This window comes from Capricornis sumatraensis, chromosome X, assembly GCF_032405125.1.
Source record: "Capricornis sumatraensis isolate serow.1 chromosome X, serow.2, whole genome shotgun sequence".
Taxonomy (NCBI): domain Eukaryota; kingdom Metazoa; phylum Chordata; class Mammalia; order Artiodactyla; family Bovidae; genus Capricornis; species Capricornis sumatraensis.
The window spans coordinates 63,041,399-63,111,308 of NC_091092.1; the positions used below are offsets into that span (position 1 = coordinate 63,041,399).

The window sequence follows — 69,910 nt, forward strand, 5'->3', positions numbered from 1 at the left end:
GGCCGGACACAGCTGGTGAGAATTCCAAGGCTAGGCCTGCCCTCCAACCTTCTGTCCACCTGTCTCCAGGACAGAAGTGGTACAGGACCTTCAGCACCCCTGCCCAAAGGTGACTCGCTCGTAATGCCTGTATCTGGGGGAGAGGGGATGTGGATGAAAGAGGGAGAAAACCCCAAGGTGCCACCTGCAGCCTTGAAACTCTAGGGGCAGGAGCTGGGGAGCAAGGGGCCTGCAGGTCAGGCTGGGGCAGAAAGGAAACGCCACTTGAGATACAGTGTTCTCGACCACCACCATCGGTCAGCCCCAAAATCAACTGTTACAGGTCAGAGGTGAGCATGGCAGGCCCAGCTCTCCTTGGCCCAGGACCAGATGGTGCCAAGCTGCTGGGGAGGTCAGCTTTGGAGACCGGTCCCAGGAGCCACATTTTATGGATTTGGTGTAATTAATGCCTCAAAACCTGACCCAGCAAACCAGATGGCACCTCCCTGACAAATGGGCTGGAGAGTGGGCTCATGTGGACAGGGGTCCTCTGAGAGTGCCAGGAGCCTTTTGTCCTTGGAGGAAGAGGGACCCCAATGAACACGCCCCCTCTTCCAACTCCCATCCCTTCCTGGGGGAGGACTCAGAAGTGAAGCCCAGCAGGTGGACAGCAGAGTGGGTTTGGTTGGGGGACTTGCTTTTGCAGCATCAAGAAATGGATACAAAAATGCTAGAAAGGGCAGCTACAACTCCACAAACAGAACAGGGCAAATTCCCTTGCTTCTAACCATTCTGGGAGAGAGAGACACGGTTTCGTTTTTTTCTGAAGCTACTGATTGGAACTGTCAACTAGGGGTCCTGATCACTAAAGGACTGGCAAGGAAGTGCTAGATGGTTTCTAAGATGTTTCACTCCTTCATGGTTACACTGCAGTGAGGAAAGCTGGGGGATAGTAACTGAAATACACGAGACAACACGCACTTGACAGTTCATGGCAGCAGCTCACGTGGGACGTGCTTGTGGGTGTTTCTGGAAGCATAAGACTGCTGTCTCGTTTGCTACTTTGATAAGGTACTTCTCAGTTGGACAGATTTAGATATAAGAGACATCTCTGTAAACACAGAAAAGGATATACCAATATGATGAAGATATGCAGCTAGATAAGGACTTCCTGAACAGAGGGTAAGAGCACGGGGTCTCAAATTGAAACTGACAAATGAACACCCCGCAACAAGCCCAAGCCTCGACGCCCCAACACCACAGCCCTGGTGCTGATGGGGAAAAGCCTGAAGTACCAGCCACCCTTACCAGCCTCCAGCAAGCAAAGGCCGCACGGGGCCCAGCAGAGAAGAACTCCTGCTCAGAGGAGTGGCAGGGGGTATCTGCACTCATTTTGCCTGCTGCCCGGCCCGACTACCCCACCCTAGCTGGGTCCTGCACAGGCCAAGGTCAGGGCTTGGCCACTCCGTGATGCTGGCAGGCCACAGCGGGTCTCTGTGCTGCCCTTGGCTCTGCAATCCCAATCTGGGTCCACTTCTCCTACCCACTGCCGTTGAGTGGGAAGGCTGAGGAGACCTGGGATCCAGGGTCTGACTGAAGGAGGGGACTCCTGGGAGAGCAAGATCCTGCCTCTCCCATGCCCCTCAGAGAGGCTGGGGTACTAGGGCTGGGTGGATTCAGCGGAGTCTGGGGCTTCCTCAGGGCTCAGAAATGGGTGGCAGGGGAGGCTGGGGTGGACGGCGGGAAGGCCAAGGGTGGGGGTAGTTCTGGGGGCCTGAGCTGACCAGTGTCAGCTCAAAGTACGGTTGGGCACTGAGGCTACCTGGAACGGAAGGGAGCAGTGAGGACGAGGGAGGAAGGGGAGAAATAAAAAGGCTGAAATGAAAGGAGACAGAAACCAAAGGAGAGGAGAGAAACCAATCAGGAAGTCCTTATAAATTGCAGCAAACACTTAGAGTTTCGGAGCTTCGTGGGAACCCTATGTGCTGAGCCCACTTGAAAACAAGCGCAGGTATATACAGATCCAGGTAGTTGTCAACACTGTCACGTCTAGTGGCCTGAGGGACAAAGGGTCGCCAAGTCAAGCCCGCTAGCTTGCTCGCAAAGCAGGTTTGTTTTGAAGTGGGAACATGAAGACTCAATAGTGCAAATAGTTCTAAGCTGTCCCTAAAGGAGTTGAGAATTGGAAAAGTTTTGGAAGAACATTTCCCCTGCCTTCCCCCTGGCCCCTGGCCCTGTCTACTAAGGCTCGAACTAGCGGCCACAACTGCTCTGAGCAGCTAGGGATGCCTTCTACCTGGCCTGTGGCACTCCGCCAGCTGTAGCCTGGGCCAGCCTGCTGGGGCCTCGGCACATGGCCTTGGTGGCCTCTGTCTAGCACTACCCGCTGGAGGCCAGCCCTGGGCCAATGTCGCCTCTGGCACAGGCCAGTCGACACCCAGGGGGGCTCAAAGGATGCCTCCCTCCTAGCTGGGCCAGAACCAGGGCCGACAGGTGCTACGTCCCCATCCTGTGAAATGTCCTGGTCGATTTGGGATTGGGGCTGGTGGGGAGCCGTCTGTGTACCCCCATGGGTGGGATCACACGGGCTGGAGCCACTGGCTGTCTCCACCGTCTCGAAAGGATCCAACTGTCTCTTTTGCCCCGGACCTCCTGGTCCCGACGTGGGTGGGCATAAGGCGGGCTGGAGGGTGGGGTGGTGGAGCTCGAGGCTGGGCAGGGTGTGGGGGGAGAGGAGAGCTGAGACTGGGGTAGCGATGGCCCCCAAACCAGGAGTGTCTTCTCAAGTGCTCTCTGTCCCTAGTGACCACGTAGGGGGACTGGGTGGGAGGGAGGTGCAGGCACACCCTAAGAAGCCTGGGCAACAGCTTGTCTGGTCAGTAGTATCTGCAGCAAGCCTTGTTGAAGGAGCCTAGTTTAGAAAAGTGCAAAGCTACTTCTGGCCCTGGTTAGGTCTTCAACCTGACTGTGCTTGTCGATAAGAAAAAAACATCCCCAATGCTCCAACTACTCCCACCCTGAAGCCACGAAACTCTAAGTTTACTGAAAGAAAAAAAAATATTTTTTATTTCAGTTAATCGGGAAGCTTTGTCAGAGCCCTACCCATAAGGAGAAGAGACAACAGCTGCCTTTATTCTTGTTGGTTTGCTTTGCAATCCGCTCTGCATAAAGTCAGCTAACTCTCTCGGTCACGGGCGTCCGGCTGTCCACAGGCTCCTCTCTGTTTGGCCTTGGCATGGAGGATGAGACAATGTCTTTGCGCTCTCCCTCCCCTCGGTGTTTGTACTTTTCTGTGGCCGGGGCCGTGGTGGCGAGCGCGGGCTGAGTCTTAGCAGGCTCCTTGGGGCAGCCATCGCTCTCCAGCGAGCCTGCTCTCGGCATCTTCTCCTCTTTGCAGACGCTGCTGCTCAAGTCCTGGGGCTCAGGGGGGCTGGCAGGGTCCTCGGAGCTCTGGGGCTCGGGCGGGGGTGGGGGTGGGGGCAGGAGCAGAGGCGCGGGGGCCTTTGGGGGCTCCACATGATGGTGGTGGTGGTGGTGCTCCTTTTTGGGTGGTGAGGAGGCGCTGCCGCTGCGCCCCTTGGGGCTGCTCTCCTTGCTTTTCCGCCCTGGGCTCTTGCAGGTCTTCAGTCCCTTCCCGCTCTTCTCGCCAAGCGTGGACACCAGCAGGGGCTTCACCACCTCCTTCACCTCAATGCTCACCGTCTCCCGGGTCTTGCGCTTCTTGATGGGGAGTACGGTCTCCTGCACGGACCTGATAGACGACTCCTTCACGGCTTTCTTTTTGGCCTCGGCGGCAGCTGCAGCAACCACACTGCCTGGCTTTCGGCCTCGTTTCTTGGGAATGGCCTGGGGGTCGGCCTCCGCTTTTCGCTTCCGGCCGGGGCGCTTGATGACCATAACCTGGGCCGAGGTGGTGGCCCCACCCCCTTCTGCCTTGCTGCCCGGCGCAGCTTGGAAAGGCATCTTGACGAGCAGCTTTCCAGGACTTTTCTCCAGAACCCTTTTCACCTGCACACCCTCTGACGCGGCTGCCTTGGGTCTCGTGGTGCCACTCCCTTTAGGGCGTCCCCGACCTCTGCCAGTTCCTGGAGCTTTGGGAGATTTGGGCTTCTTAGGTGGTTTCTGTTCTCGCCGGGAGGGGCTCCCTCTCCCGGTTACCGTGAAGTCAAAATCATTAGGGTCCAGGGAGGTGTCGCCTACCTTTTCGAAGTACGCAATCAACTCCACTTTAGAGCGAAAGGCTTTTCCCTGGGGACTGTGGGAACAAGCGGAGACACACAAAGAAAGGTTAGAAGCTTCCAGAGCAATGCTGGAGGTGGGGCACAGGAGAAGGTGGATGGTGAGCCCTCTGACAGGAGATGTTCTGCAACTGACATGCCCGATGATACAGCTCACCAAGAGGGACATTTAAGAGAAGCTGAGGTGAGCTAAAACTAGGGAGCTATGGTCCCATTTATACAGGAAGCAATCGGGTCGCCTGATGGCCATAGGTGCCCACGTGGCCTGCTGCTACGTGGATGCCCCCGGGAGTTGCACTCCTCAGCCCCCCAAAGGGGTCTGGCCCGGGGACCCTGTCTACCTGCCAGACTGAACTCTCCAGGAATCAGTTTCCTCATTCGCCAGTAGGATGATGCTTTATCTGAGTTACTGGAATTAAATGAGACTGTACGAGTGAATTCCAAAATGGCTAACCTGTCTGGAGTCATTTAAGGGGGACAAGTGAAATGAACGTAGTCACACTCGTCCTCTAAATATCTGGCTAGGAAGTGACTCTGTTTCAACAGGTAACACCCAACCACCAGCCCACAGCTGGACAAAGGCCAGAGAGACAGTGGGAAAGGCACTCCGAGCCCATCTGGGGCTCTCTCTAGGCTGTATCAGACAGCCCCCCTTTCCCAGCACGCCTCACGCAACAGACTGAACCCTATGAATTTGTATTTCTCAGGGCTCATGAAGTATTGGCACAGAAGGACTCTCCCACAAAGAAGAGGTTCCCAGGTTCTGAGGACAGCCCCTCTGCTGGGAAATCATCAGCACAGTATGCATGGCAGAACTCTGTGTCCCCAGTGCTATTCTTCCTCCAGACAAGGCCCTGATGGACATCTCCCTCAGGGCAGTGACCTCCCCAGGTGGTCATTCCAAGCATACCTGATCGTACCCACCAGCAGTGGTCACTACTGAAGACCCGACCGGAAGTGGGTTACGCACACACACTTTCTTGATCCATGAGCCGCAAGGAGCTAACACTCCAAGGGGTCCCCGAAAGTTTCTTAGTGGTGGTCCCTGACTCTCCCCCGACCACCACCACTAGCCTTCCCTGCTCTGGAGAGACAGGAATCACCCTCACTTACTTGATCAAGTACACATCATACTTCCCAGCGGAGCGGCCAGATTTCCTTTGCTTAAGCTTTCGGGTCCAACCTTCGGGCAGAGTGGGGTCATCATACATGGGGCCCCGATCACGAATGATGGAGCGCCGCTGCTTGGGGGACGCAGAAGCTTCTGGCACAGCTGGGGCCGAGCCTGACCCTTCTGAGGTCTCTGCTTTGCCGGCCTCTGCTGGCTCGGCAGAGTGGTGGGCTGCTGGCTGCAGGGGCTCATGCTTGCCCTCTTTGTCTTCTTTCTTATCCTTCTTCACCTTTTTGAACTTCAAAGGTTTGTCCTTCAGGCCCTGGAGATCCTGCTCTTCGGACTTTTCTTCCCTGAGTGTTAAACAAGGATGTCAGTATCACAGGGAACAAACTGGTGTGCAGAAAAAAGTGAGCGCCAGCAGGTCTGGGGTGCCCTGACATGGGCAGGGCCCCAGGAGAGGGGCTGTCCTGCTAGCGTCCCCCAGATTGAAATGCCCTTCCCCTTAACAGATGACTTGAGAGCCTGGGGCTGCTGACAGTGATGGCCCGCAGCACCCTACCGACACTGTGGTCACCCGAGGTCACTAGAGGCCCATCTCTAGCAGGCTTGCCAAGATGGCTTCTCAGTGTTACGAGCTAGGGCCTCTGGGTTGGACGGATGACAAGAGGCTCTCTCACCCGCTGGAGAGGGACCTACTCACCAAAATTGAGGGGGCTCCTCTTCCCCAGGGAGTGTTACTTTAAGTTTTTGTGTTTTTAAGCATAAGTGTTACTTTAAGCTTTTGTGTTTGGGGTTTTCTCAAATGGGTGTTCAATGAAAACCACACAATACACCTTGGTGATGAAGAGCCCAACACTGCCCCTGGGGAGGTGGTGCCGAGTGCAGTGCTGAGGAAAAACCTGCAGATTTGGAGTAAGCCACACCGAGCCCAAATCGTGATTTTTTTTTTTTTTTTTTTGCCATTTCCAAACATGGATCTGCACAAGTGACTTCAACATCCTGTGCCTCAGTCTCCTCCTATCTTGACAATGGGTACCAACACCCTAGAGAGAGAAGAGTCACAAAGGCACTGTCTAAACAGTGGGATGAGGCAACCAGACACTACTGCCCAGGGTTCTCACGTGAGAAGAGGAGCAGTTCCCTGCTGGGGGAGTCTTTCTCACCAGACTCTCCTGACCACGCGGGGCTTTGGCACTGGGACGTGTCTGATTCCAGGGCGGGCGCCTCCCCATTCCTCCATGCTGACAGACCAGTTCCTCCCGTATGCGTGGGTCCCACCCGGTAGGACCCCCTCCTATCTCCTTGGACAATGGTTACTGTGAGGCTCCAGACTCTGGGCTTAGAGTCTGGCCATGCTGCTCTCGTGGTTGGGCCAACAGGGTGAGAGCATCACCTGGGCCAGGAAGGCCTGGAAACCAGAACTGTGGGCTCAGAGCCAGTCACCTGCAAAGCCCTCTCTTAGAAACTCACCCTGGAAAAGAGCCAGACTCATCTGTGTTCCAGATCTCAGCCCCAGAGCCTCCTGGGGCCCGTGAGGCTCACAACAACCCACCCCAAGTGACTTCCCTTGCTGGCCACGCCCTGGAGACCACCACCAAGGCACCAAGGCCTGCCTTGGCCACAAGACTCGAATGACATGGCTCAGTCCCCAAAAGTGAGTTTGCACCAGGAACTCACAGGTCGGGCCCAGGGAGACGGGGCATGGAAAGGGCACATCTCGCCCTCCTACCTATCCTGGCTGTCTCCGGCAGAGCTCAAGGGTAAGCCCAGGCTTAGCTCTGTGTCGGGAACCTAGACAGTCCCAGGCCACAGGAAAACGGGGCCCTGATGGCCAAGTCTGGCTTCTTCAGAGCCCTCATGTGCATCTGTGGATACTGTAACTACAGTGAGCTTCGGCATGAAGCATGTGCCCCAGGAATGCCCCTTAGGTACCAACAAGGGTGTCAATGCCGTCTAGGGCCAGCCCTTCTAGAAATCTACCAAGAACACATACCCACAGAAACACAAAACAACATTCTGCATTTGAGCACAATGCTATTGGTGATAGCATTCTTTTTACTGGCCCAAGACTGCAGCCAAGCCAGACAGCCACCGCCCGAGACCTATTGGGCCAACACTGACGTGCGCACCACGGAGAGCCAGGTAGCCTGAACCCCAGGGTGGGAACCTCAGGGTGGGACCCCCAGGAAGGGGTCCACGGTAGGCCATTCTCCAGGGGAGAAACAGAGACTTTAGGAAGCAGAGGGCAGAAATGCACAGAACTAGTCCAACATGGAGTAGGCGGGACTGAGGTGAGGAATGGCACAGGGCCAGAACTCACCAGGTGTGTGGACCAGAATTTCATTTTCTGAATCATGTAAAAGTTGACATAACCAAAAAGAAAATCAAGACAGAAGGGAAGAGACTAGAACACGCCTAGCCATCCATGGAGGGGAAACAGGCTGGCTCAGGTCCTAGGGCAGCTTGTGCTGGGGAAAGTGAAGGTCCAAAAGCATGAACTGCTTAGATTTCAGAGAAGAAAAGAACCTGCTTGGCGATGTTGGGGGGAAAGGAGGGAAAGACAGAAAGTGAGGGAGGGTCTCAAGGGTCTTATGGGGAAGAAGGTTTTGGGCAGCAGGGAGGCCTCAAGAGGGGGTCATGGAGCTGTGTCGGGTTTGATTCTGGGTGTGACGGGATTCCTTCAGCTGCTGTGTGGAGAGTGGCCTGCAGGAGACCCCAGAGGGCAGCAGGTGGCCTGGGGGACTCTGAGGCCTGCTGGACTCCATGCCACAGCAGCCCTGCAGCAGCATCACCTTGATGATCTGGGGCAGGGGATGGCAATTCCTCATGGGGCGATGCCCAGGGCAGGGCAGACTGCTCCAGGGGCTCTTGAGGCACAGTCCCAGGTGTAGGTAGTGGGGACTCGGGACGTGACCAGGAGGTGGAGCAACACAGCTGGCTGGTGTGGGGAAAAGTGCCACCAACTGAGGATAGGGAAACCTGGGCCAGCAGCAGGGTGGAGCGACAGCCAGCCCTGTGAGGAGGCACTGCAGGAGCAGCTAACACCGCATTATAAGCAGTCTCCACCTCAACACAAAGGAACAACTAAAAAGAAGCTCAAGGAGGGGAGGAGAGAATTCTTTGGCTACCAAGTGGGGAGACCCCTGTGCCCAGACTGCAACTTGGCCTAAATGAATTGCGTGGGCTTTGAGAGATTTTTATTACAATCACATAGACATAACGTAAAACCTGCCCTTTCACCTAAATGATCGATAAATGAGTTTTTAATAGCACCAATGATGGGAATAAGACAGCCTTTAACTATCTATGACGTCCTGGCTCTTTCAAATTGAAATTACTTGAAGCCACTATGAAAATATGGTGATTTTCAATTCTGTGGACTGACGGGCACAGAGGTGGTTTGGTACTTTGATTTTCTGACTGCTACTGAAAACAAATAAAAGCCCACAAAGAAGCCTGGAAGCCATTCTGCTGGGTGTGAAGTGGAGGCAAAAAGGGTGCCAAACAGGTAATCCAAGTGAGTTACCCCTGGCTCAGTTGCCTGCTCGGTGGCAGGGTAACCTGAAGGAGGGAGGCCAGGCAAATACTCGAGGCCCCCCAGCAGAAGGGTTACGGGGTTTGTTAAAACACAGTTTCAAAGAAACCAAACAGCCCTCTCTTCATACCCCCTTTCATCAGACTGTATCTGTGTGTGCATGCGTGTGCACACACACTGCCCCAGAGAGGACCGTGAGAACTGAGTACCTAGTTCTTAAGTTCTTCCATTTGAGACTTGTGGGTATCCACCTGATCAACTCTTCAGTGTTACAGGTCAAAAGAAAAGCAGAGATAAGCAGACAAGGTCACCTGTCTGAGGTCATATCTGAGATGACATGTGCTCATCGACGCCCCTTGCCCGAAGCCAGCCTTAGTTCTGGATGGGGACACCAGGGTAGAACCAGACTCACTCTCTAGGCTTCAAGTGCTCCCCGTTTGGGGGAGCGGATGAGGGGAGGCAGCCAAGGGTGACCCTGTCCTCTGTCCCAGGCACAGAGGAAGGCCAGACACAGCGGGTCTTCAGGGCTGATGATGAGTGCTCCGGGCAGGGCAGACCAGGTGGGCCTGGGTGACCCCAGCAACAGCTCTATCCTGCCACCACTGGGAAGCCCCTCCCTGGAGGAATCAATGAGTCAGGGTAAGCCCCGTGTGTCACCCTGGCTCTCGACTTCTGAGAGGCCTTTCCTGCTCCCCGCAGCGCCCCAGAGAGCACACACGTCCTCTTTCCTGTCATCCCCTCGCTCAGGAACCGTGTGCCAAGGGAAGATGGTACCCTCTGCCCATCAGCTTCAAGGAGGCAGCCAGGACATGCCGACTATGGGTGCCTGGACCCTGGGATTGGCAGGAGAGGGTGCCGGAGTGGCCACTGAGGGCCCAGGAAAGCTGAGAGTGACGCCTACAGCGACGGAGAGTGTGTGGCCACAGAGGACGGTCATGCTGGGGGTGCAGGTCCACGGATCGGCTCCCCGCAGTGAGGCAGAGAGACCTGCAGAGACTCCTCTGGCTGAAACTACCAAAATTGCCGGACTGAACGACTTCCAGAAGATGCTATAGAAGACAGTGCTTACAAAGGTTGACCAATACTCACAAACTGGCCAGAGACTAAGGAATACGCAGGCTAAAGAGGCCGGGAAGGGAGGGAGGGAGTCCTGTTTGGCGAGGACTCCAGCAGGCGCTCCACGGCCGACCAGTAGAAGAGCCAGGGACAGGAAAAAGCGGGGACAGGGATAAGCAGTGATAGCAGCACCTCCTGAGGCCATGAGGAAAGGCCTGGAAATAGAGGGGCATCCCACATAGTGGCAGGCATGGACTCTTCAGAATGGGTTGCAGCTTGCGCAGAAAAAGGGCTGGCGACTGAAGACATGGGCCACTGGACTGGCTTACTGAAGGCAGCCGGGGAGGTGATGCTGAAGTCCTTGAGGGCTCCAACTGCCCCAAATGGATGCTCGGAGCAGAGTCAGCCTTCAGGCCTCAGGAGGGTGATGGCGTGCCTGCTTGGGGCACAGGGGCAGTATGTCTGCAGAGGTAGAGATGACAGCAACATGACTGGAAACTGTGCTGCCTGACACCAAGATTTCAAAGCTGTTTTACCCAAGCTGTCTCACAATTAAAGAGGATGCCTTCACTTCACATGGATATATTAAGAGAAAAGGCTGGAAACCTTGCAGAAGTGCCTTCTTTTAGTGGCTCAAAGCACTGCAACGTTTTCAATAGCATTATGCTCTAGATAGTACAGCTATGAGTGTGAAAGAAAGTGTTGACATGTTTCCCTGTGTTTAAAAAAAAAATCACTGCCAAAGGCAGCTTTGCCCAGGACCCAGCTTTTAATATCAACAGAAAAACTAACCTGTACAATGCAGGGAAGGAAGCACCAATCTGGGGTCATGGCAAAAACCAGTCAGCTGATGTTGATGCCACTTGCAAATGCCAACAGAGTCTTCAGTGAGCCCTGGTGCTTCTTTAACCACAATGGTTACTGGTTTTGTGAGCTCTGATTACCAAATCACACACGTTTCTCATGGTCTACTCTGATCCAGTTTTTCCCATAACAACTTCTGTTTTTCAATGTGTGATTACCAAAACACACGATTTGGGGAGGAAATGACATATCACATTGAAGCAGAAGAGCTACACAAATCTTAAACATCTATAAAGACTGAGAAGGCTCTTGTGTAAATAAAATCATTTGCTAATTATGCTCGTGAAACAAAAAACATTACATCAAATCCTTACTTTGACCTAGCAAAGGAAAAAGAGTTGTAGGAATCTTGACTTCAGTCCAAATCACTGTATCCCAAGGGGTCTGATGGCAAGAACTGACTGTATTTTCCTAATGAAAGGAACCTCCAGTAATCAAGCGGGAGGCAGCCTTGGGATGCCGTAACCAGGCACTCTTTGGATCCAAGGCTCCTGTGAATTCCACGGGTGTGATCGCTGACATTTGGCACTTGCACTGATCAGACCATGGACACTCAGGTGGGATTACTCAACCCCCAAGGATTTCATATTAAAGACAGACCACAAAACCAGGTGAAGGCTGTAGCTGAAAAGGTATTCTTCCCTTGAAGTGGAATCAGGCTCCCCCAGAGTGAGCTCTAGGACACTTCCAGAGCCCCAGCGATATCCTGACGTTTCCTAATTTCAGTCATGCTTGCATCAGGCCCATGTTGGGAGATGCGTGTGTCAGCACCTTTCATTTCCAGTCAGCCACCTCGTGGAGTCCGGTCAGGAGCCCAAGCATCACTACGAAGCCACGAACTGGGAGGATGAGGGGGTGGCTACTTCCCCACGTCAATAGTCTGGGACCCGAGGCGAGAACAGGCCTCCTGCCAGAGGCTGCTTCTGTCCTGAAGAGTCACTCGTTGGGGCTTCCAATTCCTTCTCCCTCCAGTACGAGCTACAGCATCTCAGAATCCAGGAGGTTTCTCTGCACGAATCATCAAGGCAGCAGCACTGTGAGTCTCCAGCTTTGGCCCCTTTAAAGATCTGAGAGCAATCAAACTGGCACTGCAAGATGGTCTCAGAGGTCTCTGCAGAGGAGGAAGAGGGATGGGGTTCTGCTTGAAGGCTTCAACAGTGGAACCTAAAGTTCAGTGGCCCTGTTCTGAACTCAGTGTATTCTTTAATAGCCCAGTTTTTAGAAGATGCAAGAAACTATGCTTTGAAAAGCTGTACAAAACACAGTTCATGCCACCCAAAGATAGAACCCTCCCCAAATGAAGGCAGTCAGTGCCATACGGTAAGTCACCTCGTCACAGCATGAAACCACCACATGTGGGAAAGATAAGCAAGTTTGAAAACACACTGCCACTGTGGAGAATAGTCAGGCAGTTAGTTCCTCAAAAAGGTAAACGTAGAGTTCCCATGTGACCCAGAGATTCCACTCCAAGGTATGGACCCTGGAGAGTTGAGAACAGACACTCAAACAAGAGCCCATGGATGACGATGTTCCTAACAGCACACATCACAGCAGCCAGAAGGTCCCAAGAAGGACTTGGCACTCTGACTGCCAAGAGCCAGAGTTCAATCCCTAGTCAGGAAACAAAGATTCCACAAGCCCCATGGTGGCCAAAAGGAAAAAAAAAAAAAGAAGGAAACTCTGACACCTGGTACAGCATGGATGGATCATGAACTGAAGATGTTAATGCTAAGTGAAGTAAGCCAGACACAAAAGGACAAATATTATGAGATTTCATGTATATGAAATATCCAGAAATAGGAAAATCCAGAGACTGCAAGTAGGATATTCACTGCCAGGGGCCAGAGGTAGTAAGTAATAGAGAATGACTCCTAATGGACACAGGGATTTTTTTTTTGGGAGGGGGGGTGATACAAATATTCTGGAACTAGATAGAAGCAATGGTTGTACATTTGTTACTGTTGTTCAGTCCCTAAGTCGTGCCTGACTCTTTGTGACCCCATGGACTATAGCACACCAGGCTCCTCTGTCCTCCACTATCTCCTGGAGTTTGCTCAAAGTCATGTTCATTGAGTAGGTGATGCTGTCTAACCATCTCATCCTCTGCTACCCCCTTTTCCTTCTGCCTTCAATCTTTCCCATTAGAATGCACATTACAAATGTACTAAATGCCACTGAACCCTTTAAATGGGTGAATGTCATGATATGTGAATTCGACCTTAAATTTTGTGAGAACCCACTAAAATGATAGCCAACTTCCCCAATTACCCTAAATCATTACGGTAGGTTTTCCAATGCTCTGCCAAGTAGCTCTGCTGTCCCATTTAAGAGAAAGAGGTGAGCGTGGGGACCTATGGGGACACATGGTGGACTGGACCACGCTGACCCAAATGAAATCTCCGAAGCCCAGAACATGGTAACCATGACAATCAGAAAGGAATTTAGTCCTAGAAGTTTAATGACTAGGCATGTAGCCAAGTTGAAGGTTGTTGGCTAAATATTCTGAGAGCGTTTGATCAATCTTTTTTTTTAATTGTGGTAAAACCCATGATACAAAATTTACCATTAGCAGCACTTAGTACATTCACAATGCTGTGCAAGCATCACCACTATTTAGTTTCGGAACATTCTGTCACCCCCCCAGAGGAAACCTCACACCCACTAAGCAGGTACTTCCCCAGCGCCCCTTACTCCCAAGCCCCTGGCAAACACTAATCACCTTTATGTCTCTATGGATCTGCTTGGACCTTTCATATAAATGGAATCATACAATATATGGCTTTCTGTGACAGGCTTCTTTCACTCAGCATGTGTTCAAGGTTCTTCCATGTTGTAGCATGTATTAGAACTTCTTCCCTTTTTATACTGAATAACATTCCACTGTATAGACACACCACGCTGTGTTCATCCATTCATCTGTTGATAGACATCTGGGTTGCTTCTACCTTTTAGCTGCTGTGGATATTTGTGTACAAGTTTTTACACAGGTGTATATTTTCGATTCTCTTGGGTCTATACCTAGAGTGGAATTTCTGGGTCACACAGGCATTCCACGTGTAACCTTTTGAGGAAACGTCAGGCTGTCTTCCACATGGCTTCCTTTAGGGGTGATGAAAATGTTCTAGAACTCCATAGGAATAAAGCAGGGTGGCAGAAATGGCTTCTACTCTGGAATGCCCAGCAGGGAGGGGCAAACTTTGAACACAGTTGTCACAACCAAGACACTGGGAGTGGGGAGAAGTGTTTCACGTCACCCCCTCATTCACTCCATAGTGGACGCTCTGGCAACAAGATATGCTTTCTACCTGCATCTGTTTCTTCTCTTTCTTCCAGTACAAACAATCTTATAAAGCAAAGAGTCAACAACGAAATCACAGCGCTTTTGATGAGTGTTGTCAGAGAGGAGATACCAGGAGCCAGGGAAGAGCTCTGGAAGGTGGTGTGACTTGCTTGGGGTGGGAAGGATTGGGTCCCATGTAGGTCATTGAAGGGGGGCTGGATAAATGTGCTAAGAATGAGAGGAAACCCAGAACTCAAGTCTTATGACTGACATTTTTGTCACTTCGTCTCTTCCCAGCCTCCATATCTAGCTACTTCTCTCCCACCATGTTTCTGGGCCCCTGTGCACGTCTGTGCTGCAGACTACTCATGTCAAGCCCTCCCACAAACAGACGGACGCTCATCAGGGGAAAGCTGGCCCCTGGGGCCCCCTCGCCATATATCCAGCTTCAGGTCCCCACGGCCTGTGTGCACAGACACTCTGGTCGCGCCTGCCTCTCTGGTTCCCACCAATAGGCTCCCACAGCTCTTGCCTGCTGCAGTTTTTCTCTTAATACCGTTTGTTTTCCTCTCACTAGTGGAGGTCACCCCACAGCTGCAGGTCTGACAGCCTTGCTTCCTGATGACAACACAGGAGCCGCTGAAGAAAAGGAGCAACAAAAGACAAAAAGAAGGGGTGACATCCAAAGCTGAGGCACCATGAGTGACCTGCTGGAGGGGCAGTCTGGGACAGGACACCCCCACCCCCACTAGCAGAGCCCAAGGAAATCTTCAAGGTCACAACAGGGGGACCTGGAGCCAGGTTGGCTGAAAAGCACGGTCTGCCCGTGGCAGACAGAAAGGCGGAGAAGCCTGCAGGGCAAGGGCACCAGCAGGCTGCGGGGTTTCTGTGGGTCACTGGCAGGGACTGAATCTCGCTCCCTGAAACAACTCTGGGGACCAGAGAAAAAGTGAGAAGACACACATCAGTAAGTCAGCGGTGGCCCTGTGCACAAGCACTAATGGGGTAGAAAATAAAATGGAAGACTGACTTCCAGCCCGCCAGTGGAAAGTCGCCTGGAATCCGCACCTGGGAAGAGCTGAAGACAACAGAGGGTGGCAGGGCTGGGATGTGCTTCCGGGGACCCGCGTCAGCAGCCACACGACACGATCAAGTCACCGCAGATGAGAGCATCTGGTCCAAACGGCAGCTTCCAACCTCCCACGTACCTGCTCTCTCCCGATCCCAAAGAAGATGGGGAAACACACAGACAGCGAGGAGTGGGAAGGGCAGATTTCATTCCGCGAAGGCAAGGGATGTAACATTGCATGCAGCACATGCCACAACCTGGCAGCTGAGGAAAGGGCTCCAGAGAACAAAGCAGCTGCAGGGCTGCTCCACCCCTGGAAGCCATGTCAGGAAGCTCACGAGAGCCCCGAGACCTCTCCACTAAGCTGGAATGGAGGAACTGGGGAGGCATCTCTCACTCTTGAAAACTCCTTTTGTATTGGAATAGAATTGCTTTATAGGGGCGTGCTGGTCTCTGCAGGGTGACAGTTTGAACCAGGCACAAGCACACGTATGTCCCAGGTCTAGAGGCCAGCACTGCAGGAGGTGCCTGTGCTTGGGGCCACCCAGCTCAGGGAACCAGCAGGAGCCTGGGGTGCCCCTTTCCAGGAATGGGACGCATGTCCCTCAAGGGGCTAGAGCGAGCCGTGACATAAAACACTGAACACTGTTCCTAAGCTAGAGACTCCAGATGTGGCCGAAGAGTCCCCCTGCCTGCAGTTCCCCTGGTTGTGCAACTTGGTTCTGACCCCAAGAGCCAAGCTCACGACAGCCTAGAGGGGAAAGCACCGAGACAGGTCAGCGGACCAGGAGGAGACAGCCAAAACTCCCCTCTGCAGCAAAGCCAACAAACAGAACTGGACGGAGCCGTCGAAGCCTGAGCCAAGTTGACAAAAAAACACATGGTACTTCTAGAAACATTTTATGGCCAAAAGCTAAAAAAAAAAAAAAAAGGGAGAAGAGAAACAGGGAGGGAGATATGGCTCAGGAAAGTCAAACTTTCACCAAGGAGCGAATACACAAAAGGAAGAGAAGGAAATTCCTTACAATTTTATAAGAACATGTTCTCAATAAGAGTTCAAAGATGAGAAGATAAAACACAGTAAGATGAAAGGGCAAATTCCCAACCTAGGGAAACAAACTGCAGACCAAGATGGGCCACTAAGGAACTAATAAGTACATTTAAAGACAGCCAGAAACAGAATATGCATAGCTGAAAATCCAATCAGACAAACACTGTATGCAGATGAAAGAGATAAAAGCAAAAGCAATTAGAGTGACACTAACAGCATTGGAAGAGAGACAAAGATAATCCAACATAAGGATAATTCGTGTCCCTGCAGTAGGGAACCCCAAATGGCACATAGATGCCATCAAAGATATATAAGAGAACTAATTTGAGACAAAGGTGAGCTGCATTTGCAGGCTAAAGAACACACCATGCTTCTGAAAAAAAGTGATTAAAAAAAAACACACCTCATCAGTGAGAGGGATGGTGGTCAATGTCCTGAACATAAAGGGTAAAGAATTCTTCAGGTGCCTTAAGGGATCATGTAAAGAGGGGTCCAGGCTTAAGGACTAGGAAGAGCCAAGGCCCCAACTCCAGGAACAATCTGGCAGGTTCCAGGACACGCAAGAATGATGGGCTGGAGGCAAGTGAGCAAGGCGGAGAAAAGGAGCTCAACATGAGGCAGGCCTGGCTACCTCGTTTGTAAGACGTGTTATCAAATGAGAATGCAGGACTTCTTCAAAAAATGGAGACTTTGGAGCTGGTTGCAGTGGAGCATTAAACCAAGCATGGCTCTTCTAAGCCCTGGGTATGATATAGGCTGCATGTCTAGGAACAGATGAGATTTTATTCTGTGAGGGATGAGAAGCCATCAGAGGGTTTTTCTCAGAGGAGCAAACATGATCAGATGAACAGTCTGAAGAGGGTCATCGTTCATGGAAGACAGAGTGTGAGGCAGGATGAGCAGGCAGGGAGACACGAGGTGCTGCAGGTGCACTCACAGTGTGGGGTGCACACAGTGTGCACTCACATGTTTCTTAGGGACTGACACCCATGCACGGAAGGAAGAGCAAGCAGATCGGGGCAGGGGAAGAAGCTGAAGTGCAATGCAGGCTCCAGAGCTTTCTGGAGCCTTGGGCAGTGATGGTAGGGCAGGGGTTTGGTACCCACTCCCTCCTTCACCCACCCACGGCCCTGGGATCAGCCTGACCGGGTGAGGAAGCTCTCACAGCTGAGACCAGGGCCAAGGCCAAGCCCAAAGGGGCCGGCAGCTGGGGGTGGCCTGCAGACTGCACTCCTTCTGCAGATCTGCATGGTCATCCCCTTGACTGCTGTGGGGGTAGTGCAGAGTCTAAGCAGGGGACACTGTGGTTGGCCTAGGTGCCATCAGGGGAGGGCATGTGTGTGCTGGTGGACTGCTGGAGATTCAGGACTCTGACTTCTGTATTTTTTTCCATGTTGAGGCATTTCGCCTTTGAGGGTTCAAGGCTAGAGACAGAGATCTGGTAGTCTTCTCAGCACGGATGTCTGAAGAGGCCAGCAAGCAAGTGAGGGTCCCTTAGATATGAGTATGGACAATTTCCCTCCCATTATCTGGCCCTATGATGAGGAGAGAGAGTCAGCAGAGGAGACAAAGAGGAGCAAGGCAGGAGAAGAAAGACAATCAGGTGGATCTGTCCAGATTATTGGTAGTAAGCAACAGAGACCAACTCTAGCTGATTTATGCAGAACAGGACTGGATTAAACAGCTCCTGGGAGATGGAAGGTGGTAATGTTTGTACAGTATGAATATACCTAATACCATGGAATTGTACACTTAAATGGGGGCTTCCATGGTGGCTCAGATGGTAAAGCATCTGCCTGCGATGCAGGAGACCCGGGTTTGATCCCTGGGTCAGGAAGATCCCCTGGAGAAGGAAATGGTCAGCCACTTCAGTACTCTTGCCTGAAAAGTTCCATGGACAGAGGAGCCTGGTGGGCTATAGACCACGGGGTCGCAAAGAGTTGGGCATGACTGAGCAACTTCTCTTTCTTTCTTTACACTTCAACGGTAATTTTTTTTCAAGTGTATTTTACCCCAGTAACAAAAACTGGGGGGAATGAAAGCCTATTAGGTGGGCCAGAGGGCTGGAGAAACAGGTTTGAATCTAGTTAGCTGGGAACAATATTCCAAATTCTGCTGCCAAGGTGGCTCAGGGCAGCTAGCACTGTGTCTGCCACTGTGGCCAGGGAGCTGGCCCTGATCCCTTGGGGAGGGGGGGTCTGATGAGCCAGCCAGCAACACATGGTCATACCTCTGTGCAGGGCTTAGGGCATTTTTGTCTGCCAAGGGCCACATAGGAAGCATTTTCTGCTTTACAGGAGGCACTCAACTTGCCAGTGAAGTGGGAGAGTAGCCTCAGACAATGCATAAAGGAAGGAGGAGGGCAGGGTTGCAAGAAAATTTTCTTTACAAAAAAAGGCAGTGGGCCAGATTTGACCTTCAGATGTAGTGTACCCAGCGCAGTTCAAGCTGAAAGGGCAACTATGAAAAAGAAGCATAGAGCATTTTCAGTGACTCCAGTCAGAGTCTCTCATCAAGTTCTTAAGATGAGGTGGCTCAGATGTGAAGTAAGAAAACCAAACGAAGCCAGTGACTCTGCACCAGGAGAGGGTGCCGGTGGGACCCCTGAAGAGACGCAGGAAGGGGATTCCAGGAGAGAACAAGCCTGTTGGGAGAAATCTCCACTGGCCCAGGTAGGCAAACATCCACTAGGGGCAGAAGAAAACTGGGAGGTGGGAAAGGGGAATATTCAGTAGACAACTCGTGAAAAGCTTAGGCAAAGAGGGAACAGAGAACTGGGCAGGAGCTAAGGTGGGAGTGCTCGGTGAAGCTGGGAAACTGGAAAACACGTTTGTACAGTGATGGGCAGGATTCATAAAAGGAGGGAAAACTGACAGATTCCAGGAAGTCTTTGTCACCAGGGGAGCTGTGTGCTAGTGCTCCAAGGGTGGGGCAGTCTCCAGGGACAGGACGAAGTACAGGCTGTGACCTTGGTAGTGGGTAGCTGAGGTCACTGGAGGCGAGATGATCAAAAGTTGAGAGCCAAGCACCAGGAGGGCCCTCTGTTACTGTCAGTCAGTCATGTCCAACTCTTTGCGGCCCTGTGGACTATAGCCTGCCAGGCTCCTCTGTCCATGGAATTCTCCAGGCTAGAATACTGGAGTGGGTTGCCATGCCCTCCTCTAGGGGATCTTCCCGACCCAGGGATTGAACCCAGTTCTCCTGCACTGCAGGCAGCTTCTTTCCCGTCTGAGCCATCAGGGAAGCCCACTATGTGCCTGCTTAAGTTACCTGTGGGATGAGATGGTTGGGAACAGCCAGACAAAGCCTGTGAGCCTGGCACCAAGTTCTCAATAGAGGGAGGTGTCTGGCAGGTGAGCAGGCTCGCCATGGGGACTTGAGGAGTTTGAGCATCACAGCCCATGTTCCTCATAGACTGGCTCATAACCATAGGGGACACACTTCTGCTCCTCCTCCTGCCAGGGGTGTGTGGGGTGGGACAGTCAACACTGTCCTCTGGTGGGGAGGGAGCTGCAGGAAGCTGCAGCTCGAGAGGAGAGATCTGACCCCAAGGGGGCAGGCAGAGGAGGAGGGCAGCACGGAAGCTCTTCACGGCTGGGAGGGGCAGGAGTCAGCTGAGGGGCCGTGACACCCATGGAGGACGGCACCCTGCTCTGGGTGGAGCAGAGCATTTTCAGTGACACATTTTCAGTGTGTAAGGCTCACAGAGTGTGTGTGTAAAGTGTGTGTGCGTGTGTAAGGCTCACAGGGTGTGTGTGTAAGCCTCACAGGGTGCCTGTGTGTGTGTGTATAAGGCTCACAGGGGGTGTGTGTGTGTGTTTATAAGGGGTCCCACCGGCACCCTCTCCTGGTGCAGAGTCACTGGCTTCGTTTGGTTTTCTTACTTCACATCTGAGCCACCTCATCTTTGGAATTTGATGACTCTGACTGGAGTCACTGAAAATGCTCCAGCAGTGGAGTGAGGTCTGACACTGGACCCCATGGGGCCGGGAGAGACGTGAGGGAGAGCTGGAAGGCTTGAACCAGGCCGGGGTGGCTGGGAGGCAAGGGCAGAGAGGTGGGAAAGAGAAAGGGTGGAGCAGAGCTGGCGAGGGAGGCCTGTTCCCAGATGGCAGACTGGGGCTGCCTTTCACCACAACAGAGACCAGATGACCCGGGTCTCACCTGTCCCCCTTCCGTTGATCCACCTTCTTTCTGGGGTGGGGGGTGGGAGGGCGGGCAGTGGGCTGAGGAGAAGGGAAGGGAGAAAAAAAGGGCCAGGGCCCTAAGGGCCTTGCGTGGTCAAATCTGCTGAATGCACACACACACACCCTGTGAGCCTTAAACACACACTCCCCCGTGAGCCTTACACACACACACACCCTCCCTGTGAGCCTTATACACACACACACAAGACTCCCTGTGAGCCTTATACACACAGACTCCCTGTGAGCCTTATACACACACACACACACACACACACACACCCCCCGTGAGCCTTATACACACACACACAGACTCCCTGTGAGCCTTATACACACACACACACCCCCTGTGAGCCTTATACACACACACAAGACTCTCTGTGAGCCTTATACACACACACAGACTCCCTGTGAGCCTTATACACACACACACACACCCCCCCTGTGAGCCTTATACACACACAGACTCCCTGTGAGCCTTATACACACACACACACCCACTGTGAGCCTTATACGCACACATACACACCCCCCTGTGAGCCTTATACACACACACACATACCCTGTGAGGCTTACACACACACACACACTCACACACACCCTGTGAGCCTTATACACACACACACACACCCTGTGAGGCTTACACACACACACACACACGTGAGCCTTACACACACACATACACCATCAGCCTTACACACACACACTCTCTGTGAGCCTTACACACACACCCCCTGTGAGCCTTATACACACACAGACTCCCTGTGAGCCTTATACACACACACACATACCCTGTGAGCCTTATATACACACACACCCTGTGAGCCTTACACACACACACACACCCGTGAGCCTTACACACACACACATACACATACCATCAGCCTTACACACACACACATACTGTGAGCCTCACACACACACACGCACCGTTAGCCTTATACACACACACCCCCTGTGAGCCTTACACACACACACACACACACACCCCGTGTCAGCCACTTTTACACACACACACACACCTTGTTAGCCTTTCTCTCTCACACACACACACACACACACACACACACCCTGTAAGCCTTTCTCTTTCACACACACATATACTGTGAGCCTTTCTTTCTCTCTCTCTCTTACACACATATGGTAAAATTTGATGGACCCCCCCCCACCCTGTGAGCCTTTCTCTCTCTCTCTCACACACACACTGTGAGCCTTTCTCTCTCTCTCACACACAAACACACTGTGAGCCTTTCTCTCTCTCACACTCCCCCCCAACCCTGTGAACCTTTCTCTCACACAAGGAAAAACAAGTTCAATTCCGTTCATACTCATCTTCAGTGCTCTCTCTCGTCACCTAAGGGGATGTTAGCTGAAACCCCAAGGGTCACCTGTGGACTGAGCTGCAGGTGACCTGAGGCTCCTAAGATGACTGCCACTGAGGCAGGAACGGACGGAACAGCACTCAGGTGGCGGAGAACTTGCTCAGCCAACTTCAGATATCTGAAAATGCCTCTAGGGTTCGTGGGACCCCCTTCTGGAAGATGAGAGCTTCCTGGAGCTAAGAGACAGGTATGTGCTGATAACACCCAATTCCACTTCAGATCCTTTCCCAGAGATGCGCTCAGACTTGGCTACACTCACAGAGACTATTCTGCTCGAATACACAGCTCCCCACGACCAAGTTAGTGCAGCTGAGAGAAACACACCGCTGAAATGGGTCTTTGGTGGAACAAGAACTCCGGGGCACTTGAGCCTACCCAAGCTGTTTCCGGTTCCAGTGTTTCACGTGCACCTGAAGGCTGAGGTAGACTGACTCTGTACATATGGGAATGCAGAAAAATCTTCTATTGAAATGTCTCAGCTCGAGGGGTAAAACAAAGAGCTATATCCCTTGCTGCTAACTGCCTTCTTCTCAGAGCTCTGATGACCTACGAAGGTCACGCACAGACAAGAGGAACACGTACCACTCCAAGGACACCAGGGGAGGTTGTGCTTGGCGAGCCCGCCCTCAGTGGCTTCACCTGATAGGAGACACACACAGCAACAGACAACTGAATCATCACCTAGGATACTGGCAGAAAAGGCCGCACAGCCCAGGGAAGCAGGAGGGGATGAAGAGACAAGAGCCAAAGGGCACGACCTGGTTGAACCCCTCTTTCTGCCAGCGAAGAGCTGCCAGAAGGAAATTCAAATTTTCACAGGCCATGGAGAAGCTACTAAGATACATGCTGAGCCTGGTACGTTCTCACCTGCAGAGCACAGGTTAAGGACCAGCCCAGCGTGGGCTGCTGCAGATTCCAGGAGTGGATCCTGGTCAGGCAGGCGGACAGTAGCTGGTCTGGAACCACCCCACCCCCCACCCCCAGTTTCTGTGTGTGTGTGTGGGGAGTGAAAGGACTGAGTGCAGATGTGATCCCAGGAGCTGACCAAGGGGGATGAGAAGCTTACAAACAGAAACTACTCTTGTGGAAAGCTTCACACAGAGAAGCAGCAAAGCGTCCAGAGGTAAGGGGCAGGGAGCCAAGAAAGAAGATTCGCTACATTTGTGATGGAATCTAAGTGAGCTTGCAAGGGATGTTCCCTGTTTTTCTTAACAAGAGTGTCTCAGCTCAGGCTGCCATTTGAAATACCATAGACTGAGTGGCTTGAACAACAGAAATTTATTGCTCACAGTTCTGGATGCAGAAGTCCAAGATCGAGGTTCTGGGAGATTCCTTGCTGAGGGCCCTTTTCCTGGCTTGCAGATGGCTGCTTTCTCACTGTGTCCACCTCATGGCAAATGGCAGAGTCTTATAAAGGCACTGATCCCAGTGGGTCCCAGCCTCACAATCTCATCTAATCCTAGTCACCTCCCAAAGGCCCACTCCAAACATCCTCCCATTCAGGGTTAGGGCATCAATATACGAATTTGGGGGGACACATACACTTTAGTTCATAACAATGGAGATGCTTATGTTCTATTGTTAAATGGTAAATGAAAAAGCAGAGTATGGCACTATGTACACTGCATGACAACAATTAAAACTCATTCCAAGAGATGGTGGTACAGTGGTTTAAAAATGGGTAAGATGGTAAATTTTATGTTATGTGTATTTTAAGATGATTTAAAAAACCAACTTAATCCAGCGGAAGGCAAGAAAGGAGGAAAAAAACAGGAAATGTGGGAAAAACAGAATGCACAAAATAAAATGGTATAGACAAATCTAAATGCATTAGTAATTAAACAGATGTTAATGGATGTAACAGAATGAATTTTTAAAATCCAGCTATTTGCCATTTTCATGAGCTACATCTAATCCATAAAGACACAGAAAGGAGGAAAATTTAAAGTGGCTGTGCTGACCAAAAACACAGGTGGCACAGCACCATTACTATCAGATGAAGCAACGGTCATGGCAAAAGCACTACTAATTACCAAGAGGTTCACTTCGTAATACCAAAGAGCTCGATTTACCAGGAAGTCAAAACAGTTTCTAAAACTGAAAATTTGGTCTTAAATAATAAAGGTAAAATAAGCAAACTGGACTGACACACACTCCCCAGTAGTGAATGGAAGCAGAACAACAGTAAGAAGAGAGGACACTTTCATAATGGACGAGATGAAGGAGACGAGCTTCCTCTGGTTTCTGTTCCCCACCAACAGTCCATGCTCATCCGGTCCTGCACTTCTCCACAAGCCATGAGGTGGACACCCCAGAGATCAGAGTCTTGGAGCATAGTGCCATTTAGCTGGAACTGGATTTTTAAAACTAGAACTAGGAAAAAACCCACAAAACCATGTACTTGTAAATTAAAAAAAAAACAAACCACACATTTCTAAATGATTTTTGGGTCAAAGAGAAATCCTAAAAGGAAATTTTTGAAAAAACCCTTCAAGCTGACTTTCAGTGGAGATGCGGTACACTGAAACTGGCTCAATGCAGCTGAAATTGTTTGAGGATCAGTTTTAAATGCTTATGTTCAAAAAGTTGAAAACCAATGAGCCAAGTTTAGACTTAAGAAGTGAGAGAAAGAAAACCAGAGACTGTACTGCAAGAAAGTAGAAGTAATAAAGTTTTACACCACTCAACGGACTGGAAAGCAGATATACAAGTCCAACAGGACAACAAAGCCCATGAGTTCACTTCTTCAAAGACCAGTAAAAACCTCAGAAGGTTACTAAGGAAAAAGAGAAGAAACAAACAACAGTAGAAGGAAAAAGGAGACAAATATGGATGTTGCAGAGGTTGGTGAAACGCTAAGTACAGCTTCTTGCTAGCGAACTTAGGAATGTAGACAAAATGGGCAAAACTACACCTTAGCTATGATGACCCGAGCAGGTGCACGGAAATCAACATAGGTTTAAAAGTACGTGTCTGTGTACAGAACACCTCAAAGGACACAAAGAAGCCCCTGGAGACAGCCATTCCCTGCAGAGGGGCCCAGGCGGTGGCACGGACACTGAGAGACCAAGCACCATCAGAGAACTCCCACTTCCTGAGTTGTGAACCATGTGCATAGGCTGCCTGCTCGAGAGTGCATCCAAATATGTCCAGAGGCAAGGCGTGCACCTGACTGCATGTGCAGGCCAACCCAGGCTGGCAGCAACAGAGCGGGGCCGAGCCTAACATTCGCTGGCACTAGGTCTTTTCTTTCTACCCAGCCTTTGAATCTTTATGAATCTGGTAAGTAAAAATGGCAGTGTGCTTGTTTCCATGCGTGTCTCTGATTATTACCAAGGCAGAACTCTTTTCCTATCTTCATTGGCCACCTGTCTCTCTTCTGTAAAAGTATCCTGTTCATAGTTTTTGCTCATGAGTGGACTGGTACTAAGTTAGCAATAAGAGCCGTCGCACTCAAGTCAAGAATGAGAAGGAAATTGAAGAGTTGGTCCCGGGGCACTCACGATGATCACTGCTCCCACTGCCCAGTGGGAGGCATTAACCCTAGGATGATTCATTGGAGGGTGAGCCGTGGCTTAACTGTTTTCTTCAAAGACTTTCGACTCACCAGGATCCCAAGAAATTGCACTCATCCCTCCGTTCAGAAAACAGCCTCTGGCTGTCAAGTACCACTGTGTTTTGCCAGAGGTCAGGATCTGCCAAGAGCCCTGCTAACAGTGGGCCTCCACAGGGCTTCCAGACCTTTCTTACTCCCTGCCCAGAGGGGCCCGTTCATAGTACAATTCACAGAGCTATTCATAGTACTCCTGGGTTGTTAACCCAGTGCCCAAATGATACGTAGTCCATCAAAAAGCTCAGGCCAGGATACTTTCCCAGTCACTGCTTTACATCCAATATCAGTGAAGGCTCAGCTGTTGTCACAACAGCAGTATTTAAATAAAGGTAATGCTGAGGCTCGAGGAGGAAAATGGGACCTGAAAGCTAGTAGGTGAATGAGCCGGGATCTAAAGTGACATGGCTCCAAAAGCCCCTGTTTATCCAGCCTACTCAAGATAAAACTGTGAAAGCATCAAGGTCCCAGTTGCAAGCAACAGAAACCACCTCTAGCTAGCTCCAGTCTCAAATGAGTTCTGCAGCAGAAGCTGGAAATGCAGAGAAGACTAGAAAACTCAGCCACCCGCAGCAGCTGCCTGACTGAAAACACAGCCCAGGTGTAACTGCGGGGACCACCTGGTCTGGACCTCCATCCTGGGCAGCACCACGACTCCATCATCAGACATCACTCACTGACTTCCTGCTGCACAGGCCGTTACCATGACTTCTTTCGCACTGTCTTTCGAGAGTCCGAATCTCTTCAAAGACAAGAGGCCACGTTGAGGTCCTTGGTGGTCCACGGCGTAGGACTCCAGGCTTTCACTGCTGAATGCCCAGGTTCAATCCCTGGTCAGGGAACTAAGATTCAAAAGTCAGAGTCCTGGAGGGCAGAATGGGTTTGGCCACGGCTGGGTCTCAGGGCCACCCCCGAGCTTCGATAGACCAAGGGAAAGGAATTATCTGTCCCCCGCGACAGGCACTGCCAGCTGGCCCCCAATACCCAGGTCCTCTGTCTGCCCTCCTCACAGGAACCTGTGCTCTGCTGCTGCTGCTGCGACTGCTAGGTCGCTTCAGTCGTGTCCGACTCTGTGCGACCCCATAGATGGCAGCCCATCAGGCTCTGCCGTCCCTGGGATTCTCCAGGCAAGAACACTGGAGTGGGTTGCCATTTCCTTCTCCAATGCAGGAAAGTGAAAAGTGAAAGTGAAGTCGCTCAGTCGTGCCTGACTCTTAGCGACCCCATGGACTGCAGCCCACCAGGCTCCTCAGTCCATGGGATTTTCCAGGCAAGAGTACTGGAGTGGGTTGCCACTGCCTTCTCCGTGTGCTCTGCTTAGGAAAGCTATCTCCCCGCTTCTTGTAGAGCTGGGACGGCGTCCTGGTAGAGAAGAGAACATAGCAGAACATGCTGTCTGTTTGAATCTCCTGCTCTCGCCCAGTGGACTGTAAGCAGAGCATGCCTCCCTGCCAACAGGCTCTGCATGTGCTCACACCCACCTGGCTTCACTGACGGGACTCAGGAGGCAGAGACTTCATTTTTCTTTGTTCGGTTCAGTTCAGTCGCTCAGTCGTGTCAGACTCTTTGCGACCCCATAAATCGTATCACGCCAGGCCTGTCTGTCCATCACCAACTCCCAGAGTTCACTCAAACTCACGTCCATCGAGTCAGTGATGCCATCCAGCTATCTCATCCTCTGTCGTCCCCTTCTCCTCCTGCCCCCAATCCCTCCCAGCATCAGAGTCTTTTCCAGTGAGTCAACTCTTCGCATGAGGTGGCCAAAGTACTGGAGTTTCAGCTTTAGCATCAGTCCTTCCAAAGAAATCCCAGGGCTGATCTCCTTTAGAATGGACTGGTTGGATCTCCTTGCAGTCCAAGGGACTCTCAAGTCTTCTCCAACACCACAGTTCAAAAGCATCAGTTCTTCGGCACTCAGCTTTCTTCACAGTCCAACTCTCACATCCATACATGACCACAGGAAAAACAATAGCCTTGACTAGATGGACCTTTGTTGGCAAAGTAATGTCTCTGCTTTTGAATATGCTATCTAGGTTGGTCGTAACTTTCCTTCCAAGGAGTAAGCGTCTTTTAATTTCATGGATGCAATCACCATCTGCAGTGATTTTGGAGCCCCAACAAATAAAGTCTGACACTGTTTCCAATGTTTCCCCATCTATTTCCCATGAAGTGATGGGACCAGATGCCATGATCTTCGTTTTCTGAATGTTAAGCTTTAAGCCAACTTTTTCACTCTCCTCTTTCACTTTCATCAAGAGGCTTTTTAGTTCCTCTTCACTTTCTGCCATAAGGGTGGTGTCATCTGCATATCTGAGGTTATTGATATTTCTCCTGGCAATCTTGACTCCAGCTTGTGCTTCCTCCAGCCCAGCGTTTCTCATGAGGTACTCTGCATATAAGTTAAATAAGTAAGGTGACAATATACAGCCTTGGCGTACTCCTTTTCCTATCTGGAACCAGTCCATTGTTCCATGTCCAGTTCTAACTGTTGCTTCCTGACCTGCATATAGGTTTCTCAAGAGGCAGGTCAGGTGGTCTGGTATTCCCAACTCTTTCAGAATTTTCCACAGTTTATTGTGATCCACACAGTCAAAGGCTTTGACATAGTCAATAAAGCAGAAACAGATGTTTGTTACTTGGAGGCAAATCACAAGGTTGTGTTGGTTTCCGCCATATGACAACCAGCTGTGATACTACACATCCCACTCTCCTCTTGAGCCTCCTTCCTCTCCACCTGTCCCACCTATCCCTCAAGGTCATCTCAGAGAGTCAGGTGGGGTGCCCTGTGTCATACAGTAACTTCTCACCAGCTATCTATTTTACACATGGTAGTGCATATATGGTGATGCTTTTACCATTCGTTCCACTCTCTCCTTCTTCTACTGTGTTCACAAGTCTGTTCTCTACGTCTGCGTCTCCATTCCTCCCCTGCAGATACTTCATTAGCACCATTTTCCTAGACTCCATATGTATGTGTTAATATACAAACTCTGTCTTTCTCTTTCTGACATACTTCAGGCTCTAGGTTCATCGACTTTATTGGACGGAACTGACGCAAATGCATTATTTTTCATGGCTGAGTAATATTCCACTGTATATATGTACCACAGCCTCTTTATCCACTCATCTGTTGATGGACATCTAGGTTGCTTCCATGTCCTGGCTATTGTAAATAGTGCTGTGACCAACACTGGGGTACATGTGTCTTTTTCAATTATGGTTTTCTTGGGGTATATGCCCAGTGGTTGGATTGCTGGGTCATATGGTAGATTTATTCCTAGTTTTTTTTTTTTAAGGACTCTCCGTACTGTTCTCCATAGTGGCTCTATCGATTTACATCCCCACCAAAAGAGCAAGAGGGTTCCCATTTCTCCACTTCCTCTCCAGCATTTATTGTTCGTACACATTTCTGGATGATGGCCATTCTGACTGGTGTGAGGTGATATCTCATTGTAGTTTCAATCTGCATTTCTCTATTAGTGATGTTGACCATCTTTTCATGTGTTTACTGGCCATCTGTATGTCTTCTTTGGATAAATGTCTGTTTAGGTCTTCTAGCCATTTAAACAAAATTTATTTGTCTGCACTGGGTCTTAGTTGTGGCATATGGGTTCTATTTCGCTGAATTTGCCTACAATGCAGGAGACCTGGGTTCAATTCCTGGGTTGGGAAGAGCCCCTGGAGAAGGAAATGGCAACCCACTCCATAATTCTTGCCTGGAGAATCCCACAGACAGAGCAGTCTGGTGGGTTCTAGTCCATGGGGTCACAAGGAGTCAGACGCAACTAGTGACTAACACTTTCACACTTTTTCCTAACCAGGTATTGAACCCAGAGCCCCTGCATTGGAGCATGGAGTCTTAGCCACTGGGCCACAAGGGTAGTCCTCCTTCTGCCCATATTTTGATTGGCTTGTTTTTCTGATATTGAGCTATATTAACTGATTATATATTTTGGACATTAATCCTTTGTCAGCTGTTTCATTTGCTATTATTTTCTCACATTCTGAGGGTTGTCTTTTTACCCTGCTTACAGTTTTGTTGTGCAAGAGGTTTTGAGTTTAATTAGGTCCCATTTGTTTATTTTTGTTTTTATTTCCATTCTCTAGGAGGTGGGTCAAAGAGGATCTTGCAGTATTTCTGTCAATGAGTGTACTGCCTATGTTTTCCTCTAAGAGCTTTATAGTTTCTGCCCTTACAGTTAAGTTTTTAATCCATCTTGAGTTTATTTTTGTGAAACTTTAAAGCAGAGATATTACTTTGGCAACAAAGGTCCGTTTAGTCAAGGCTATGGTTTTTCCAGTGGTCATGTGTGGATGTGAGAGTTGGACTGTGAAGAAAGCTGAGCACTGAAGAACTGATGCTTTTCAACTGTGGTGTTGGAGAAGACTCTTGAGAGTCCCTTGGACTGCAAGGAGATCCAACCAGTCCATTCTAAAGGAGATCAGTCCTGGGTTTTCACTGGAAGGACTGATGCTAAAGCTGAAACTCCAGTACTTTGGCCACCTCATGCGAAGAGTTGACTCACTGGAAAAGACTCTGATGCTGGGAGGGATTGGGGGCAGGAGGAGAAGGGGACGACAGAGGATGAGATAGCTGGATGGCATCACTGACTCGATGGACGTGAGTTTGAATGAACTCTGGGAGTTGGTGATGGACAGGGAGGCCTGGCGTGATGCAATTCATGGGGTCACAAAGAGTCTGACACAACTGAACCACTGAACTGAACTGAACTGATTAGGAAGTTGGTTCCAGTTTCATTCTTTTACATGTCCAATTTTCCCAGCACCACTTATTGAAGAGGCTGTCTTTTCTCCACTGTATATTCTTACCTCCTTTGTCAAAGATAAGGTGTTCATAGGTGTGTGGGTGTATCTCTGGGCTTTCTATCTTGTTCCACTGGGTCTATATTTCTCTTTTTGTGCCAGTGCCATACTGTCTCCATGACTGCAGCCTTGTAGTATAGTATGAAGTTAGGAAGGTTGATTCCTCCAGCTCCATTCTTTCTCAAGATTGCTTTGGCTATTTGGGGTATTTTGTGTTTCATATGAATTGTGATTTTTCCTTTTATTGTAGCTCTGTGAAAAATACCATTGGTAGTTTGCTGGGATTGCATTAAATTTGTAGACTGCTTTGGGTAGTATAGTCATTTTGATTAGGAAGAGACTTTAAAAGGCCTTTGGGTGTCAATTCACTCCTCCTGGGCTCCTGACATTGGCTTAAGAAGAGACCATCCCTGGCAGTTGCTTCTCCCTCTTGGGCTGTGGAACAACAGGCTTGAGAACAGATCTGAATCCCACCCAAACCCATGAGTGAGAAAGAAACGACTGCTACTGATTCTTCCTCAGGAAAAAAAAGAGGGACACAGAGATGGGAATGGAAACTACTGAATGGGGCTGGAGGGTGTGCCAGCAAGTTCCCTTTCCCTTTCCCCCATGCCTTCCTCCTCATTCCCTGGAAAGCAAGATGCAGTGGCTAGAGCTGCAACTGCCATCTTGTGACCACAGGCAAACTTGAGGGTGGAAGTCACCTGCACAGGGTGATGGCGGAAAAAGACTGAGGGGCCCTGGATCCCAGATACTTATGGAGCCACAACAGTAGCCATGGACAGCCTCCCTCTAGACTTCAGGGTACACAAGAGGACACCACAAGCCTCCAACTCAACCTTTAGGCTTTTTTAAGTAGAAGCTAGGATTCGCCTGCTTCAAACCCAAGATTCAAAGAGTAGGAGATTCTTTTACAACAAAAAAGGTATCGAGTACTTAGAAGTAAACAAACAAACAAAAAGTATTCATGATAAATCATATGTGAAGTTTACTTGCTACACAGCTTTTTCACCAAGTTATCACAATCAATATAACTCAAACTACTGAAAAACGCCAATTAATTCTGAGCTTATTTCTTCCTATTTTTGTAGGCTAAAAAGGCAGCCTTTGAATTGTGTGTAAGTGAATTCAAGAGACAAAAATAAATCCAGATAATTCAGAACGTACCAAGGATAACACATATGCCTTCTATGTGATAAGCTCTCAGAATTATTTATTCAAAGAACTCACTGCAAAAAAAAAAAGAGCTTAAAAATCAAACAATTAATGATACCACATACCACCTCCTACAATACCAGATTCCTTTTCTTTTCTTCATAGTAGTGGGTGTCGTAATCAATCCAAAACAAAAACAAAACAAAAGTTTGAATTGCTGAGACTCAGAAAGATCGATTAACCAGAGCATCCTGCCCTCACAAAGCAGAGCCACCGGGCAGGTAAAGGAACAGCCCAAGCCCGTAGAGTGAGCTGGGACACCAGGTCCAGGGAGCGGGGACACACACACATGTGCCCCAAAGCTGCCCGGTGAGCCAGAAAGCCTGTCCCTTACGGCTCTGAGGAGACCCAGGGAGGGTGCCATTGGTCACTCATGCTGGGCGTTGGACTCTGCAGGGGAAAGCCCCGAGGAGTCACGTGGGCTCCCTGCTCCAGAAGTTCATGACCTGCTGGGAAAAGCAACATGCCAGACACAGTTGTCCCTTCTGGCTACAGGGCCTGCACCAGATGTCTGTAGGGGTCGCTTGGGGCCCAAGTGAGGGGCAAGTCAGGCCCCCAGGCCCAGCAGCTGGGAGGAGCAGGATCTGCCTCTTCAAAGGCCATCCTCCTGAGTACTTTAAGCTGCACATCTGTTGGCAAAACACAAATATTGTTACCCAAATATGAAGCCACAGATGGCAAAGGCACCTGACAGCCTTTAAAATTCCTTTCTCCTGTTTTGCAAAGCTGCCCTGGGAAATCGTGCTGTTAAATTATACACTCGTAAAGGATGTACAGACATACCTCAGGGAAACTTCGAGTTTAGTTCCAAACCACCACAAAAAACCAAGTATTACAATCAAGTGAATCACACAAGTTTTTGTCATTTCCCAGTGCATATAAAAGTTATGTTTACACTAGACTGCAGTCTATCAAACTGTACAAGAGCATTATGTCCAAAAAGTGTGCAGATTTTACTTAAAAACTTTATTACTAAAAAATGTTAATAGTCATCTGAGCCGTGTAATAGTAACATCAAAGATGACTGATCAGAAGTCAGCATAACAGATACAGTAATAATGAAAAAGCCTGAAATGCTGTGAGAATTAACATAATATAACACAGAGACACAAAGTCAGCAAATGCTGCCGGGAAAAGAATGGTTGCGCAAGTTTTCAGTTTGTAAAAAACGCACGAACTGTGAAACACTATTAATAAAGTAAAGCACAATGAAACAAGTCATGCCTTTCTGTTAAAAAAATGGAGGACTTGGGAATTCCCTGGCAATCTGGACTCCACACCTTCACTGCCATAGGCCCGGGTTCACTCCGAGGTCGGTGAACTGAGATCCTGGAAGTCGTGTGCCATGGCCCAAATAACAAACAAACAAAAAAAAAGTGGGGGACTAGTGTGGGTGCCATTTAGATTTTCACCAGTGTATACTGTGTTTTGGGCTAATTGCAAATCCTCCAAAAGTGTCTTAAACTCTAACTCCAAGGACTTCTCTGGTGGGCCAGTGGCTAAGAATCCGCCTTGGAAGGCAGGGGATGATGCAAGTTTGATCCCTGGTCACTGACCTAAGATCCCACAGGCCTTGGGGCAACTAAGCCCACACACTACAAGTACTGAGCTCACACGCCCCAACTAGAAAGTCCATGTGCTGCAGCGAGAGATCCTGGATGCTGCAACTAAGACCCAAGGTAGCCAAATCAGTTTAAAAAAAGAACAACCTCCCCCCCAAAAAACTTCAACTCCACATATCTGCCCTTTGTGTGCACTTTCTGCTCCAGATTGCAGATTTGATTCAACCATAAAGAATATTGGTGCACTTGGACACAGAGAAAGCTACTGAGTCAGCAGCAGAGCAGGTTGTATTCTAGGCTGCCCCTCTGAGTATAAGACAAAATCTGAGGGCAAGGTCCCACTACAGACTTCATCCACCCATCCACCCAGTATGTGTGCTTGATTCCAGGCCTTGGAGATACCCCAGGGGAGAGGCAGGGAGAAACTGACTCAAACAGCATATAGGAGATGGTGAGAAGGGAAGGGTGAGGCAGGAGAAAGTGGCTGGGTGGAAGCAGGCATCCAGCTTCAGGGAGGTTAGCACTGGGAAGGAGCCCACTGAGCCAACCTGAAGGAGGCCGGAAAGGCAGCCGTGGAATTCCTGGGGGAAGAATGTTCCTGACAGAGGGAGGAGCCGGGCTGAGACCCTCAAGCAGGGTGGGACCTGGAGGGACCAGGGGGGCTGCAGTGGATGGGAGGCCGGAGGAGGATGGCAGGAGCAGAGCTGGGGAGCGAGCAGCTCAGGGCTCTAGTGCTGGCTTTCTGAGCTGACCACCAAGAAGACGGAGTTGCTATTTACTAGGAAGTGGAGGCCAGGCAAAGGCCAAGCCTGAGGGACCAGGAGCTCAGGAGCTCAGGCTTGAACAGGTTCAGCTGGAGAAGCCTGCTGGAAGCCGACCAGAGATGGCAAGTCAGTGCTGGATGCGCAAGTCTGGGGTTCAGGGGCCACAGTGAGCCTGGAGATGTGGAGGAGACAGCCAGTGACTCGTAGCGGGGGTGAGGGTGGAGAGACATCTGAGCCCCAGGCCCCCAACAGCACGCAGGGAGACCTGGCGCACACTCAGCCAGGACCTCTCAGGACCCAGGGACACCACATACCATTCCCTGGTAGCTCAGTTGGTCAAGAAACCACCTGCAATGCAGGAGACCCTGGTTCGATTCCAGGGATCGGGAAGATCTGCTAGAGAAGGGATAGGCTACCCACTCCAGTATTCTTGGGCTTCTCTGGTGGCTCAGACGGTAAAGAATCCACCTGCAAATGCAGGAGACCCCAGTTCAATTCCTGGGTTGGGAAGATCCCCTGTAGAAGGGATAGTCTAACTACTCCAGTATTCTTGGGCTTCTCTGGTGGCTCGGACGGTAAAGAATCCGCCTGCAATGTGGGAGGCTTGAGTTCGATCCCTGGTTCAGGAAGATCTGCTGGAGAAGGGAACAGCTACCCCCTCCAGTATTCTGGCCTGGAGAATTCCATGGACTGGATAGTCCACGGGGTCACAGAGAGTCAGACACAACTGAGCGACTTTGGGCTTCCCAGGTGGCGCTAGTGGTAAAGAACACACCTGGCAACGCAGGAGATGTTGGTTGTATCCCTGGGTTGGGAAGATCCCCTGGAGAAGGAAATGGTGACCCATTCCAGTATTCTTGCCTGGAGGATCTCATGGACAGAGAAGCCTGGCGAGTTGGACACGACTGAAGCAACTTAGCACACACATAAAGAATCATTATGATACTCATAACTCTGTTATTCCACAATCATAACTGAAGAAATCTGCTAAAGGAGCAATTCCCCAATTAAATTAGATTTGACTGTATTCTACAAATAAAGAGAAAAAAGCAAACCACAACACTGAAAACAAATAAAGCTAACTACATCAAATCAGTAACATAACCACGCAGAAAAGAATTATTCCAAGTGACTTTCCCCCAACACATTATGAAGAAAAATTTGAAACATACAGAAAAATTGAACAAACTGTACAAAGAACACCCATATATCTATCACCCAAATTCTACCATTGTTGACATGATTCATCCACACATCAATCCATCTTATTTTTGATGCATTTCAAAGTTCATCAGTATGCTTCATCTCCAAACAAGTTAGCATGTATACCATTAACTAGAGATGAAAACTCATTCTTAGGAAAAATTTACATCCAGTGAAATGACAAATTTTAAGTGCACCATCTGATGAGTTGTCAAGTGTATGGACCTGTATAAGCCAAACCCTATCAAGATAAAAGATGTTACCATGGTCACAGAAAGTTTCCCTGGCACCAGTTTCCAGTCAGCCCCACCCCCTATCCTCAGCAACATTTGGTGTTGTCAGTTTTCAGTTTGGGCCCTTCCAGTGGATGTGTAGTGGTATTTTATTGTGGCTTTAATTTGCATTTCTCTGATGACTAATGTTAGTACTTTTTCACATGAAAACTGGTCATCACTCAAACGCCTTCCTTTATGAAGTACTTACTAAAATCTTTTCCTGTTTCAAAAATAGACTGTCTTTTTTATTATTGGATTGCAAGAGTTTTATTCTGGATATAAGTCATTTGTCTGATATACGACTTTCCTATTTACAACTTGTGTCAACTATTTCTCAATCACTTCTGTCTTTTCATTTTCTTAATCTTACCTTTGGAAAAGAAAAAGTTTCAAGTTTTAATGAAGTCCAATGTATCCATTTTCCCCTTTAATAATTACTGCTTTCTGTATGCTAAGAATAAAAGCTTTGTATTTAGATCCATAATTAATCTTGAATTAAATTTCATGTATGGCATGTTCAGCTCAGTTGCTAAGTTGTGTCCAACTCTTGCAACCCCATGGACTGCAGCATGCCAGGCTTCCCTGTCCATCACAAACTCCCGAAGCTTGCTAAAACTCATGACCATTGAGTTGGTGATGCCATCCAACCATCTCATCCTCTGTTGTCCCCTTCTCCTGCCTTCAATCTTTCCCAGCATCAGGGTCTTTTCCAATGACTCAGTTCTTCGCATCAGGTGGCCAAAGTATTGGAACTTCAGCTACAGCGTCAGTGCTTCCAATGAATATTCAGGACTGACTTCCATTAGGATTGACTGGTTTGACCTCCCTGCAGTCCAAGGGACTCTCAACAGTCTTCTCCAACACCACAGTTCAAAAGCATCAATTCTTCGGTGCTCAGCTTTCTTTATGGTCCAACTCTCACATCTATACATGACTGGGATGTGAGAGTCATGATCATTCCCAGAGTCATACTGGGAAAACCATAGCTTTGACTAGATGGGCCTTTGTTGGCAAAGTAATATCTCTGCTTTTTAATATGCTATGTAGGTTGACCATAGCTTTTCCTCCAAGGTGCAAGCATCTTTTAACTTCATGGCTGCAGTCACCATCTGCAGTGATTTTGGAGCCCCCAAAAATAAAGTCCGTCACTGTTTCCATTGTTTCCCCATTTGCCATGAAATGATGGGACCAGATGCCATGATCTTTGTTTGTTTAATGTTCAGTTTTAAGCCAGCTTTTTCACTCTCCTCTTTCACTTTCATCAAGAGGCTCTTTAGTTCCTCTTCACTTTCTGTCATAAGGGTGGTGTCATCTGCATATCTGAAGTTATTGATATTTCTCCTGGCAATCTTGATTCCAGTTTGTGTTTCATCCAGCCTGGCATTTCTCATGATATACTCTGCATATAAGTTAAATAAGCAGGGTGACAATATACAGCTTCATTTCCCAATTTGGAACCAGTCCATTGTTCCATGTCCAGTTCTAACTGTTGCTTCTTGACCTGCATACAGATTTCTCAGGAGGCAGGTCAGGCGGTCTGGTACTCCCGTCTCTTTAAGAATTTTCTACAGTCTGTTGTGATCTATACAGTGAAAGCTTTAGTGCAATCAATGAAGCAAAAGTAGATGTTGTTCTCGAATTCTCTTGCTTTTTCTATGATCCAATGGATGTTCACAATTTGATCTTTGGTTCCTCTGCCTTTTCTAAATCCAGCTTGAACATCTGGAAGTTCTCAGTTCACATACTGTTGAAGCCTAGCTTGGAGAATGTTCAGCATTACTTTGCTAGCGTGTGAGATGAGTTCAACTGTGCAGTAGTTTGAACATTCTTTGGCACTGCCTTTCTTTGGGATTGGAATGAAAACTGACCTTTCTCAGCCCCGAGGCTACTACTGAGTGTTCCAAATTTGCTGGCATATTGAGTGAAGCACTGTCACAGCATCATCTTTTAGGATTTGAAATACCTCAGCTGGAATTCCATCACCTCCACCAGCTTTGTTCTTATTGATGCTTCCTAAGGCCCACTTGACTTCAGACTCCAGGATGTCTGGCTCTAGGTGAGTGATCACACCATTGTGGTTATCTGGGTCATGAAGATCTTTTTTGTGTAGTTCTTCTGTGTATTCTTGCCACCTCTTCTTAATATCTTCTGCTTCTGTTCAGTCCGTACCGTTTCTTTTATTATGCCCATCTTTGCATGAAATGTTCCCTTGGTAGCTCTAATTTTCTTGAAGAGATCTTCAGTCTTCCTTGTGGTGAGCAGCAGTTGAACTCTCTATTCATTCCTTCTGCCTTAGCTGGAGTTTTTAGTATAGAGTTTCTATGAAGAATTTGCCTACCTTCCCCACTGCCTGTGGCTAATCTGATTTCCAGAATTTCTGCCTTCATTCCTCTTATTCCTTAACCCTCGAGGTCTAGGTCTCTATCAAAGTCTCTGTTTCCCTGCAGCAGCACTGAGGAGGACTGCCCATGGGTAAATAGCTGTTTTTCATCTAATGCAGTTTCCTTCTTCCACGTATCGACTTCCCTCTAGTTTCTGCCTGTTTTCAGTCTCTCTCTAGTGTCTTAAAACAAGTGGTTTTTTATTTTTGTCTTGAGTTGTTAGCTTTTATCTGCAAGGAGGTGGGAGGTAGTCCAAAATGAGCTACCTCACTACTACTAGAAGCAAATTCTCCAGGTGGTTTTTGAACACAATAATCTTGATTTTATGATCCTGGTGAGATATATCCTAAGGACAAGAAGAAATCTGAAACGTCATTCATAATTATTATTTTTGTAGTACTAATGATATTATAATTTGATAATTATTTTATGTGTATTACAAGATAAAGTAAGTAACCTTTAATGTTAATTAGGAATGAACTTTTTTTGTGTAACAAAAAGATATATAAGGGTAAAATAAACTTGAAGACAAACCCGCTAATGTTAATTTAATGACAAACCCTCTAATGTTAATTTCCATTGTAGACATCGTTATGTATTTGTGAGGTAAGAAAGCTTTTCAGTTATGTTTTCTAGCTTTGTCCACTGAAAGATAATAGATATAATGGCACCCCAGTAAGAGTGTGCACATCTAACACCAAAATCTTGGATTCTAAATACCATTTCCCACTAAAAGGATCCAGAATTCTTGGAACCAGCTCTGGGTTAGGAAAGCACACACTGGGATGGAATGTCTTATCCCAGAAAGCAAAGAATTACTCAAAGACTAATTAATAAGGGTATGCCAAGACAACACAGGTGCCAGCATAAAGGGAATCTCATTGGCCACATTTGGAATAATTTGATCAAGAAAGAATAGTGACTTTGGCTGCACAGTAAAACATTTAATAAGTAAAATTCCATGAGTCTGTATTGACATCAAAGAGAACAGAAAATACAACAGCAAATATTTTGCCACCATTTCAGGTGATCATTACACCATCTCCTTACTCTGGAATTTAGTTATCAAAGGCAAACATTCAGCATTTATACTGATCCAGGGTTATTATATCCCCTTCCATAAAGGGGAAGTGTTTTATGGACTAATGGTGATGGAACAGGAACCACTGTTGTGAATATGAATGCCAACAAGGGAGGTGATATAAGCTGTCTTCTTTCGTAACTCCCCAACATTGTCAAATCAAGAAAGATGCATAAATATACAATTTAGTTTTGACAGTAGCCAAAGAAACTCAAAGGAGACACCATGTAAAGCTGGCATCGCATTTCTGGGTGATGGAACAGGAGAGGAGAGGGCTAGACTGTTGTTTTCACCATAACCTCGAGGTTATGCTGTTATCAAGTGGCTATAATACTTTAATTATAAAATCAAAACCCAAACAGCCTAACCCTTCGATAGCTTCCTACTATTATGACATTAACATCAAAAATCCTGCACCCACCTTGTCAGCCTCTCAGCCTGCATCTCAGCCCCCAACTCCTGCTCTGCCGCAGCCTGCTTAAGTATCTCAGTTGATGAAGCTCTGGCCAGACTCGGGGCTTTCACAGGTACTCTTCTCCACCTGGAAAGCCCTCCTCCACTCTGGGCTTTGCCCCCTTGGTCCCTCACTTCAGCACTGCCTCCTTAGGGTGGGACTCCGTATCCCTCCCAAGGCTGGGCTATTCCTCCATTACACATGATCACAGTGAACCCTCTTCCAACTCCTCCTTTAGAACACTGAACCCACTGTAATTACATAATCACTTGGAAATTATTTAAAGTCTGTCTCTCCAGTCACACTTGAGCTCCATGCAAACTAGATGCCACTCTGTGTCGGTCACCCTACAGCCTGCCTACCACACTGTCCCAGGTACCACAGATACCTAACTCCATCATGGGATGAATGACTGGATGACAGCCTGATGAACTGCAGATCCTTCAACACAGAGCAGCAAGGAACCCAGTACTTGTATGTGGAAAAATTTAATCAGTTAGAATTAAGTACCACTGTAAAAAAAAAAAAAATAGGCCTATGAAGGATGTAGCTGTTTCCAAGTGTAGGTGAGAAAGCTGTTCAATATGTGACCTGAAGTCTTACAGCATCCGTCTGAGAAGTGACTTGTGGTGGGGACTGAGGTCTTAGTGGAGGTGGTGAGAAGTGGTTGGTTGTGAGGTATATTTTGAATGTGGAGGGCCATAGTCCTTGCTGGTGGATTAGAGGAAGGTGAAAACTTAGGACATCTCCTAGAATTTTAGACTGGTAACTGGGTGGATGCTGATGATATTTAATGAAACAGAAACTAGGAAGAGAAGCAGATCCATTGTTGTTGGTGTTCAGTCGCTCAGTCATGTCCAAAGCAGAATTGAAGGAGGGAAAAGAGCATGAGTTTTGTTTGGGACTTGTTAAGTTTGAGACGGCTAGGAGCAACTCCAGGGGAAAGACTGAAGAGGCCATCCAATGTGGGGCTCAAGAGGTTAGAGATGCCCAAAACCATCACAATATTGTAAAGTAATTATGTCCCAATTAAAATAAAGTAATTAAGAAAAGCAAAAAAAAAAAAAAAAAAAGAGGTTAGAGATGCAATCTAGAGACACAGGCACAGAGAATGGTCAGCACACAGCCGCACAGAAATAATGGAAACAGCCCTAATTAAATCAAGGTAGAGGCATCAATAAAATGTCAGGTGATCATTAAAAATGATGGCATAAAAACATTATCTATGTGTAGATGGCAGTTTTATGGACAATCCTTCCGTTTCCTCTTCCCATATTTTCTAAAAAACATTTTTTCCCCACAAAACAGTTATTACTTTTATAATTAGAAAACACAAGTTATTTTCATTTTAGAGAAAAGTGATGATACGTATTTTTACCGACATGGAAAGATATCTACGACATTATCAGTGTGGAAAGAAGGCAAGTTACAACAGTACATATTATATGATCCCATTTATCTCAATCAACATGTAGGAATTTCTCTGGTGGTCCAGTGGCTAAGACTCATGCTCCCAATGCAAGGGGCCCGAGTTCGATCCTTGGTCAGGGTACTAGATACTGTATGCTACAACTAAAAGATCCTGCATGCTACTACGAGGACTGAACATCCCATGTGCCGCAACTGAACATCCCATGTGCCCCAAGTGAAACGCAGTGCAGCCAAAAAACAAATAAATATTCAATAAGTAAAACATAGACACATATACACAGGTGTGTAAAGAAGACTCTAGAAGGATATTTAAAATGCCAATAGCAAAGGTAACCTTTAGGTTATTATTTGCCAGTTGTAGTTGCAGTACACTCTGCACAGGATCTGGAAAATATTAACGTGTTCATAAAAAAATATTTGATACAGTAATTTAAACTCACTTTTCATGTCATTCTCTCTCTCTTTAATGCACCTGTGTTTTAGGGCTTTCCTGATCTCTTACCCTGGCACAGCGACCACTCAAATGTTGGCTGTTCTTATATCTGGAGTTGCATGGCATAATGGACTTTGGCCCTCTGAACCACTCCTCAGAAGGATGTTTCCAAATGCATAAAAAAAAATACATAGAAACTGATTAACAACTTACTTTGAGAATTGGTATTAAGAGTAATATGTGCCTCTTTAGTAAGTCACTAAATAAATAGCCAGATCTGGAAGTGAGTCTGACAACTAAGTTTGAGTTGTGATAAACACGAGCAATATTTCAAAATCTCTGTAACTGCATGGAATACGATATGAAAGCATCTTTGCTCTCTATTGGTGACAAAAGCACAGATACTCCTAACACTACCATGGTCTCCTGCCTATATCTGTTTTTACTGAGAGGTTAGTAAAACTAAAGGCCAAGTGTACATCCAAGGTTACAGAACCCCTGACTTCTCCAACTTGAGCCAGAACTCTCAGTCTAGAAAGATACACACCAAACCGTAACAGCAGTTTTCTCTGCATGCTGGAATTTCCAGAGTAATTTCCACATGCATTTTCTAAATTTCCTAGAATGATGCTTTACTTATGAAATTAAAAATAAAGAGCATAATGAACAGTATTTTTGTTTGGTTGTTCATTTTCTTTTGTCTTAAACAATCTGGAAGAGTGGTTAAGAAATTTTACACAGTTGCTCACAGGCTGTATTAACAGTTTCTTACAGGGTCACACCACTGAAAAAAAAAACTTTCAATTTTGCCTAACTACTTATTACAATGACTCGAATTATTCCTGTGTTCTTACAAGCCTAGAAAAAAATTCACTAGAATTATTTATTCTGGAGTTAAAAGAACAAAAAGACAAACTGTCACAACTGCAGACATTTGTCTCTTTTTTTTGCCAAGTGTAATTCCAAAAACAGCTGAAAATATTAGAGCAAATTAGTACTTAATATGGACTAATACCTTCTGCTGTTTACAAAAACAGAAAACCCAGAAACACAGAAATTTGTATTTTAAAAACAAATTACTAAAATATATATATACAGATTTAAAATACTTTTCAAAGAAATGTCAAAACTTAAGTACCAGTAGAAACCCCAGAAAAACCCAAGTGCTTACATTTTTCACAAATAATCTACATGGAGACAGCCAGCTCATGCTGAAAAGTGCTCAAGTTGGTGTCTTAGCAGCAAAACATGAAAAGGAGATGGAAATGAGGGAAAATGTGCCTATCTCAGAAGCCTGCTTTGATTTCTTTCAAAACTAAAAATAAAACCTTCGGACTGCTCTATTAATAAGTCTAGAAAATGGATGCCTTTTTTTTGTGGAAAGTTTTCACAAACAGCGAAATAAAAATATCTTCTCAGTTAATAGAGCCGAGGGATGTAAACATAAACCAGATGTCAATCCTTGTTTCTCGACAATTCCATTCTCCCTCAGGGCTCTGGTGGGACTTCAGTTGTAAAGATGTTTCCACAGCACAAGGAGACAAGTTAAATGAATGAAGGGCTGCACACAGCAACACGGCCCAGGCTCAAAAGCCAAGGAGCGCATAAAAAGCACTAGCTGCAGAATGTCACCTGCGGTAGGGCATCGTCCTGGGAATTCGCAAAGTACTTTCGAAGGTTATAAACTGGCCTGTGGAACACGGCACAGAGCCTGGCTGGGGAGTAGCCTCATCACCTTCAGGGGATGGACAACCTCTCGGTCTCCAAGATCAGGGAGGAAAGGAAGGTTTGAGGAGGAGACGTGGAACAGGAGCCCCTGGGGTCTGATGGCCTCCAGAACCCGGGGGTTGGGGGGACAGGCCAGGTGGCCAGAGCGCCTGCCACCACCTCCTGGGGCTCGGGACCCTCTCAGAGTGAGGCCGCTGGAAGGAAGACCGAGCCTACTTGGCACAGCTGGGCCACCTGGGTCTGCTCTGCCACCAGCATCCCTGCCAGCGCAACTTCTCTGAGACCCCCGCCGCCCCATCCTCCCACCCTGAACTCTCCGAGTTCTCTCCCGTCAGAGCCTCCAGACACGTGACCCTCTCCTCTGCATGTGCCTCCTCCTGGAATCTAACGGTGCCTTATCATTCAGGTCCTGGGTAGTGGGGGTCGCTTTTCAAAGAAGTCTCTCCCCTGATGCTACCCAGGAGTCCAGGTGGGATCTGTCTAATGTTTCCGTGCACTCTAAGTGGCCATTGTCACCTTTAGCCCCTTGTAAAATAAAGGTGTATTGGCCTGTTGTCTTTTAAACCAGAAAATCACTGAGTGTATGAAAAGTCCCTAGCATCTAGGGCAGGAACTGACAAATAACAGATGCTCAATTAGTCCAGGCTAGGTGAAAAAAGGACTGCAATAGAAAGAGTACCACAGTCACTGAGAAACAAGGCAACAGCAATATGGTCCTGAATACTTTCAGGGTATTCCTTATGACATCACAACACAAACGAGAGAGAACGTTCAGCAGCTGTGGGCGCTCTTCAACCCTGAGTCCCAAGGAGCCACTGCAAGTTAGAACGGTACCAAAATAAAAACACTCCATTTTCTTCAAGATCCACAAATGAGAACAGGATGATGTTCTTGCCAAATAAAGGGTCCCGTCTCAGCTCCTCTGTTCACATTAGGTCGTTAAATGGAAGCTTCTGAAGTTTTGCTTTCTCATGCTAACTGCTGAAAATGATTTCTTCCTACCCGAATAAACAGCTCTCTAATCTCTACAAATTTCTGCTTATCTACTCAAGTGTAGTTTTTTTCCCTCTAAAACCACGCAATTGGAAGGCCATCCTTGATTTAGCAATATCTATTAAAGTTTAAAATGCATATATCCTTTGACCCAGCAAGTTCCAGCTCTATGAATTTCTCCTACAGATAAACTTAGCTGTGAGAAATGGTATAATATAAAAGACTATTCACTACAACAATGAAATAAAAAACACTGGAAACATAAATATCCATCAAGAGAAAATCAGTTAAGAAATTATGGTGTATCCATAATGGACTACTACCTCAACCCTTAAAATGAGTGACATGTCTGTACAGAAATTGATACCACACAAGCATCAAAATATATTAACTAAAAAGAGCAAACGGTGCAAATGCGCACAGTGTTTTACTATTTGGTAAAAAACTACACACATAAGATATATACGTAAACACATATAAAATATATATATGTTTATATATATATAAACACATAAAAATATATAATATGAGCTATCTAGAATAGTCCATTTCATAGGAGACAAAGTTGATGAGCAACTGCCAGGGGCTGAGGGAGGGGGAAGAGCGGGGAGTTCTCATTTAATGGTTATCATTTTAGTTTTGCAAGATAAAAGGGCTCTGGAGATACACGGTGGTGATGGCTGCACAGCAAAGAGAATGTACTCAGTGTCACTAAACTGCACATTGAATAGTTAAAACAGAAAATTTTCTGTTATGAACATTTCACAATTTCAAAATTACACACGCACACTCACAGATTTATAAGAAACTGATAATGATGGTTGCCTTCAGGGAGAAATGGTTGTCTGAGGACAGGGTGGCAAGGAGACCTTATACCATGTAACCTTTTATACCACCTTTTTAATGCTGTACTGTTATATACGTATTTACAGTAATCATTAAAAAACCTCAGCCTTACACAAGAAGCCTTTTCCTTAATCACATGTCACCTATGTCATTTCTTTAAGTCAAAAAGAAATTAGGATTCCACTTCAGTTTTGAGGGTACTTATTAGATTTAAATGATGCCAGCCACAAAAAATTACACTTGTTCCCCAAAGATCACATTCACCAAAACCCTGTCTTTATATTTATCAGCTATTACAGAAAGCTTCAAAATCATCATAGAAGAAAATTACCATTTTTATCAGTGCGCAACTTTTATTCCATCACAACCAAGGCAGTTGAATATAAAACTATTTTAACAGCAAAAAGCCCTCATCATAAATCAAGACACAAATCAGCCCGCAATTATCCAAGTTAGAAAACAAACTATGCTTATGTTGCAGTCTACCCTATGGCTCCGACTTCCGTGTCAGAATTTAAAACACACACATGCACATATACACCCTCTGAAGTCCTCCTAGTTTATCTAAAACCTACTTTTGTGAAGATCCACTATTTTCTCGAGTCTTCTGGAATGGGCACTGGAGTCATGCAGCTGGTATCATGACCTCTGTTGCCTTCCCCAGTACCCCATGGCCAGTGAAGAAGGCAGCACGTGCAGGGCCCAGCACCACCCCTGGCTCAAAGCAGGAGCAAAAATATTTGTTGGATGAATGCATAAACCATTATCTGCTAATGGGCTTGCCCTCAAGAGCCTCACAAAGACAAAACTTCAGAAAGAAAGAAGTAAAAGATGCTCTGTTCACTTGAAGTCGGCATAAGATAAAGGTGAAGACCAGATAGCTATGACATACTGGCTAGCTGGACTCGAGACCTTATCCCATCCCAAAGTTAAATACATAAACAAGTATTCCAAATACCGTACAAAAAACATAAGACGATGAAACTATATGAATCTTTTGCGTGTATCAAATATGTATGTATGAATATAGCACATCATCAAGTTTTTTAGGAAGAAAGAAAATCTAGATGAGTATCGTCATATCACGTAATAAAGAAAAATCTCTGCATGATGACAGAGAATTAATATCCTTAATATATTAAGAGTTCTTATAAACTGATTTGAAATACCCTGATGGAAGAATAAACGCAAGACACCAACAGGCAATTCACAAAAACCAAATACAAATGGCCAGTGACCACCGATGTTCAGCCCTAGTAATAACCCAAGAAACACACATTTAAAAAGGACATCCAATTCTGGGAAGACATGGGAAATATGGGAAGTAGCACTTGCTAAGATTGTCATGGGAAATGGGATAGACATTTTGGAAGGCGACGTGGTAAGTACCCACCGGCAACTTCAAGTCTAGGCAGCCATTCTTCAAAAGGACTGGCACCTGAGGACATTCAATTCAACAGCATCTTTAATAGTGAACCATCAAGAAAATCAAAAGGGGAACACTGCATGACAGTAGATTAGCACCAAACCACTCTTCTATTTAACAGAAACGAGGCAGAGAAACGTATCACATGGGTAGATGTCGAATACGTACCATGCAATCCTTATTTTGTCAAAAACACAAATGGAACATATTTGCAGAGCCTGAGAAGAAGAATCAGAAGGATCTACAGTACGCTATTAACGGCAGTTACTTTGGGTAATGGGTGTGGAGAGTACTGGGAGTATTTGCTTTTTTACAGATATACTTTAAAATAGTTTGACTTTTCTTTAAAAAAAAAAAAGCATGTATTATTTTTTATAATTTATTAAAAAGGAAAAGAAAAGTAGTAAGAGATCAAGTACTTATCTATTAAAGACAGATTCTGTCCTTTGAGAATTCCCTTCAAAGCTCCCTGATAGCTCAGTTGGTAAAGAATCTCCCTGCAATGCAGAAGACCTGGTTCGATTCCTGGGTTGGGAAGATCTGCAGAAGGGATAGGCTACCCACTCCAGTATTCTGGCCTGGAGAATTCCTTCCATGGACTGTATGCTCCATGGGGTCACAAAGAGTCAGACACAACTGAGCGCCTTTCACACTCACACTCACTTCAAAGTCCCCTGAAGCTCAAACGGCTGTGTCTCTCCAATTCACAAGTAATAAGAGATATTTTTAAAAACATCTCTTCCTTTCTACACTGTTTAGAAGAAACTGTACAGAGTTACCACCGTCTGTTTTATGAAATCCATGTGCAATCAGAGAATAAGACTATTAAAAACATCAATCACCCCTTCAGGCCTAATATCTATCAGAAGAAACCCATTCACTGCCTATATTACATTTCATCCACACAGTTTCTGAGACAATGCACAAAGCAGCAGCCACACGACTCCCACCAGCATAAATACGTGGCGTACAAAGAACGTCCTGTCAGCAGGGCCCAGAGCACACCCCGCAGTGGTAAATGGGAATGACAATTTAAGTCATAGGATCAGAAGCGGAACCAAATTTGTGACTTGGAGGCAGCATGATGCTCTTCACTTCCGTCTACACCTTTTCTGCTCCTCCACCCAAACTCTCTGCCCCTCACTCAGCCCCGAAATGGGCCAAGATGGATGTCCACACAGCTTCAAACTGAAGCATCAGAAGCCGCTAGAGAGATACAACTAAGTGCACAATTTGAGGGGGTCAGCTGGAATCCTGAGGACCGCATATGTGTAAAGTCACGTGTTTTTCTTTGGAAAAGAAATGGAGAAATCAAATTAGAGTGTTCAGTCTTACCACACGGGATGTTTGCAATCCGGATGTCAAAACATCAAATGTGGATGTGGCCTCCAAAAAAGCTTAAGATATTGAGCCTGCCAGTTTAGAAATGAAGGAACCGTTTGATCTGACCAAATTCAAAGGCCAGGTGGTGGTGCCCAAGCACCCGATGTGTGGGTGACAGGACCCCTGCACGGCAGACTCAGAGGGCCTAGCTCCCCAGCTTCTCAAAAGGCCTTCTCCTGCTCTAGAGTCTCAAGAGCCCAAAGGGCCTCAGGGTGCTCTCTGCTGCCCCTGTGGGAGGTGTGTGGCATGCACACACTCGATTCCCTGGTGGCTCAGACAGTAAAGTGTCTGCCTGCAATGCAGGAGACCTGGGTTCGATCCCTGGGCCGGGAAGATCCCCTGGAGAAGGCAATGGCCACCTACTCCAGTCCTCTTGCCTAGAAAATTCCATGGATGGAGGAGCCTGGTGGGCTACAGTCCATGGGGTCACAAAGAGTCGGACACAACTGATTGACTTCACTTTCTTTTCTTTCTTTCTGCTATCTGGCCACAGCTTGCAGAAGGTCGTCCTTCTAGGGGACCACACGTGGGTTCCCGTATCTGCAAATGCACCACCACCACTCGCTAATGTTGACCAGGAAGTCATTTACCCAAGACCAGAACAAACAGAGCACTACGCTGAAGGCTGCTAGGTAAGAGCCAGAGCAGCCGGTGAAGAGCTCCACTTAGCTGACCTGCTTGAAGGTGAACTGAAGGGGCAGGTCACCAGTTCCAGCTCTAATCTGACACCCGCCCCCGGATCATACCGTGGCTACCAAGGAGCCTTAACCCAACTGACCTTTCAGGGCTCAGGGAAGTGACTTTTTTTTATTATATGGCACAGTTTGGCACCGTATGTCTTTAGTCTTTGGGGTACTTTGATAATGGTTCAAGAGTAGTAGATCTTGTTTGATTCCTTTTTTTTTTTTTTTTAAAAACAGATGGCCAAACCAGGACATATACTAAAAAAAAAAAAAGGAAGGTTACTTACCTGAGCCCTAACATTCCAGCTACCATGGAATCTTGTTGGAGCTGGTCTACAGAAGCAAGATGTATTCTGGGGAGTCACATGTCACATCAAAGCAGGAACTGGTGAGTCTGTATTTTTATGGAGCCTAAAACAAAGAAAATCGTAAGTTGAAAGCCCCCATTGTGCTGCACGACCTTTTTCCCAGGGCTATTTGGGACATTTTGAAGATACAGACAAAGTACCATGCTATTTCCCAGCTTACCTAGCTAGAAACAAAGGATACACTGAAATTTACTGCCAGATAACACACAGTGCTAAAGGAAAGATTCATGAGTGTTAGAACTGACACTATCACAGGTCTTGTCACCTCTGAGGGACATTTTGTCACTAAAACGTACAGTTAGGAAGCGATCTCCAGTAAGTATTTCAGGCAACATCTCATACAGAAATATCCAGAGACAGAAGATATATTCCAGAGAACACGCAACATCAAAATGTCATCCCAAGAACACATGAAATGCAGAGGCAAAGTATCCTGTCATTTGCAAGCAGCTGAAGTTGCAACAAGCTGCTGTGACATCATGTAAAAAGGCTTTAGCCAGGAGAGGAAAAAAAACAGGCAGAACCAACAGAAACCAAGTACCCTGGGAGATCCTAAGCCATCCTCAGACATACACAAGACTGTTTTTGAGCACTCACTTTTAGGCCTCTGATCAGTAAAATGTTCAATAAACTGAGTTAACAGTGTGATACTTTCTCTTTTGCCTTTGAACACATGTTCAAAGAAGGTCTTCTGCCACTATACTTTTCATCAAGACAACCATCACTTCCCTGTTAAAACCTCAACCACCTCATATTAGCTAATTGCTGATATCTTGCCGGCCCAAGAGTTGCACTTTTATCTTTAGACTAAAAAAAGCCTAGCATGTACAACTTAAGAGACTATTCACACAATTACTCATGTAATCAAACTCAGAAGTGCAGCACCAACCAAGTCTTTTACTGCTGGTCTGGAACTACCAGGATGGTATCTGGAATTATCTATTGAGGTGCAGTGAGGCCTCAGAATTCCCTTAAACAGTAGAGTCATAGAACGCTCTAAAATCTCAGAAGTCAAAGTCACAGTATTACTCAGGTTTGCTGGGCTTAGTTGCTCTGTCGTGTCCGACTCTTTGCAACCCCATGGACTGTAGCCTCCTGGGCTCTTCTGTCCATGGAGATTCTCCAGTAAAGAACACTGGAGTGGGTCGCCACGCCCTCCTTCAGGGGATCTTCCCAACCCAGGGATCAAACCCAGGTGTCCCACATTGCAGGCTGATTCTTTACCATCTGAGCCACCAGGGAAGCCCGTGAATACTGGAGTGGGTAGCCTATCCCTCCTCCAGGGGATCTTCCTGACCCAGGGATCGAACCAGGGTCTCCCGCACTGCAGGTGGATTCTTTACCAGCTGAGCTATTACTCAGTTAGCTATATAATAAAAATCAAACCAGCATCCTGGCTGGGAGGCCCTAGAAGAGCCACAACTTTTCACAGTTGCCTTTTTCTTTTCTTGGTAAATTGCATTTTTATTTGTAAACTGAGGGACCTAAACTAAGGTTCCTTCGAGCTCTGAATTTAAGATCTCTGATAACTCACGATTTCGTGGAGAAAAAAAAAAAGAGCCAGCAAATGAGAGCACTTAGGTGAAGACCCAATAAAGCAGTGAATTGCAGGTCTATATATATGTATATAGAGTGCCCCCAGCTCTTATGCACCGAAGCCTTTCTAAGGCTTGATCCCAAGAGTCCAGACTTCTGCAGTATAACAAAACAGCTATGCTCAAGACATTCATACACCAGCAGAACCAACGTTAACTGTGCCTTGAAGAAGTGAAAAAGGCCAAGGCTTTACTCTAACAGAATGGTCACAACGCCTCTTAAATATGGGAGTGGCCATGCCCTGCTCTCACTCTGTTCCCCCCCCCACCATACCTACCATCAAAGAGGTAGAACCAAATATTTTAAGCAAAGGCGTACAAAGCAAGCTTTCAACAGGAAGGGGCTCCATGCCAAAGAAAGGCAGAAGAGACCAGGTAAATGCAGAAGAGCACAACTTTTGTGTCAGTGAGTCCAAGGAAAAGAGACTTTACATCCATCCTACCCAAACTGAGGTAAAGGCACAGTGGTGACAATGACAGTTTGACTGGAAGGCACTGGTACAGAAGCACTGAGAACAAGGTCCTCCAACTGGAGCAGTAATAATGCTCTACCCAAGAAAAAAAGGTTGTCTGCCAGCCACACAAGGCTGGTCTGCGTGCGCATCACCAACAAAGGGTGGGGAAAACAAACAGGTGTCTGCCACGCTCCCTGGAACCACCAGTCTAGGACTATGTTTTACCCCCTCTGTGCTTGAAACACTAGTTACAGCAAAAGTCAAACCCTTTCTATAATATTCTTCTCATAGATAACTCGGACAAGCTGGCCACAAACTGCTCTTAGCCAGTTAAAAGATTTTCACTGATATTCACCTTTACAAAAGATCACGGGTTCCAGGAGACATCATTTATCATGTAAATAATCCCGGGCAGGTATATTAACAGTGGAAACCGCCCTCCAGGAAGGAACTAACACTTTTCCATCGGCTCTTCTTTATTCTAGGTTCAAGAAGCAAGGTTCTCATTCCGTCTCCACATGGGGGAAGGGGTATTCAGGAGGAGGATATCATCATATTGGACTCCTCTAGCCAATTCTTCTGTCAAATTTCACAGCGTGTCTCCCCATCCCACTAGATTCAGCCACAAAGAGGCAGGGCCAGCCGGGAAACAAGGGCTGTGGCTGGAAATCGCAAATAAAATGCAAAACAGTACTCGAACCCTCTTGCAACATAAGCAGCGCAAAAGTTGGAGTATGGTTGGACTGCATCGTGCTCTGTCAGGTGAAACAAAGACCTGGGATTCTAGGTTGCAAGCATTCCAGGCAAATTTGTAACAACAAAAATGAGTATGGTGTGTACTGGCAAGAAAGCCATAGAGAGTTTCCTCAAGCTGTTAGGACACCATGACTTCAGATGCCACCAGGTACTTTGCAGACAAACTATATTCTGGAGGCTGTGGGAAAGGGGTATGATGGAACAGCTCACTGGAAGGGCACCCGAGGCGGCTAACGCACTGCCAATGATGGGAAACAAAATAGAGCCCTTGCCGGTCACATCTGAGGCTCAGATGTACAAACCTTGGTATCTTCGTTAAGTGAGGCTTGTGTATCTGTGTGTGCAGACAGGAATGCACCTCAGTGATCAGCCCCCTCGCAGACATGCCACGAATGGGTGTTCTGTGGCAACTTATTCAATCAACTCTACACCTCTGAGACTCATTGTGCCCTTTAAGGTTCTGATACGTCCGGGTAAAAAATGAAAGCAAATTTTTCCCTAGGTTCCAAGACTAGGATTTAGAAGTCCTTCAAAGCCCATAAATAAATCTATTTCCCTAAATCCCTAGTGGAAATTCCCAAAAGACCTAAAACTAAAAACCAGATTTAAAAAAAACATAAAGATTCAGCATATTTCAAAGGACCCAAGAGGTTAATGGCATTCTTAGTTGAAATTGTTCAGATGCAGATGAAAATTCTGACGGTGGAACCCAAATTTCTCCTGGATAGCAACTGCCTGTTAATAATGATTTTTGCTACCAAGGCCCGAATATGCTTCATTTTTGTAATGTAACAAAATGCCTAAAATTTGCCAGAGTCCTCAAGTCTTAAGCCACTCAGCCTCACAGGCCAGTAGGTTCGGTTCTGTGATCACCAACCACCCACAGAATTCTATGCTACCATCTCACAATTTGGGGCACTGATCGGCACAACAGAGACACAACTCTGAATGGCTTTGCAGCCCGTTCCTGTTCCTGAAAAACAAGAAGCACACATCTGCCTGACCATGAGTCAGGAATATCAATTTTGTGGTGGAGCCCATTTCGGCTGTGACCAATCCACACCGAACACACTCACAGTAGAAGCGACGGCCACAGAGGTGTATTCCACAGCCAGCCTTCCCCGCCCTTGGAATCCACACTCAGCAAGGCCATGAACGGTCTCCTCTGTGAAAGCAATCTTTTAAACTCTTCCCCATGACCTTAAGTCTTCAGTGCAAAACCACAAAAAACATTGCCACACCACTAATCAGTCACCTGAGTTTCAGTATGGGTGACTCAGAAGCAAACTAGAAAGAAAATAAACTTTCAGGGACCAAGCGATGGGCACCCCGGCGATGCGGTGAACTTGCCCCATCTGGTACTGGTGATCTTGAGCCGGGCGCGCTCCGGGACTATGGAAGCCCGTCACAGACTGAGTCCCACTCCACTTATGTAACTGGAAGATCGCCGGCGAAGCGGGGCGGGCGGGGGGGAAGGATGGGAGGGCGCTCGTATTCTGAGGCCATGCTTCCCCCCCCCCCCACCCGCAAACGCCCTGGGAGCGCGCTCCCATCGAAGCGCTACGGGTGCTGCTGGACACCCCGTCTTCTCCCCACGGCTCCTGATGGCAACTATCACCGCCTCTTTCTGATGAGCTCTGAGGCCAAGAACACAATGTCTAGTGCCTTTTGTGGGTGGACAATAATTCCCACCTACTTGTTCTTGCTAGATGCGAAAGGAACTCGCTCGCGGCGGGGACGGTGGGGGGGCAGAAAGTCATGGAATGGGCGAGAAGGAGGGGGAGGCAAAGCCTGGAGATGGGGGCGACTGCCCAGGAGCCCTTGTGGCGCACTCTCCCGACGGGAGGAGAACTGCGCACGCGCGCCAGTGGGGGGAGCCGAGTAACGGGAGAGGGGCGCGCGAGGGAGGGAGACGGGAAAGCGCGAGCCAGGGAGAGGCCGGGGGCGCGGGCGCGCGACGGCGCCGCGGGCCCGAAGCCCCGCGAAGGGCACGACGCGCGCGCAGCCCCGACAGGCGAAGCCCCGGCGACAGGGGCGCCCGCGGGGCCGGGGGGCCGGGATGCGCGCCGAAGGCGGGAGGGTGGGGGGAAGCAGGCAAAGGCAGCCTGAGGAGGCCGCGCCGAAGACGGTCACCCGCAAGTGCGGGTAACGGGCCGCCGCGGGGGGGGGGGGGGGTGCCGTCACCAGCGGGAGGGGGAGGGTAGAGAGGAGGGACGCCATCCGCCAGCCGTGTCGCCCGACCCCGCGGGCCCCTCCCGCGCCACGTCCCGCCCCTACCCCCCGCCCCCCAGCAAGGGTCCCCGCCCGCGGCCGCGGCGGTCCCACTCACAGTCTCTCCTCCTCGCCTCCTCCTCCTCCTCCGCTCGGCGCGGCAGCGGCGGCGGCGGCCATTTTCCGGACGGCTTTTACCACAGCCCTCTCTCTGAGAGGAGGGAGCGCGCGCGCCGCCGACGCCGAGACCCCGCACGGCCGACGTCGCGCCCCGCCCTCCCGGCCGGCTTGCGCACAGCTGCACCTGCGCGCCTGCGCCCCGCCCCCGATGCTTGAGCGAGCTGGCGCGCCATTGGATGTGGTGGCCGGGGTGGGGCGGGGCCTCGGTGGCGACGCCCCCAATTGGCGGGACTCGGTGTCCGTTCCGGCGAGGGAAAAGGGGGCGGACGCCCCGTCTAGCTGCCGATTGGCTGCCAACGGCCGTCATTTGGGGAAAAGAGGCGGCTTGGGCGCCGAGGGGATGGTTTAGTGGGCGGAATTTGAATATTAAGGATTAATAGGCCTTTGCGGATGCTGGGGCAAGGGAAGGCCTAGGTTCCGGATGCCTGTTTGCGCGACCATCCCGGGCCCTTGACCTGCTGTCCGCAAACACACAAAGTACATTGCTATAAGCCTCCCGCAACACCCGCATTTTCTCAGTATCACCACATTCAGTAGAAGCAGCAAAGTTGCCTGACATTGTTCCAGACAAGGGACCTTGGTTTACGAGGCCTACCGAAGGCATTCTTTCATTTGAGCCTACCGTATGCCACACTCTCAGAGGGGCAGGGAAATAACTGAACAACGAATTGTAGCCTTCACCTTCTTGCAACTCTGGTGGGGCAAGAGGGTGCATGCCAAGGCTTGCATGAAACCTGTCATGGTTGGATGAGATGGTTTGGGGTGAGTGGGAAGAGGGGGTAGTGGAAACACGAAGAAATAACCGCTCGGCCCGGAAGAGGTGATTTGGGACTTAAGATCCAATAATGCTGGTATAGAAAAATATTTAAGAGTATGGAAAAAGTTTTAGCTAGTGAGGGCTTCCCTTGTGGCTCAACTGGTTAATATCCACCTGCAATGCGGGAGACCTGGGTTCCATCCTGGGGTTGAAAAGATCCCCTGGAGAAGGGAAAGGCTACCCTACTCCAAGTATTCTGGCCTGGATGGGGTCTCAAAGAGTCAGACACGACTGAGTGACTTTCATTTCACTTCACTTTAGCTAATGGAGTGTTCAGGATAGTACTGTCTGTCAAGGCGACTTTACTCTGATTCCAGCTATCATCCAATCCATCCGATGCTCTTTTTGCTACTTCTCCAGTTAAGAAGGAACCGTCTGATTATGATGTGATTCCCTACCCCACCTCCATTCATTTATTAAATCCCTGTTATGTACCAGGCACTGTTCCAGGCTCTGGATGCAGAGTACTGAATAAGACACCAAATTAACATTCTTGTAGGGGAAGATTCAGAGTGAACATACAAAAAGTATAAAATAAAATGTCACATAGTGATAAGAATTTGAGGTAGATAAAGCAACAGTGAAAGGGGTGCTATTTAGATGTCCACCGGCTTTTGCTCTCATTTTATTCCCCCATAGGGTTATCTATGACTAGTGTCTTCTCCTGGCAAAACTCAGTTAGCCTTTGCCCTGCTTCATTTTGTACTCCAAGGCGAAAATTGCCTGTTACTCCATGTATCTCTTGACCTACTTTTGCATCCCAATCCCCTATGATGAAAAGGACATCTTTCTCTGATATTAGTTTTAGAAGGTCTTGTAGATCATAGAACCAATTGACTTCAGCTTCTTCAGCATTAGTGGTTGGGGAACAGACTTGGATTACTGTGATGTTGAGTGGTTTGCCTTGGAAACAAACAGAGATCATTATGTTGTTTTTGAGATTGCATTTCTAACTCTTTTGTTGACTGTGAGGGCTGCTCCATTCCTTTTAAGGGATTCTTGCCCACAGTAGTAGATATAATGGTCAACTGAATTAAATTCACCCATTCTGGTCCATTTCAGTTCACTGATTCCTAAAATGTTGATATTCACACTTGCCATCTCCTGTTTGACCACACCCAATTTACTTTGATAAATGGACCTAACACTCCAGGTTCTTATGCAATATTCTTCACAGCATTGGATTTTACTTTCGCTGAAATCAGATTGATTATATTCTTTGCAGCCAAAGATGGAGAAGCTCGATACAGTCAGCAAAAACAAGACCCGGAGCTGACCGTGGCTCAGATCATGAGCTCCTTATTGCAAAATTCAGATTTACCTTGAAAAAAGTAGGGAAAAACAATAGGCCATTCAGGTATGATCTAAATTAAATCCCTTATGATTATACAGTGGAAGTGACAAATAGATTCAAGGGATTAGATCTGATAGAGTGCCTGAAAAACTATAGATGGAGGTTTATAACATTGTATGGAGGCAGTGACCAAAATCATCCCCCCCAAAAAAATACAAGGCAAAATGGTTGTCTGAGGAAGTCTTACAGACAGCTAAGAAAGGAAGAGAAGCAAAAAGCAAAGGAGAAAGGGAAAGATATACCCAACTGAATGCAGAGTTCCAAAGAACAGCAAGGAGAGATAAGAAAGCCTTCTTAAGTGAATACTGCAATGAAATAGAGGAAAACAATAGAACGAGAAAGACTAGAAATTTCTTCAAGAAAATTGGAGATACAAAAGGACTATTTCATGCAAAGATGGGCACAATAAAGAACAGAAATGGTAAGGACTTAACAGAAGCAGAAGAGATTAAGAACAAGTGGCAAGAATACACAGAAGAACTGTACAGAAAAGGTCTGAATGACTCAGATAACCACGATGGTGTGGTCACTCACCTAGAGTCAGACATACTGGAATGTAAAGTCAAGTGGGCCTTAGGAAGCATTACTACAAACAAAGCTAGTGGAGGTGATGGAACTCCAGCTGAGCTATTTCAAATCCTAAAAGATGATGCTGTGAAAGTGCTGTACTCAAATTTGGAACACTCAGTAGTGGCCACAGGACTGGAAAAGGTCAGTTTTCGTTCCAATCCCAAAGAAAGGCCATCCCAAAGAATGTTCAAACTACCACAAAATTGCACTCATTTCACATGCTAGCAAGGTAGTGCTCAAAATCCTTCAAGCTGGGCTTGAACAGTACATGAACTGAGAACTTTGAGATGTTCAAGCTAGATTTAGAAAAGGCAGAGGAACCAGATATCGAATTGCCAACATCCATTGGATCATGGAAAAAGCAAGAGAATTCCAGAAAAACATCCGCTTCATTGATTACGACAAAGCCTTTGACTGTGTGGATCACAACAAACTGTGGAAAATTCTTTAAGAGACAGGGATACCAGACTATCTTACCTGCCTCCTGAGAAACCTGTATGCAGGTCAAGGAGCAACAGTTAGAACTGGACATGTAACAATGGACTGGTTCTAAATTGGGAAAGGAGTACGTCAAGGCTGTTTATTGTCACCCTGCTTATTTAACTTATATGCAGAGTACATCATGCAAAATGCCATGCTGGATGAGTCACAAGCTGTAATCAAGATTTCGGGGAGAAAGATCAACAACCTCAGATACGCATATGACACCACCCTAATGGCAGAAAGTGAAGAGGAACAAAGAACTTCTTGATGAGGGTGAAAAAGGAGAGTGAAAAGGTTTGCTTAAAACTCAACATTCAAAAACTAACATCTTGTCATCCAGTCCCATCACTTCATGGCAAATAGATGGGGAAAAAGTGGAAGCAGTAACAGATTTTATTTTCTTGGGCTCCTAAATCACTGTGGATGGTGACTACAGCCATGAAATTAAAAAAAAGCTTGCTCTTGGAAAGAAGGCTATGACAACCCTCTGCTTGCTAAGTTGCTTCAGTTGTGTCCAACTTTTTGCAAACCTATGGACTGTAGCCCACCAGGCTCCTTTTTCCATGGGATTCTCCAGGCAAGAATACTGGAGCAGGTTGCCATGCCTCTCTACCCAGGGATTGAACCCATGTCTCTCATGTCTCCTGCATTGGCAGGTGGTTTCTTAATTCCCAGCACCACCTGGGAAGCCCTATGACAAATCTAGACAGCGTATTAAAAAGCAGAGATGTCACTTTGCCAACAAAGGTGTAGAGTCAAAGTTATAGTTTTTTCAGTAGGCGTGTATGGATGTGAGAGTTGGACCCTAAAAAAGGCTAAGCGCCAAATAATTGATGCTTTGGAACTGTGGTGCTGGAGAATAGTCTTGGGAGTCCCTTGAACTGCAAGGAAATCAAACCAGTCAATCCTAAAGAAATCAACCCTGAATATTCATTGGAAGGACTGCTGCTGAAGCTGAAGCTCCAATACTTTGGCCACCTGATGCAAAGAACTGACTCATTGGAAAAGACCCTGATGCTGGGAAAGAATCAAGGCAAAAGGAGAAGAAGGTGGCAAAGGATGAGATGGTTAGATAGCATCACTGACTCAATGGACAAGTGTTTAGCAAACTCTGGGAAATAGTGAAGGACAGGGGAGCCTGACATGCTGCAGTCCATGGGGTTGCAAAGGGTCAGACACGACTTAGTGACTGAACAACAACAATTCCAACCATAAACAGAAAAGAAAGAGTTCCTTCAAACTTATTTTATGAGACTAATATAATTACTATAACAAACCAATGAAAGGATGACACAAAATAGGGAAATGGATGTAAAAATTCTAGACAAACCAAATCCAGCAGTATATATTGGTATATCCTAACCAAGCTGAGTTTTATTCTAAGATTGCAAGGATGGTTTAAAATTAGAAAATCAGACTTAACAAATTTAAGAGAAGCAAATTATATGACCATGTCAATATATGCAGAAAAAGCCTTTGATAAAATTCAATACCTACTTATGATAAAAAGAAAATTAACAACAACTTAGAGAACTATGAATACGAGGGAATTTTCTTAATCTGATCAAAATCATCTACTAAAAAACTTAAAGCAAACATCATGTTAATGTTGTTAATGGGAACAAAGCAAGAAACAGAAGATCTTTGATGCAACATCATTCATGTAAAATAAAACACACATCCTTCATCGTCCATTCTCTTTTAAACCTTATCCGTCGAGTTTCACTCTGAAGAGAAACACCCATTAACCCCAAATGGATCCCCTTGCTGTTAGGATATAGGCATACAGATCCAGCCAGTAACAAGCTGGAAAAGAAATGGGAAAAAAACATTCAACTTAGGCCACAAAAATTATAAAACAGTTTGGAATAAACAATAAAACATGCCAAAAAACTATATTAAAAAGTATAAAACTTTACTGAAAAAAAAGAAGACCTGAAAAAATAGAAACTACCACAGTTCTGGAAAGGAAGAGCTGATGTAATAAAGATGTCAATTCTTCATAAATTAATCTGGAAATTGTTTCCTTGAGTCAAAATCTAGGCGTTTTTATGGACTTTTAACAAGTTAATTCTAGATCAAGAAGAGCAAGTGTTCAAGACATTTTTGAAACAGAAAACCAATGGTGAGGGTCTTGCCAAATTCCTTAGTTTGAATAAATGGAACTTAAATGATACAATTTCACTCCCGCCATTGAAAAGTAGAAAAATAAACTGGAGTCTAAAGTATTTACTAGTAGAATTTAAAATGGGCCATTAAAAAAAATGGGACAACTATAAAAATTTTTAAATGCATCCCCTTGAAAATGGGACTATATAAGATAAAAAACATGAACAATATAGTATAGATAGCAGTTGACAGACAAGCCACAACCTGGAGGATTTTACTGATATGGCAAACAGATTTATTTCTAAAAATCCCTGAACTGATAGAAAGCATATATGTTTTTAGAGCAAATCCAAAACGACCACAGAAAATAAGAAAGGTAAAACAGTTCAAAATTTTAGAACTAACATCCCAGATGATACCACAAAACATAAAACCACAAATATATCTCAAACACTATGGAACATTTCATAAAGTTGCTTATGAATTAAAGTTTTAAACTCAGTAAATTCCAAAACGTAGAAATCATGCAGTTCAGTCTCTGGCAACAATACAATAAAATTAAAACTTAAGAACAAAAGAATGGGCAAAAGTAAAACTAAACCAAAAATGTACTCTCCACTTGAAAGTTTTAAAATAGGCTTCAAAATAACTCTTTGGTTAAAGAGGAAACATAGAGTAAAATTATAAACTCTTTAGAAATGACCAACAATGAGAGCCTTACATATTAAAACCTATGCTGTGTGGCCAAACTGGTCATCTAGAAAAATTAATTACTATAACTACATTTATTAGAAAGAGGAAAATATAGAGGATGGATGGAGTTGGAGTTTGCAATTTGCAGATGCAAATTATTATATATGGGATGGCTAAACAACCAGGTCCCACTGTATAGCACAGGGAACTATATTCAATATCCTGTGATAAAGCATCATGGAAAAGAATTTCTTTAAGAAAAAGAATGTCTATATGTGTATAACTAGGTCATCTTGCTATACAGCAGACATTAACACAACATTGTAAATCAACTATACTTCAATATAAAAGACAAAGAAACATTTGACTTACTAAAAAGAGGAAAATAGATAAGAAATGAGTTGATTCTGGCACACCATGCTCACATTTTTGTGTGCACACCCACATGTACACACACAGGGGATCTCCTTTCTTTATCATGAGATGCTTACTACGAGAAGAGTATCCAGGAACAAAAAGGTATAAATTCATCAGAGTGAAGGGAATGTGGTGAGGATGGGAGGTTATCCTCAAGTGACAGATTTCAACAATTTTTTGGAGATCAAGATGGGAATTAGTTGATGAGTAAAACAGGCAGGAAACATTCAGCCTAGAATATTAGACAGAGAGACTATGGAGTAGGTGGGAGCCAGTTGGCCAGATATAACACCAGAGAGTAGGCTCACAATCAGCAGGCATGTGGAGGAAGGCAATAGAATTAAATGGGTCTGAACACCTGGGGATTCATTGCAGGCCCCAGTACAGGATGGTTGCATCATTTGAAACCTCCTCTCCTCTACCAGACAGGTGAGTTAGCAGCTGGAGCAGGCCTGCAGGGAAAATACCGGACGATTCTCTAAAGCAATTGAATGAAACGTCTGTTGAAAACTGGGGCTTCCAGCAGGCATGTAGGCAACTCTGTTCCTCAACTCCTTGCTTTCCATTGAGGAGTCAAAGCAGGAAAATGGACCTATCCCCCTTAAACCTGATTAAATCTCCAAAGCTATCCAGCCCTTCTTTGCTGAATATAAACCAACCAAAAAGCATCATCAGAAATTTGAAGAAAGCCTTCAACGTGAAATAGGTGAAAAATGAACTTGGGAGAATCCCAGAAAATATGGAGGAAAACATGAGAAATTTTAAAATTTCAATTAGCATATCAGAGAACTAAGAAAATATTTTATCCAAAGAACAAGAACAGAATATTATGTAAAAGGAGTTGAGGATAAGAAATAATTATTGGAAATTAAATGTGATTATTAAAGCTCAAATTTCAATTGAAATATTTAAAGATAGAACGGAAGAAGTCTCCTAGAAAATAGAAAAAAGCAACACAGACAAAAAATATGAGAGAAAACATAAGGATTTTGGTGAGTGATCTAGGAAGTCCAGCCAGCAGCCAACAATAGTTTTTGTCAAATAAAAGCAAGAAAAAGGAATAGGAATCAGACCTCATAATAATACTGGAGGATAAAAGATAATAGGACAACAATTTTAAAAAGATAATAAGGCAATGCTTTCCATCTTCTAAGAGAAAATGATTTTCAATTTAGAATTCTACACCAGTCAAAATATCCATCAAGTGTGACAGCGAAATAAAAATATTTAATAATATGTAATACCTAAGAAAATTTACCTCTCAAATATATTTTCTTAGGAAGCTACTTGGACTTCCATGATAGCTCCATTGGTAAAGAATCCTCCTGCAATGCAGGGAGACCCAGGTTCGATTCCTGAGTCAGGAAGATCTGCTGGAGAAGGGATAGGCTACCCACTCCAGTATTCTTGGGCTTCCCTGTGGCTCAGCTGGTAAGAATCTGCCTACATTGAGGGAGACCTAGGTTCCCTCCCTGGGTTGGGAAGATCCCCTGGAGAAGGGAAAGGCTAACCCCTCCAGTATTCTGGCCTGGAGAATTCCATGGACTGTATAGTCCATGGGGTCGCAAAGAGTCAGACACGACTGAGCGACTTTCACTAGGAAGCTACTTAAGGATGTTCTCCAGTAAAACAAGAGCATAAGCCAAGAAAAAGGAAGACGTAGTATCCATAAGACAGTGGATCGAATCCAGGAAAGCTGTGACAGGAAATACCAAGGTTGCCAACTGGGCAGAAGGCCTGATTGGCAATCAGTCCAGATTGGAAGATGAGAATGGCAGGCTCTGGGAGAGAGGAAAAGTTAAAAAAAAAAAAAAAAAAAACTTTAAAAAATCTTCTAAAGTGTATGTATGTGAACTCAACATGTTAGATAGTGTGATTGGGAGTTTGAAGAAAATTGAATTTGATGATGGTAATTAGTTCAAGAAAATAAGGAAAGCAGTTAGAAACAGCAGGGGGGAAAAGAACTGCACTGGAAGCTATCATCAAAATAAGAAGCAAAGTAAAATATAATTCTACCAGTTGATAATGTTTAATAAAAGAGAATCAGTTAGCCCTTGATGCTAAGAAATTTCTCTTTTCAAATGGCCCAGGGGTCATCAAATTTGATTTATAAGAAGGAAATGTAATCCTTTTTTTGACTGGGCTTTTTAAAATATTTACAGAAACATCCTAATGTGAATTTTTGTCTTTGATTTTTCAACTTTTAGAGTCAACCTATGCACAAAACATGGAGAGAGGTTTTTTTTTATAGGGTGGGACACAGCTCTCTTCCCCCCAGGGGTAGTAAAGGGTTAACTCATCAGCCTTGGGTGTTTCTGAGGGTGGTCTTGCTGACCCCTGATGTACGACATTTGATATTCACACTGTTATCTTTAGTTCTTTGTAAGTTTGAATAATACACTCAGATCTCTTGTTATTAACTTTCTATAGCCATGTATTTTTGACCAGTTGGTATCAGCTATACTTACTTATATATTGTCAGAGTTAGCATTTATATACCATCCTGATAAAGATGAAAAGATAATCACTAAGGGGGATGTAGGAGACTGGAGGAAATTCAGGGAACAAAAGCATATTGGGGTTTGAAGGTGCTCAAGATATAACAGAAGAAGCTGAAACTGATTAGTTCTATGAAGACCCAGAAGACCTCCTAGAATTAACACCAAAAAAAGATGTTCTATTCTTCATAGGGGATTGTAATGCAAAAGTAGGAAATACCTATCAAAAGAGATACCTGGAATAACAGGCAACTTTGGCCTTGCAGTACAGAATGAAGCAGGGCAAAGGCTAATAGAATTCTGCCAAGAGAACATACTGGTCATAGCAAACACCTTTTTTCAACAACACAAGAGATGACTTTACACATGGACATCACCAGATGGTCTATACTGAAATCAGATTGATTACATTCTTTGTAGCTGAAGATGGAGACGCTGTTTACGCTCCACAAAAACAAGACCTGGAGCCGACTATGGCTCAGATCATAGTAAAATTCAGGCTTAAACTAAAGAAAGTGGGGGAAACCATGAGGCCAGTCAGGTATGACTTAAATCAAGTCCCCTATGAATATACGGGAGAAGGCAATGGCACCCCACTCCAGTACTCTTGCCTGGAACATCCCATGGACGGAGGAGCCTGGTAGGCTGCAGTCCATGCGGTCGCTAAGAGTCAGACACGACTGAGCGACTTCACTTTCACTTTTCACTTTCATGCATTGGAGAGGGAAATGGCAACCCACTCCAGTGTTCTTGCCTGGAGAATCCCAGGGACGGGGGAGCCTGGTGGGCTGCTGTCTATGGGGTCACACAGAGTCAGACACGACTGAAGTGACTTAGCAGCAGCAGCAGCATGAATATACAGTGGAGGTGACAAATAGATTCAAGGGATTAGATCTAGTAAACAGAACGCCTGAAGATCTCTAGACAGAGGTCCATAATATTGTACAGGAGCCAGCAAACAAAACCATCCCAAAGAAAAAGAAATCCAAGGAAGCAAAGTGGTTGTCTGAGGAGCCTTTACACATAGGTGAGGTAAGAAGAAAAGTGAAAAGCAAGGAAGAAAGGGAAAGGTACACCCAACTAAATGCAGAGTTCCAGAGAATAGCAAGGAGAGACAAGAAGGCCAATGCAAAGAAATAGAGGAAAACAGCAGAAAGGTTAAGACTAGAGACCTCTTCAAGAAAATTGGATATATCAAAGGAACATTTCACCCAAAGGTGGGCACAATAAAGGACAGAAATGGTAAAGAACTAGTAGAAGCAGGAGAGATCAAGAAGAGATGGCAAAAATACACAGAAGAACTGTAAAAAAAAAGATCTTAATGACCCAGATAACCACAATGATGTAGTCTCTCACTCAGAGCCAGACATTCTGGAGTGTGAAGTCAAGTGGGCCTTAGGAAGCACTGCTGTCAATAAAGCTAGCAGAGGTGATGGAATTCCAGCAGAGCTATTTCAAGTCCTGAAAGATGATGCTGTGAAAGTGCTGCACTTAATATGTCAGTGAGTCTGGAAAACCCAGCAGTGGACACAGGTCTCGCAAAGGTCAATCCTCATCCCACTTCTCAAGACAGGCAGTACTAAAGAATGTTCAAACAACTGGACAGTTGCACTCGTCTCCCATCCTAGTAAGGTTATGCTCAAAATCCTCCAAGCTAGGCTTCAGCATTTCGTGAACTGAGAACTTCCAGATGTTCAAGCTGGGTTTAGAAACCACAGAGCAACTAGAGACCAGATTGCCAACATCTGCTGGATCATAGAGAAAGCAAGAGAATTCTAGAACAACATCTACCTCTGTTTCATTGACTACAACCCCCCTCTGCCTCAGGTCCCCATCTGTCCCCCTTCCTCACTCCTGTCTGCACTTTGACCCCAGTCATCATGCAAGGGATGCATGAGCTCCGCCAGCCTGAGCAAGTCTTTCAGAATCCAAGAGAGGACAAGGGCCTTATGGAGGCACAGTTCATTTGGGATGAGGAGGAGAAGGAAGAGGTGGAGGAGAAGAAGCAGGAGGTGGAGGAGGAGGAGGTGGTGGAGGAGGAGGAAGAGGAGGTGGAGGAGGAGGAAATGGAGGAGGAGGTCATAGCTTTTCTGCCAAGGAGCAAGCGTCTTTTAACTTCATGGCTGAAGTCACCATCTGCAGACTACACGAAAGCCTGTGACTGTGTGGGTCATAACAAACTGCGGAAAGCTCTTAAAGAGATGGGAATCCCAGACCATCTTACCTGTCTCCTGAGAAACCTGTATGCGGATCAAGAAGCAACAGTTAGAACCCTGTATGAAACAACTGACTGGTTCAGGATTGAGAAAGGAATATGACAAGACTGTTTACTGTCAACCAGTTTGTTTAACTTATATGCAGAGCACATCATGCGAAATGCCTGTCTGAATGAGTTACCAGCTGGAATCAAGATTTCCGGGAGGAATATCTACAACTTCAGATATGTGGATGCCACTAAAGTGGCAGAAAGCGAAGGGGAACTGAAGAGCCTCTTGATGAGGGTGAAGGAGAACGAAAAACCTGGCTTAAAATTCAATATTAAAAAATAAAAAAGCTAAGATCACAGCATCCAACCCCATCACTTGATCACAAATAGAAGGGGAAAAGGTGGAACCAGTGACAGATTTCCTCTTCTTGGGCTCTAAAATCACTGCAGATGGTGACTACAGCCAAGAAATTAGAAGATGATTGCTTCTTGGCAGGAAAGCTTTGACAAACCTACTTCAATTCAGTTCAGTTCAGTCGCTCAGTCATGTCCGATTCTTTGTGACCCCGTGGACTGCAGCACACCAGGCTTCCCCGTCCATCACCAACTCCCGGAGCTTGCTCAAACTAATGTCCACCAAGTTGGTGATGACATCCAACCATCTCATCCTCTGTCATCCCCTTCTCCTCCCACCTTCAATCTTTCCCAGCATCAGGGTCTTTTCCAAGGAGTCAGTTCTTTGCATCAAGTGGCCAAAGTATTGGTGTTTTAGCTTCAGCATCAGTCCTTCCAATGAATATTCAGGACTGATTTAGGATTGACTGGTTTGATCTCCTTGCAGTCCAAGGGACTCTCAAGAGTCTTCTCTAACACCACAGTTCAAAAGCATCAATTCTTTGGCACTCACCTTTCTTTATGGTCCAATTCTTACATCCATACATGACTACTGGAAAAACCATAGCTTTGACTAGATGGACCTTTGCTACCCAAGTAATGTCTCTGCTTTTTAATGTGCTGTCTAGGTTGGTCATAGCTTTTCTTCCAAGGAGCAAGCGTCTTTTAATTTCATGGCTGAAGTCACCATCCAAAGTGATTTTGGAGCCCAAGAAAAGAAAATCTGTCACTGTTTCCATTTTTTCCCCATCTATTTGCCATGAAGTGACGGGACCGGATGGCATGATCTTTGTTTTTTGAATGCTGAGTTTTAAGCCAGCTTTTTCAGTCTCCTATTTCAAACCTAGATAGGGTGTTAAACCTAGACAGTTGGCAAAGACATCACTTTGCCAACAAACATCCATACAGTCAAGGCTATGGTCTTTCCAGTAGTCATGTATGGATGTGAGAACTGGACAATAAAGAAGGCAGAGCACCAAAGAATTAATGCTTTCAGACTGTGGTGCTGGAGAAGACTTTTGATAGTCCCCTGAACTGCAAGGAGATCAAACCAGTCAATCCTACAGGAAATCAACACTGAATATTCATTGGAAGGACTGATGCTGAAGTTAAAGCTCCTATATTTTGGCCACCTGATGTGAACAGCCAACTCACTGGAAAAGACTGCAATGCTGGGAAAGATTGAAGGCAGAAAGAGAAGGGGGCGACAGAGGATGAGATGGTTGAATGGCATCATCAAGTCAATGGACATGAACTTGGGCAAACTTCAGGAGATGGTGAGGGACAGGGAAGCCTGGCATGTTGCAGTCCATGAGGGTCTCGAAGAGTCACACACAGCTTGGTAACTGAACAACAACAAAGAAATCCTATCCATTTTTTTCCTACCTGAGAGTCATGGAACATGACAATATGATTCTAAGATTCATCAGAATAAAGGCACAAGATGAGTAAAGAAAATATTGACTCAAGGGAAGACTTGCCATACCGGCTACCCAAACACACATGGAAATGACAGGAAAATAATGCAGCTTTCGTGCTGAAAGAGACAAAATATCAACAGGACTGAGAAGACCCAGACACAGTCAGGGCAGATCCTCTTTCTGCTTTATCAGCCGAACTCTGCTTAGATTCTGAATTCCACTCTTGTGTGATTCACGAAGAAATCCTGCTGCAAGGAATTGTGGTGACCCGTGACCTAGTTCCACTCAAAGAAAACTTCAGGCCGATCCTTCAGGGGCTTCTGGGAGGGCTCAGCCTCTCTAATCTGCTTGGACCACCTGAAGGTGACATCTGAAATGGTGGCGGTAGCTCAATCAAGCCCTGGGAGTCTCTTTAGAACTTTCTCTGTGGTTAAGGGTTCCCCTGATATAACTACTTTGTTCATTGCCTCAATCACAAGGTGCTTGTGGCCCTTGGGTGGCTTATAGCCACTTCTGTGAGGCCTTGGGAGATTAGAGAGTCCATCAGTATGAGTTGTTATTTCCTAGTTTAGGTTTTATTTATTTTTTTTAAGTCTGTGCTGAATTTGTTACAATATTTCTTCTGTCTTATGGTTTTGTTTTTTGTGGCCACAAGGCATGCGGATCTTAGGTCCCCAACCAGGGATCGTACCTGCACCTCCTGCATTGGAAGGTGAAGTCTTAACCACTGGCTAGTTTAAGTTTTTACCTTTGTTTTTTCCCTTTCTTAGGTTGGCTACTGTTCTATCTTTTGGTCTCATTTTTGGGTTCCAGAAAACCAGTTTAGGGATTCGTTTATTAGTTCTCTGATTTCTCTGTGTTCCAACTCAGTACTTTCTGTTCTCATCATCTCTGTTTTCTACAATTTTCTACAATTTCTACTACATACAAATAGTCTAAAAGTTTTCTTTTGAATTTTTTTTAACCAAAGATGCTTTTTAAAGCAAGTCCTAAATTTTACAGGTAGGCTTTTTCTTTCTTTTCTTTTCCATTTTTGTTATTAATGTTCTATGCCAAGCATGTGTTTTGGATTACTTTCTTTTCTGTTTTATTGGAGTTCCTTTCAGCTTCATATTTGGTCACTGTTTCGTCTGTCACTCTGGTCAACCATGACGCCCAGCAGGGCTGTTCCTTACTATGGTTTCCTATCTATTGGCTAGTGGCCAGTCTATCCATTGGGGTCCTCTCAAAAACCACTCTGGTTGAGGGCATTGAATGCCAGGAAAGGGGCACCTAGGACCACTGGGAAGTAGACGGGGAGAAGTGAGGCATGAAGTCACTGGAGGAACACAAGGGAGGATCTGGAATCTGGGAGGGCCTTTGTAGGAGCTGCAGCAGGTGCCCTGGGGGCAGAGAGGAAGACAGGCAGTACCCCTCTACTCAGTCCCTCCCACCCTCTAGGCTCTGCTCAGGCCTCCTGCCGTCCATCCTAGCTGGAAGGCCACTGAGCCCACAGCATGGAAGAGGGAGGCAGTGAGGCCTGCCCCAGAAGGGCAAGGGAGAGATGAGGCATGATGTATGGCCAAACAGGCCTGGGACAGTCCCGTAGCTGTTTAACATGCTGTCTAGTTTGGTCATAGCTTTTCTTCCAAGGAGCAAATGTCTTTTAATTTCATGGCTGAAGTTACCATCTGCAATGATTGTGGAGCCTAAAAAAAGAAAGTCTGTCACTGTTTCCATTGTTTCCCCATCTATTTGCCATGAAGTGATGGGACTGGAAGCCATGATCATCATTTTTTGAATGTTGAGTTTTAAGCAAGCTTTTTCACTCTCCTCTTTCACTTTCATTAAGAGGCTTTTTTGTTCCTCTTCACTTTCTGCCATAAGGGTGGTGTCATCTGTGTATCTGAGGTTATTGATATTTCTCCCGGCAATCTTGATTCCAGCTTGTGCTTCTTCCAGCCCAGCGTTTCTCATGATGTACTCTGCATATAAGTTAAATAATCAGGGTGACAATATATAGCCTTGACATACTCCTTTCCCAATTTGGAACCAGTCCATTGTTCCACGTCCAGTTCTAACTGTTGCTTCTTGACCTGCATACAGATTTCTCAGGAGGTAGGTCAGGCAGTCTGGTATTCCCATCTCTTTAAGAATTTTCCACAGTTAGATGTGATCCACACAGTCAAAGAAGTCAATGAAGTAGTCAATGAAGCAGAAGTAGGTGTTTTTCTGGAATTCTCTTGCTTTTTCTATGATCCAACAGATGTTGGCAGTTCTATCTCTGGTTCCTCTGCCTTTTCTAAATCCAGCTTGAACATCTGGAATTTCACAGTTCACATACTGTTGAAGCCTAGCTTGGAGAATTTAGAACGTTACTTTGCTAATGTGTGAGATGTGTGCAATTGTACAGTAGTTTGAACATTCTTTGGCATCACCTTTCTTTGGGATTGGAGTGAAAACTGACCTTTCTCAGTCCTGAATCCACTGCTGAGTGTTCCAAATTTGCTAGCATATTGAGTGCAGCACTTTCACAGCATCATCTTTTAGGATTTGAAATAGCTCAGCTAGAATTCCATCACCTCCACTAGCTTTGTTCATAATGATGCCTCCCAAGGCCCACTTGACTCCAGGATGTCTGGCTCTAGAATAGTGGTCACACCATCATGGTTATCTGGGTCATTAAGATCTTTTTGTATAGTTCTTCTGTGTATTCTTGCCAACTCTTCTTAACCTCTTCTGCTTCTGTTAGGTCCATACCATTTCTGTCCTTTGTTGCACCCGTATTTGCATGAAATGTTCCCTTGGTATCTCTAATTTTCTTGAAGAGATCTCTAGTCTTTCCCATTCTATTGTTTTCCTCTATTCCTTTGCACTGATCACTTAGGAAGCCTTTCTTATCTCTCCTTGCTGTTCTTTGGAACACTGTATTCAGATGGATATATCTTTCCTTTTCTTCTTTGCCTTTCACTTCTCTTCTTTTCTTAGCTTTTTGTAAGGCCTCCTCAGACAATCATTGTGCCTTTTTGCATTTCTTTTTCTTGGGGATGATCTTGATGACTGCCTCCTGTACAATGTCACGAACCTCCACCCATAGTTCTTCAGGCACTCTGTCTATTAGATCTAATGCATTGAATCTGTTTGTCACTTACACTGTATAATCATAAGGGATTTGATTTAGGTCATACCTGAATGGTCTAGTGGTTTTCCCTACTTTCTTCAATTTAAGTCTGAATTTTGCAATAAAGAGTTCATGAGCTGAGGCATAGTCAGCTCCAGTCTTTTTTTGCTGACTGTATAGAGCTTCTCCATCTTCAGCTGCAAAGAGTATAATCAACCTGACTTTGGTATTGACCATCTG

The 69,910-nt window shown here is 46.4% G+C and overlaps 1 protein-coding gene across 1 annotated transcript; it reads right to left on the reverse strand.

The window, feature by feature from the left end:
• Positions 1–3,031: 3,031 nt before the first annotated feature.
• Positions 3,032–53,617, reverse strand: MECP2 (methyl-CpG binding protein 2). The gene is made up of 3 exons (XM_068962343.1): positions 53,548–53,617; positions 5,331–5,681; positions 3,032–4,234 (listed from the first exon to the last, which is right to left on the reverse strand). The coding sequence occupies exons 1-3, from the start codon at positions 53,607–53,609 to the stop codon at positions 3,151–3,153; spliced, it is 1,497 nt and encodes a 498-aa protein (XP_068818444.1). The 5' UTR covers positions 53,610–53,617; the 3' UTR covers positions 3,032–3,150.
• Positions 53,618–69,910: the final 16,293 nt, after the last annotated feature.

What these genes read in the sequence shown, in the direction of transcription:
- MECP2 (XM_068962343.1), bottom strand. Translation starts at nt 53,609, where the DNA reads ATGGCCGCCGCCGCCGCTGCCGCGCCGAGCGGAGGAGGAGGAGGAGGC. An exon ending in GGAGGCGAGGAGGAGAGACT is followed by an intron (nt 5,682 to 53,547) that starts GTGAGTGGGACC and finishes TTTAACACTCAG; the next exon opens with GGAAGAAAAGTCCGAAGAGC. An exon ending in TATGATGTGTACTTGATCAA is followed by an intron (nt 4,235 to 5,330) that starts GTAAGTGAGGGT and finishes TTGTTCCCACAG; the next exon opens with TCCCCAGGGAAAAGCCTTTC.